The sequence below is a fragment of the Malania oleifera genome, chromosome 10, assembly GCF_029873635.1.
Source record: "Malania oleifera isolate guangnan ecotype guangnan chromosome 10, ASM2987363v1, whole genome shotgun sequence".
In the NCBI taxonomy this organism is placed as follows: Eukaryota; Viridiplantae; Streptophyta; class Magnoliopsida; order Santalales; family Ximeniaceae; genus Malania; species Malania oleifera.
Window position 1 is genome coordinate 72,260,542 of NC_080426.1, and position 72,089 is coordinate 72,332,630.

Genomic DNA, 72,089 nt, shown 5'->3' on the forward strand with positions numbered 1-72,089 from the left:
TTGAAGAAATCTGCTCATTTCATACCGATGAAAGTTAGTTATCCTTTAAGTAGGCTAGCGGAGTTGTATGTGCATGAGATTGTGAGAATGCACGGAGTAACGATGTCCATTGTGTCCGATCAAGATCCGAGGTTTACCTCTCGATTCTGGATAAGCTTGTAAGAGGCATTGGGGATGAAGCTTACTTTCAGTACAGCATCCCACCCACAGACTGATAGACAGTCAGAGAGGACGATACAGATATTGGAAGATATGTTGCGAGCTTGTGTGTTAGACTTCGGTGGTAGTTGGATACAGTTTATGACACTTGTGGAGTTCGCTTATAACAACAACTTCCAGTCTAGTATCGGGATGGCACCGTTCGAGGCTTTGTATGGTCGAAGGTGTCGATCTCCCTTGTGTTGGGATGAGGTTGGTGAACGTTAGGTGTTAGGACCTGAACTTGTGCAGCAGGTGTCTGAGAAGGTGGGTTTGATCAGAGAGGATTAGATCAACTCAGAGTCGGCAAAAGAGTTATGCATATGTTCGCCACCATGAGTTAGAGTTCGAAGTGGGAGGTAAGGTATTTCTACATATTGCTCCGATGAAAAGGTGATGAGATTTGGGAGAAAGAGCAAGCTGAGCCCGAGGTATATCGGACCATTCGAGGTACTTGAGCGAGTGGGTCCGATAGCCTATGGAGTTACATTACCTCCAGCACTTTCGAGGGTCCATGATGTGTTTCACGTCTCCATGTTGAGGAGGTACGTGTTGGATCCTTCACATGTTATTAGTTATGATGAGTTGGAAATTGGGGATACTTTAGCGTATGAGGAGATACCTGTTCAGGTTCTGGACCGTAAAGTTCAGAAGCTTCGTACCAGAGAGATACCATTAGTGAAGGTATTGTGGCCAAACCACGAGGTTGAGGAAGCTTCTTGGGAACTGGAAATGAAAATACGCCGGAAGTATCCACAGTTGTTTTGAGCACTTGTACATGATCCTACTGTGGGTTGGGATAGGTGGTTAGTCATCGGGAGTATGTGTGTATTGTGAACTCCTGAGACCATTGTATATGTAACCACGGTATTCCTCCGCCATAAGTGAGGGTATATATGTGTATGTGTATGATGGGACTACGCTGCAATGATCGCCAATTCGCTATTGAGTTGTGTCTATGTGTGCGATTGTATGTATGAATCTGGGAATGAGAGATGGCAAATTTCGAGGATGAAATTTTTGTAAGGAGGGGAGATTGTAAGAACCCGAACTATGATAATGGGTTTATATATATATAAGAGAGGGACATTTTGGTAAAAGACCAAATTCGTCAACGAAGCCAGATTTCGTCGACGAAGCCTATGTTTTTCTCGTCGACAAAATTTAGAGCCTCGTCTACGAGGAGAAGCCGAGGAGTTTCAGAAATGGGGAAATATCAAGATTCATCGACGAGGCCACTGATTCGTCGATGAATTCAGTGAAAGATTCGTCGACGAAGGCACCATTTCAGCGACAAAAGTGGGCCGGGTCTAAGGGCTATAAAAGGAAATTTCTATTACTTCTTCACTAAGTAACTTAGAAAAATCTCTCTCTCTCTCTCTCTCTAAACTCTCCCTACTCTCCTTCTCTCTAGATTTCTTCGCCGATCGTTGACGGAATCAGAAAACGGAAGTTACCACAAGGATCATGGAAGGATTCTCTACAACTTCTACGGATCGGAATCTCGTTTTGGAGGTTTTTGGGTTTTGGCGAAAAATCGAGGTAAGGCTCGGTTTTCATTTCTGATATGGTAGTTTTGTAGAGGATGGTCTTGTGAGTATATTCTATACTGTGATTTGTAGGTTTTGGAACTCAGTTTGCTGTTTAGGAGCCTTGGATTTCGAGATTTGTTATACGGGGTTAAGGTAAGGGGAACTATGTTTATATTGGTTCTTTTCGAAATCGAACTCAGTGGAACTGTGGTCCACGGTCCTGTGTGTGTTTTAACTACTCATTTGAAGGGATCTAATGGGAAAAACTATGGGTTTTTCATTATTACAGTTTTGGGAAAAAAGGGGTGACTGGCTGAATCCCTGGTTTTGTTGAAAACTGAGTATATGTGTGATTTATACTATGATATTGGGATGGTTGTGCCTTGACTTTGTTTAAACTGCATTTTTTTGGAAAACCATGATTTAGATTACCAAATGGGCGTGGTTTGTTTGGTTATATGAACATACATGTGTGTGTGATAAGCGGAATTGCTGATAGGATCGCGATTTCAATGATTCCAGGTACTGAGAGTGTCCGGCTCTATATCCGAGGGCGTGTGTTTATCGCCTTCCACGTAGGCAAGAGTGTCTGGCTCTATATCCGAGGGCATGAGCCTATTCCGGCAGATCAAGCCGAAGGGTGTGGATCCACCAATTAGCGCCGGTATGATGCCATGGGTGTCGAGGACTAGTCATGTGTCGGTGGCGCCGTGCTTCACGGGTTGGCTACTAGCCAACGCCGAAATTCCGGACAGGCTTCGGGCCGATGAGTGTGACAACATTGTGTATTACTGATCATGTGTGTGTATTGTGACGGGGCTGCGTATAAATGGCCGCCGTATGCCTGCGTGTATGCACTGTGTGAATTAGTACTAGATTGCATTCAACTGCGTGTATGTTGTATCATAATAACACTCAAATGCCACACACTTATATAACCTGTGTTCTTCCTTACTAAGAGGTGTCTCACCCCTACTGTACATACATTTTTACAGGTCCTTCGAGTAACCGGAACTAGCGTCTCGGTGTAGGGAGCGTAGTGGCCAATGTACTGCATTAGCGCTTGGGTAAGTGCTAGGACTGTAGTTTGTTGGGTTGCCATTTTGAGTTGTATTTGGGCATCCAGTTTGTACGTTTTGTTAGTCATGTCCTGCTCTTGTGTAGAATCTAGTATGGTACTGCATATGTTGATATAGAATGTCTTTTTCCGCGGCATATATGATTGTGTTTGGATGTGTTTAGGGTGCCTGGGAATCCCACGGGGTCGGACCCTCATCCTTTGTACTGTATCTTTGATGATTTGTATGATATAGGGACAGGTTAGATTACATTTTCACCTCTGGGTCCATTACGAGGTTCGGGGCGTGACACAAACCCTAGGAGTGAGAAGGAGAGTGGGTGGAGGAGAAAGAGAGAGAGAGAGAGGGAGAGTATAGGTGCTACTCAATGACACTAAATTGTGATAGTATTTTTTAATCCCCCAGAGTATTATGGTAATAGGTTGCCACTACAAACAAAAACAACAAGAATAGACTAGTAATGTAGAAAAAATGTATTTTCATCACATATTTCTTCATCGTACTTTGAAACGAAAGTTATACCAAACAACCTGAAAAAAACATTATATACCCTCTTAAGTAATTTATAAGTATTTAACTAAAACGTACAAATGTCTATAGCAACTCATAATTAGTTCAAAACTACCCATGACTTTTTCTTTCACATTTCATCTTCTTTTTTTTAAAGATCATAGTATGTCAAAAAGTGGACAATTAAATGATAAATTTAATAAACAAATTAAATGCAAACATGTCATTATCTCCTTGAAAAAAAAAAACTTGGGTCCTCTCGAAGAACAAAGTCAATCTTTTTGGTACATGTCTTGTAAGTTGGAAAGCTTCCCGTCCCATGGCTCAATGATAAACAACTTGTCAAGACGACCTAAGAGTCATCATTTATGGTGGCGGATGGCTGTTTTGCAAGATATTTAAACAAAGCATGTGGCTTTGAAAGGCGAGGAATCAAGCCACTTAAGAAGCCTAGAGTTCATCCATTCTTGTCCTCTGGTTTAGATATGCATTAAATATGAAAACCATAGCCTACGCCCACCCTCCAACTTCTATGCAACTTTCTACATAAAACAATCGCCCTGTACGGACTTTCCATGTTGCCACTTGAAAGCAAGGTTACCAATGTTGGTTTCCCCTGTGGCATATGCCAAATTTTCACATGCATTGGATTTGCCTGATTTTTAGGTCAGCAGTACAAAGGTGTCTCCCCTATCAAGTCTTCAATTTAACCAATATTGTTAGTGCAAGGGCTGCAATTAGAACTAGAAGAAACATTTACAGCCCACGCTGTTGGAATACGGTGCTTGGAAACCCTAAAACATCACTGGTATTTGGCAAATTGGTATATAGGACTGAGCACTTACTCTATTTTTAGAGCATGGAGTCGGACCATGGATTTGAGAAATACGCAATGCAAAATTACATTTTCTCCCAAATCTATTAAGTTCGAATTCAAGTTCCAAAATTCATATTTCTAAATAGTACCTTAATGTTCTAGGGTCAAATATCAGCATTGCAACCCCCAAACATCGAGGCAAACATCCCTGAATAGGCTTACCACTCCATTTGTATAATTCAATCGTTCCAATATTTAACTAGGTGCATATACTGAGAAACAATTGGTTCAAGAATGACCAAAAGAATTACAATATTTTAGGCTACTGGCGAGAAAATTCTTACAAACCACTAGTAATGTCTTCATTGCATCAATAGTAGAGATTTCTTCTCCAATTTTTCAAACCATAATATGTTTTTAAAGATTCAATGCAACAAGCTCAATAGTTAACAAATAAGACAAGAAAGTGGAGGTGGGGGGGGGGGGTGTGGTTGGGGTGGAAACCAAAAAAGAGGGTCTCTAAAATAGGAAAATTTATACATTTCTGCCCATGGCAGGCTCCTAAACTACGTTGACCAATATATGCTGCCAGATACGGAAGGATGAAGGCATACAGTAGCAGACCCAACAAGCAGGTTTCTGTTATGACCTGTCAAACCAAACTTAAGTCAGAACTACTATTGACAATAGCTAATTAAAGCGTGCACGCAAAGACACTGAGAGAGAGAGAGAGAGAGAGAGAGAGAGCACCTCAATTTATTAGCATTTGCATCTGGTTTCACTTCATCAGCATTTGCATCAGATTTCCAGACAACGTCTTTCAGTCCTGCCGAAAAGCTTCTATAGAACTGCAAGTTGGTCAGAAATTTTGGGAAGCAAAATCAGCCAGACTGAAAAATTCAAATGTCAAAATGCCATAGAATCAAGGAGTGGAAGTCTAACGTGCCTTGTGAAATTCCAAAGTGTCACCACCAGTTTTCCGGAGCTCCACCATGTGCAGGGAGGGGGCCACCTCAAATACCTTCAATAAAACAAATCATGACGGAAATATTGTCATGTGATACCACTTAATCGAATGAATCATTGCCAAAATTGTTTTAAACAATGAAAGCATCCTCAGTGAAGCTAAAGGAGTTTCTGTGAAGCAATGGTGCAAAAACTGGGTATTTGTAACAGGCTCTAGTCTTGGCCACGTCTATCCCCAATTTATAAACCAGAGCTCCCTTGAACTATAAATTAATACAATATTCCATTTCTAAGAATGCATTTAAACACCAAACAAACATCAGAAAGTCTTTCCATTGGATATTCATAGCATGATTATCATTTTGAGAGCAGATATCCATGTTTCATCATCTCAAAACTCATAAATCCCTATGAAGGTTTAAAAACAGTAAGACATTAGTTTGAAGTATCAACTAGAAGCAAAACAGACTTGCTCAAATTTCCATGTCAAAACAGTATGATCTTGTTTTTGCGCAAATTTCCATGTCAAAACAGTATGATCTTGTTTTTGCGCAATGCTGAAACAGCCCCTCATGGTTTTCCAATGTTTTGAAAAGGTGTGCAATCATGTAAATTTTCCTCAAAAAAGAAAAAGGAGAAAGAAAATCCCAGCCTTAGATTGCACAATCATGCCTGGACCTTGTCCAATAGAGATCATACAACCACATCCAGTCATAACGCATAAGCATATAAAACCCAAGACTAACAAAAAAATTTATGTTAGTTCTCAATATACAGGCCACCAAACTTCAAGTGGGTAAGCACACGATCTCTCTTCCTCTTCCTAATAAGTATTATTTTGTAGAGAAGAAATACCAAAAGAAAAAAAAATCTGAAGTTACTTGATACCTCTGTAGCAACAGATAAATGGCCCTTCCTACCAGTCTTGTCACCTTGCAACTTCATCTGAAATAATATAAAAATATAACTGTTGTATAAGCGAAAATATTTTAAGCATGCAATCTAACATCTCTCCCATGACAGTAGCATGGGCATAAAGGAGGCCATGGTAAACGAAAATGTGCAAGATAAGATGCATGAATTATTACTTTGTAGTTCTTCTTGTGAACATTGAAACCTAGAGGCTTAGCAGCTTCCTCAATTTTACACATGATCTCATTTGCAGGGCGCTGGGAAGTAAAGCGTGTTTCTCTTTTTACAAGACCCTGGTCAGAAATCCAAATAAAAAAATTGTCAAGGAAAACTCAGTTAGAAACAACAGATTTACCATTGATTATGACAGCAAAAACAGACCTATATATTAGACTCAGTTATTGGAAAGATTGGCCTGCAGTTAGCTAGTTCAAGACGGCCACTACTGGTTCTGACACAGACTGCTCTGAATTGAACAAAATCAGCCCATCAAACAGAGAATTTCAGAACACAGTTTTGGTACATTCTTGATTTTCCAATCTTCCAAGCATAGCTACAGCAGCACATAAATCACCAATAACAAGCCCCAAACAATTTTATTTGAGTTTAATATAATATTATGGTCAATGTTGGGAAACACCCAAAATCACAAAGAAAAGACAATTATGAAACATACCACCTGCTTCTCGAACAAATTTTCAAGGTTGAAACTCTGTGACCTAGAAATAAGCTCAAAGGCATTCATAGATACAGGTTTCTCTTTTCTTTCGGTTACTAGATGTTCCTGCAAAAGTAAATAACTAAATAAATAAATACCTGTGTTTATTTGTTCTCAAATTTTAGTCTAAATCGTAAATTGATAATGCCATGGGCACAACAAAACAGGATAAATCTCATTGTCCAGATCTGAAAACTGAAATAAACTAGTGTAAAAGAATTAACATGAAAATCCAGTACCCAGTGAATTTCATATAGACATTTCAGCTCAAGAAAAACAATAATTTGTACCTCCGAATCATTGAAAACAGCATCTATATCATCAAGATTCACACCCTCTTCCTGCTTAAAATATGTTGGCCTGTAGCCTTTTCTGAACCATTCATTTTCTAAGATTTCAGGAATTGTTATCCTCTGCAACAAAATTTGACAACAGAATCCCCACCATTAAAACATCGAAGTATCCTAGTTAAATATTCCATAACTTAATGCTCATCAAATCACACAAAACAATGACAAAAGCCATCTTACATTTACAGTAACACACCCACATGCATACATGCACTTAGACAGAGTTTATGAAATTTGAACTGCCAAAGAGTTTTGGAGCTCACTGTAAGAGGATTTGGGTCAAGGATACGCTTTATTAATCTTTTTGCACCAGGTGAAAACCAAGATGGACATGAGAAATCAGCCTTGAGTATCTGAAAGTTAAGAAGGCCAAGCATAAGTGTTCCAACTTTTAAATGAGATGATCAGTGTCATAAAATAAGAAACAGAAGTTGATGATTTTACTTTCTTATATAAAGCCATGAGGCTAATCTCATCAAAAGGCAAGTATCCAGCCATAAGAACAAAGAGAATAACACCACAAGACCAAATATCAGCCGATGCTCCATCATAACCTCTGTCATTGAGCACCTGATAGAAAGATGTTGAATGAAAACAATCAATATTAATCATGGCATCATTGCAACCTCGTCAACCACAAATCTAACTTTTGATACCTCAGGAGCAACATAATTTGGGGTCCCACATGCAGTGTGCAACAGCCCATCTTCCTGCAGTAAAATATTTGAAGCATGTGACCAAGGTTTGCCTTTGTTTTCGCTAATGTACTCCTAAAAAGATTTTTATAACTACAAAGAAAGGGCCAGCCATAGGCTTCCTCATGCTCAAAACACCACAAATAAAGGTTGCAAATGGATGTTCTTTAGACCAAAATTGAACTTACAGCATGCTCCCTATTACTGCAAAGGGTGTTTTCAAGTACATAATTACTAAAAACACTTTCAAGGCAAGTTAAAATTGATCACCAAGTGAGCTGACACAGTTGCTAATAGGAAAGTTGCTGGCTGCTTTTTCTATTTAAACCTGGATAATCTGCATTCAAAGCAACACAAATGTGAACAAAGTCCATAGGGTATTCTTTATTTTTCGAAAAAGTCAAGAAAAATGGATTTTCAGACAGATTTTTTGTGATTCTTTAACAAGCTACCTAGGGTTAAGATAACCACTATCCCTAAACTAAATAAATCATAGGATAAAAACCCAAGTAGGCCACCACCTCTAACTCATTTAATTTCAATAGTAGGAAGTAGGAACTCAAAGGAGTTATCACACATGAAGGACAATAAAGATTTATTAATAGAATAATTAATCTAGCACCAAAAATAAAAACATTTTTGGCTCCAAAAATATGGAAAGGCGTCCTAAGGGAACTCTAGGGATCGAAAACTAAATTACAAATTGAGGAGGACAAAAAACCGCAAGAAAGGCCCATTGGGTATCTCAATTTGCCTTTTTAGTCTTCATTTTGGCAAATTGGTATTGTCTTACTCTTTTATGAACAAATAAAATCAAACAAACAATCGAGCAATTAACTAATTTAAATCCAAAAATAAATCTATCACATTATTACATAAACAATAAAGCTTCATTTATTTTTTGACAAAGTCTAAGAAAAATGAATTTTCAGGCTAAATGTTTTGAGATTCGTTCACAAGCAACCTAGGGTTTAAGATAACTACTATACCTAATGAATTTTCAGGTTAAATGTTTGAGATTCAATCACTCACAAGTAACCTAGGGTTTAAGATAACCACTATACCTAAAATAAATAAATCATGCAATATAACCCCCATAGCAGGGCCACCACCTCTTAACTCATTTAATTTCAATAGTAGGAACTTAAATAATTTATCACCCACAAAGGACCACCGTTGCTAAGTTCCTAGTGTTGGGAATAGCAACAAATTGTTATCCCTCAACTTAGTTAACTTAACAATAGACACGTCTATAAATGCCACCAACTGAAGTTGCCATAGTTTGGAATAATAAGAACCTAACTTAATTCATGGAATAACCACCTTGCAAAAAACCCATTTTGGCTCCAAAAACTAGGAAAAGCATCCTAGGGTATGTCCAGGGCTGAAGAATTAAATTACAAATTTTGAAAGACAAGAACCTCAAGAAAGGCTCATTGAGCAGCTTGATTCACCCTGTTAGCCCTCTTGTTAGCAAAAGTTTCACAATTCTGCCCAGCTTTGATCCCATCCCCAACTAGAACTCGATAACAGCTTTAGATGTTATAAAAGCACTCAAAGATTTAGATGAAGCTCAATAAAACCATAAGAAATAGTCATTAATGAAATAAACTATACGTAACCACCCATAGCAACAATAGAGAATGGCCCAAAAATATCTGTGCAAATCAACTCCAAGAAACCTTGACCTCTGGTAACCTTTTGGTTTTAGATCTAACTGTGAGCTTTTCCTTTTCAATAAACACAGATGTCAAAATAAGAGAAGTCCAGATCATGTAGAACAGTCTCCTTAATCAATATCTCCATCTCCATCCTTTCCCAAAAAATATTCCCCAAACTTCCTTGATGCCATAACATAGGTCATCTACTCTGTTTAGAACCAATGACAGCCTACGCAACAAATACAGAAAGAAAATCAACAAAAACATGATCTAAATCAAATTTGTACAAGCCACAACAAAGTACCAAATCCAACCACAATATAATCATAATCATGGTCTTAAATTTCTATGAAATTGTCAAATTTTCCATCAAAATTTCCGGTTTCCGTCACTAAAATCGAAATGGCAATCAATTTCCGTCTTGCATAATTTCCATTGAAATCTCAACGAATCATCCGAAATTTATCGAAATCTCGAAATTTTAGCGAACCTTGTTGAAGTTTTAACTAAAAATGAAATTTCCTCAAAATTTAAATGAGAGCTTTTGGAGTGAAATGAACTTTCTCTCTTAATTTATTTTATTTATTTTATCAAAACAAAATTATTACAAGTGCTTTTGAAATTATATGACAAAATAAACTTACAACAACATTTTATTAACCATTCAAGTCTAAATTATCATTATTTGTATAATAAATAATATTTAAATGATTTATGAATTTCATTTGTATAAACTGAATATGTTTAATTACATTATCTTACAAAATGTTTGATACACATACTATATTACAACTTTTCCACCTTATACACAACATAGATGTACTTAACTTGTAATATATTAGTCCAAAAACTTACATTATTATATCTGATAACCATTTTTAAAGTTTCACAAAGAATTTCATATTTTACTACTGATTTCCATTATTTTTTCAAATCAAAATTTCCATACTTTTGGAGTCTCAAAATTTGAATCAAAATCAAAATTTAAGACTTTCATTATAATTAAAAAGAACTTTCCTAACCACATCTATACAAAATATAAATTGAAATCAAATCATTCCTCAAACCCAAAACATCATCATAAACTGACACCTAACACCTCCTCTATTCCCCATTACTTCACCCCATTGCCCATATTGATCTTCAACTTTCTATCATTTAGCATCCTCTTAGTTTCTAATTTCATGCAAGGATTTGTAACATAAATAGTAGCATGAACATCAAACTACCAAGTATGAGAAGGAACATCAACAAATGATTGACTCAAAGCATACTAGAGCTAAAAGGTATCTTTCTTATCCCACCATGAAACAGAAAGCAGACTAAAGAAAATAATTAAAACTGCATTCTTCAATAAATCAATTACAAATGAATGCTCTGTATTTATACAGAGTTGAATGTAACTAACACTAACTCTGTTATAAACCAATGAAAAATATCCACATATTTTATCTATATTATATCAATCTGTAATAGTCCCCCTCAAGATGATATGTATATATTATGCATATTCATCTTGGACAACAGCATATCAAATGGCTTAGATCCGAGCGGCTTTGTCATTAAATCTGCTATTTGGTGAGCAGAATTAACATGAAGAACAGTTAATAAGCCTTCTTGAATTTTTTCGCGCACTAAATGGCAATCTATTTCGATGTGTTTGGTGCATTCATGATAAATTGGGTTAGCTGCAATTTGAATTGCCGCCTTATTATCACAGAACAGCAGTGCTGGTTGACTATGTGGCTGATGCAAATCATTAAGTAATGCTTTAATCCATATTATCTCACAAACGGTAAAAGCCATTGATCAATATTCTGCCTCTGCCGATGATCTTGAAACCGTGTGTTGTTTCTTTGATTTCCAAGATATTAGTGATTCACCAATGAACACACAATATCCACTAATTGATCTTCGTGTGTTTGGACAACTAGCCCAATCTAAATCCAAAAAACCTTTGATATGAATGTCTGAAGAGCTTGAAAAAAATAGACCTTTTCCAGGAGCTAACTTCAAATATCTCAAAATTCTCATTGCTGCTTGAAGATGTGGCACTCGAGGACAATCCAAAAATTGACTCAAATGATGGACTGCAAAGGTGATGTCTGGTCTGGTATGAGTAAGATAAATTAACCTCCCAATTAATCTTCTATAACCAGAAATATCATCAATTACTACTCCCTCATCTTTTGACAGTTTGACATGAATATCCATAGGAAATAAAACAGGTTTGGTAGCAAGTAAACCAAAATCAGCAATCAATTCTAGAGTATACTTTCTTTGAGATAAAGAAACACCCTTTTGTGATCTTGCAATTTCCATTCCAAGAAAAAATTTAGCTGGACCCAAATCTTTTAATTTGAACTGAACTGTAAAAGCTGTTTTGACAGCTTCAATGGCTTTCAAATCATTGCTAGTAAGTAGTAAATCATCCACATAAAGTAATAATGCCATGAATGAAGTTCCTTCCCTTTTGGTAAACAATGAATAATCTGCTTTTGACTGTGAGAAGCCAATATCAAATAGGACAGATTTGAATTTAGAATTCCGTTGCCTAGATGCTTGTTTCAAGCCATAAAGGGATCTTTGTAATTTACATACCCTTGTGTCCCCCTTAGGAAGATAACCAGGAGGTGCTGTCATGAATACTTCTTCATCTAAGTCTCCATATAGAAAGGCATTATTGATATCTAAGTGAAAAAGATGCCAATTATGTATAGCAGCCAGTGATAGAACACATCGAACAGTTACCATTTTTGCAACAGGTGAGAAAGTTTCAAAAAAATCTAGGCCTTCTTTTTGAGTATACCCTTTGGCTACAAGTCTTGCTTTATGTCTCTCAATAGAACCATCTGAATTATATTTTATTTTATACACCCACTTACAACCTATAGGCTTTTTATCAGGAGGAAGTGATGTTAAGACCCAAGTGATGTTTGATTCTAATGCAGATATTTCCACAGACATGGCATCTCTCCAATGAGAATGCCTGATAGCTTGATGATAAAAACTTGGTTCTATTTCAGAGGAAATTGCAACAGAAAAAGTTTTATGTGATTTAGACAATTTTGAGTATGACAAAACATCAGAAATGCTATATTTATTACCTGAGTTAATTGCAGAAGCTGTAGGAGATGATTTAGAAGCAGAAGCAGCTAAGTTGCAGTGATAATTTTGTAGATATTCAGGTGCTTTGTGCAGTCTAGTTGATCTTCTAAGAGAAGGAAAATGATTTTGATCACTCAGAGATGGAATATTTGTGGTCTCTGTGTTGATAGGATTTGCTGATCAATGTGGTGTATTAACAAATGAAAAAGATATAGGATTTTCAATGGAATCAAGAATTGATTTTGGAAGAAGAATATTATCTGATTTTGAATGAAAAATCCGTAAAGTAATATCTAGATTTGAATTAGTAGTTGATGAGTCATTTTGTAAAAGAGATGGGAATATTGATTCATGAAAAACTACATCTCTAGAAACAAAAAAAATTTTAAGTTCCAAGTCATATAGCTTATATCCTTTTATGCCAAAAGGATAGCCTATAAAAATACATTTTCTAGCCCTTGGTGAAAATTTGTTTCTGTTATGAGTAATGGTTGATGCATGGCATAAACAACCAAAAACTCTCAAATGACTATATGATGGAACTGAATTATAAAGAACATCATGTGAAGATTTGTTGTTTAGAACTAAAGATGTAATTATGTTTATAAGATGACATGCAGTTAGTATACATTCCCCCCAAAAAATTAAAAGAATATTTGATTGAAATCTTAAAGCTCTTGCTACATTTAACAAATGTTGATGTTTTCTCTCAACTATAGAATTCTGTTGAGGTGTTTCTATGCATGACATTTGATGTATAATACCTTTTGAAGCAAAAAAATCAGTCATTTTAAATTCTAGACCATTATCACTCCTTATGCATTTTATTTTTCTTCCAAATTGTGTTTCAATTAAATTGTAAAAAATAATCAATATGTTTCTAACTTCAGATTTGTTTTTCATCAAATAAACCCATGTAAATCTAGAATGATCATCAACTATACAACTATAGTAAGAAAAAATCTGGATCCATTATGGGTTGAAACCGAAAATGGTCCCCATATATCACAATGAACAATATGAAAAATAGAACTTTCATTATATATTTGAACTTGGAAAGGAAGTCTCTTCTGTTTTGCCAATGGACAAACAGTACAATGATCAGAAATTTTATCTGTAAATTTGATATCAGATACATTTTTGGAAAGGAAGAACAATCTAGACATGGAAGGATGTCCTAATCTGCTATGCCAAACTTTAGAGTTTGTTACAGAATTGATAAGACTTGATTTAGGTTGAATCTCATCATTATTAGCACCTAATTTCTGCAATATGTATAAACCAACTTTTCTTCTAGCTATCCCAATCATCTTCCATGGGGTATGCTCCTGAATGAAACAATAATTAGATGAAAAAATGAATGAGCATTTCTGTGTTGGAGTAAGTTTACTTACAGAAAGTAAATTGTATGAGAAAGATGGTACACAGAGTACATCTTTAAGAATTAAAGTTTCTGATATTCAAACCACACCAATATAGGCAACAGGTATGTTATCACCATTTGGTAATGTTATGGAGATGTTTAGAATCTTTGGAATGGAAGTAAACATATCAATGGAATGAATAATATGATATGTGGCTCCGGTGTCTACAATCCAAGTATTATGGGATATTAAAGTGTAAATTGATGCACTTAAGGAAATACTTGGATTAGATGATATACCTTGAGTGGAATGATCAGCAGATTTAGAAAAAACATTTACTGCTTTATGATTGGTATTATCATCAGGCTGTGAGTGAATTAAAGATAACAATTTTTGATAATCTTCTTGAGAGAAAGGCAATTGATTAAAGTTCTGAAAGGGATTATTCAAAAGTTGACCCGAAACTTGATTTGCAGATGCTTGAAACTTTCCTTTCTGTCGGCCAAAATTTTGCTTGAATCCAGGAGGATAACCATGAATCCTATAGCATTTATCCACCGTATGATTATTCATGCCACAGCGAGTGCAATACAATTTTTCTCTTCTTGTTTTCTATTTTCCAGAAATAAATTTCTTCATATCTGAGTTTGTATCTTGCCTTTTGCTCATGAATGCAACAGTATCAACCAAACTGTTCTTGCTGATTTCCCTTTGTTTTTCTTCTTGCATCATTAAAGAAAAAACTTTATTTATGTCTAGCATTGGATCCAGCATTAGAATTTGTCCTCTGTTATGAGAAAAACAATCATTTAAACCCATCAAAAACTGTATTACATGTTGTCGATCTTGATAACTCAGAAATACCTTTATTGCACCGCAATTGCACTTTTGTAAAGCTCCACATGAACATGTAGGAATCTGATTATAATCCGACAATTCATCCCACAAAGACTTGAATCTTGTATAGTAATCTCGCACAAACAAATCTACTTGAACCAAATCTAATAAATCTTTTTGCAATTGATAGATTCTTGGACCATTACCTTGAGTAAATCGATTCTTTAAATCCAGCCACATATCTCTCGCTGTTTTTGCACATATTATGTTGCACCCAATCTCCTTCGAAACAGAGTTGATCAACCAAGAAGACACCATATTGTTGCATCTTTCCCAGAATTCATACAATTCATCTGTGAAGCTCGGTTGAGAAATTGATCCATCCACGAAACCAATTTTGTTCTTTGCTTTGAACGCCATAATCATGGACCTGCTCCATGCATGATAATTGTCCCCAGTGAGGATATTTGACACCAGAACTGTTCCTGGCGAATCACCATTTTGAAGGTGATAGCAGCTTGGAATATTATCCATGCTGAATGTAGAAACAAAAGCATGAAACAAGAAACAGAGTATCAAGAATTTGCTCTAATACCATGAAACAGATTGCAGACTAAAGAAAAGAATTAAAACTGCATTCTTCAATAAATCAATTACAAATGAATGCTCTGTATTTATACAGAATTGAATGTAACTAACACTAACTAACTCTGTTATAAACCAATGAAAAATATCCACATATTTAATCTATATTATATCAATCTGTAATACACCAATTCTTAAGCTACGGTCTTGGACAATTGGACAAGATAGGATAATTATCCTATCCTATGAATGGTATCTCATCTATAAGAGATAGGATAGAACATTAGTGAAATTTTCTTCTTCTATGTTTTGTTTTTTAATTTTATGCCTTACAACTTTCTTAGATGGAGCTAATCACAGGAGGTGGAGGGGTGTACCTCATCCTATACCATAGTTGTGCTACATCAAGCATAGGCTAAGAATGCTTAGCCAAGCCTAGCCTATGAAACAAACACACTGTAAATTTCCAAGAATCAACTCATTTATGCTGAAGAGGCGAGGATTATGAAAAAAAACACATTTTCCCCTTGAAGTCATCAACTTTAGGCCCAGCTGGCTATGCAACCTTTTCACGACTTTTCTTCCTAAGTGACAAGATTATTGGGAACAAAAAATACATTTTTGAAAATCATGCTGAATTTAAGAAGTGCTGATAATAAGTGTTGACAATACTCACTTTTATCATAAGTGTTATATTAACCTATACTATTATCAAGCAAAAGTATTATAATATCTCAACATATAATTAATATACTATAATATATAAAAAACTAATAAACAATCACTTAATTATGTTAATAATACTATTATTGAATAAACAAACATTTTAATTAATATTCCCCAATTAACATTATTTATATTTTCTAATTCATGTTTATGTTAATTGGCATTTTAAATTATATTTTTAATATTTATATTAAATAAAATAATATATGATCATTATCTTTTAAAAAAAGGGCGTCCCAGAGAGGTCGTCACTGTACGCAACCTTACCCTTATTTTTTATGCAAAGAGGTTGTTTTCTTAAACTCAAACCCTTGACCAACCAGTTACAAAGGAGCAACCTTACCGTTGATCCAACGTCGATCTTCATGATTATTAGTTTTATTTAATAATATTATTATAAATTTATGTTCATTATATTTTTTATTATTCACCATTAATTTAAATTAATAAATTAATGTCATCACATTATTTCTAACAATGAAATCCCAATTCAGACTCTATGCGAGGAAGCCGCAGTCAACTTTGATGTCCTCCTCTCAGCCCCCCACCTCTGGTCTTCAAGTTCTCAAAAAAGGCTTCTTCTTCCTCTAATCATCTCTTAGCCATCCTGTACGCAGCAAAGTCAACCTTCATTCATTGCAGTCGTCCATCCTCATTGCTTCTATTGCCTCAAACCCTAGTTCCACTTGGCTCCCAGCTCTCTACGATCGTCCTCCTCTGTCACTGTCAACCCTCTACGATCGTACCCTAGAAGTGATCATAGAGGAAATTGCCGTACCTAGAAACGATCGGAGAGGACATTGTTGTGGTCGTATCCCCATCCTTGATTATCTCATCTTCAAGGTCATGCGACTCTCGTACTCGTTATCCAGTGAACTGAAGCTCAATTTTTGTCAACCGAAGGGGTCGCTCGCTGCAACCCTGCTTTGTCTGCTTTCCTAGACCCTTCCAGTGATGTTTCTCTTCTGAACCTTAGTGTGTCACTGCGGCAAGTGCTTAGCTGGTAGAATCAAATAGGAGTGAGGAGTTCTCAGTGACTTCAGTTTTCCCGTCTCAGCGACTCTCGCTTGACTGAGACTATTGTGAACTAGAATTGCCTGTGTTGACTCTCTGTTGGTGTCCCCTTCAGTGACTGCTTTTGGTTGTTTCCCAGCAGGATCGTCTTTTTCGACATTCAGTGTCAGAGATGGTCCTGCCTCCATCAATGTTTGCTTGGATTTCTTCAGCATCAGAGATGGTCCTGCAACCCCATCAGATTTCTTGCTAATCTTCAACAGGGTTTCGTGAGCTTTCTTCATTCTTTTTAGAAGGCTCCCAGAGTTCTTGCCTAGGGCTTGGTTGGGTATTGTTTGGTGATTTTCCATACGTGCTCTCTTGCCTAGAGTTTCCGCGTCTGTTTTTTTCTAGCTGCGTAATCGCACGTGGGTATGGGGGAAGGGAAGGAGATAGTTGGACATACTACTGTGAAGATTGAGAAAAATTTTCAACACAAACCGTTTTGACAGTGCAGCTTTCAGGCTATCTGAATTTGCCGGGAGATTCTTCTCTTATATCTCAAAGAAAAAAGAGTTCTTACGGATCTTGAGATCCCTAGGGATGATGTGTTTGGGTCCTTTAGAAGTAGCAAATGGGCAAGCGGGGGATGCTCTTTTCCATAGAGAGGGAGTCACGATTCATATGAAACTGAGGGGCAATGAGTGAGGTAGGTTTGTTTCTATTGAGAAGCGGCATTCTGGAGGTCAAAGACGGGCACTCCATGTCCCAGAAGGAAATCTGAGCAACGGATGGCACAAATTTTTAGAAGCCCTGATGAAGCTGCCTATTGACTTTGAGGGATACCACTTGATGAGATGTGCAGATTGTGGCTCCAAGAACATAGTTCTTCGAGATTACACTTCGGAGAACAGAATGTGTTTCAGAGGCTCGTGGATAACAGATCATTTTCCGAAGTTGTCAAAGAGCATCCAATAAAGGGGAGAAGAATTGGGCAATTCAGGAATAATTTCTCCCCTAATGATGGTAGAGGGGACTGCAATCGTGGGCTTTTTAGTAACAGGCCGAGAAGGGCTGTTTGCAAATGGGTTGAGAAGGGTAAAATTAACGTGGTATTAGAACCTAGCAAAAAGATGAGTAAGCGGAGGTGGATGGGAGTCGAGGGGGAAGTTAGAAAGGGACGGCAGGCAAAAATCTTAAGGAGAATTAAATGAAAAGGTACTAAAAACACAATGCTTGGAAGACTCCAAGGAAATGGAGGAGAATATGAGGATTGCACCACTCCATATCCAGCCACAACTATCTTTCAATTCAGTTGGTGGGACATCAAAGAGAGAGTCGGAGGCTCCTGAGAGTGGGGGAGGTGGAGGTGTCCAATATCGGAAGATGACTTGAGCAGTTTTTGTGAATCTGAGAAGGAAATGTTGGTGGATCAATTGAGAGCTGATTTAGCCTTGTATGAAGAGGAAGACTTGGCTCAATTTATACAGGAAAGTTCTGAAGGAGAGGGAGTGGAAATTTTAGGACAGGGTGATGAAGTTACACAAAGCACACAGCTATATGGGGTAGAATGTATTCAATTGTTCTACCAAACTACGCCCGGGGGGGGGGGGGGGGTTAGGACTAATGATATTAAGCACAATTTAAACCAAATGAAAGAATTGATAGATAAAGGGTCTTTGTCCCCTATCCCTAAGCCTAGTTCTAATATGGTGGACTTTGTTGATATTCCTTCAGTTAAAAAAGAGAGGAGGATAACGATGAAGAGGCAACTTTTTCTATGGCTGGTCTGAACTCATCCAATACTGGAAAAGGTATCCTTCCCCTTTCTGTTTAATCTGTTATTGCTTCTAACACTTTATGCCACACAGAGGGTTCTTCTAGGGTTAGCGCTATTGGTATTGGTTTGGGGGGCAGTGAAAAAGACATTCCTGATCCAAAAAAACTCCTCGAGGACCTGAATTTGAAATTAGTTAGTCCAGTAAGGATCGAGGTGAAATTGTCTATGAGTCTTAGAACTTATGAACGGGAAAAAAAAAATAAAGTGCAAAAAGAACTTAATAATTTGGTTTCTTCTATCAACTAAGGAGGAGGAAGAGTATTGGGAAGGGGGTTAAACAAGTGAAATTATGAGAATCGTCAACTGGAATGTTAAGAGGGCTAGGAGATTATAGGAAAAGGGGGTTAATAAAAGAGGTCCTGCTTAGATACTCCCTTGATATGGTTTTGATTAAGGAGACCAAACTTCAGAAATTTTTTTTGGCGGGGGGGTGTTGTTCGAGGGATTTAGGAAGGTCGCAATAAGGACTAGGCATTTATACCGTCTCGAGGGTTAGCAAGTGTTATTTTGGTAATGTGGGATATTCGCTCTATTGTTAAAGTGGATAGTCTAGTAAGTTTTTTCTCTCTTTATGTTTTAGTAGATGTGAGAGGTCAAGGTCAATGGTGGGTTCTGTCTAGACCAACCTAAGAAGCACTTTTGGGATGAGCTTGGTTAAATGTTCGGCTTTTGTGCTCCTAATTGGATGGTGGGAGGTGATTTTAATGCGGTGAGGTTTCCCTAAGAGAAGAAAAGAGGTGATAGAGTTACTGCTACTAGCTGAGTTTTGATCCTTTTATTAGGGAGTGTGGTTTGAGAGATCTTCCTCTTGATAATGCTAATTTTACATGGTTGATGGGTGGCTAGAGCAGTGGCAAGTAGGCTTCATAGATTCCTTTTCTAAACGAGTGGGAGGAGTTCCCTAATATTTCTCAATCTATTTTACCTAGGCCCACTTCTGACCACTTTCCCATCTTGCTAGAATCAAGAAAGGATGCTTGGTGACCTACTCCTTTTAGGTTTGAAAATATGTGGTTGGATCACAATTCCTTTCAGCTCTTAGGAATTCTTGGAATGAGGATGTTAAAAGGGGTTCAAAAGGTTTTAGATTCATGAAAAAACTCAAAAGGTTAAAGGAGAAGTTGAAAGATTGGAAGAGGGAGGTGTTTGGTGACTTGAGGTTTAGAAAGGAAAGTATCTTAGGAGAGTTGGTTGAGTTAGGTAGGAAGGAAGAAGATAATACTCTTTTGGGGGGAAGGGGGTGGGAACAGATGAGAAGAGTATCTCTGAAGAATGATAGAAGAGGTGATTTTCAAGGAAATGAGGAGTTGGAGGTAGAAGACGAAAATTAAATGAATCAGAGGAGTTGATTGTAATTCTAGATTTTTTCAAAAGATAGAAACAGGGAAAATGAGGAAGAATTTGATCAAGGAGTTGGACGTGGATAGGGGGGGATCATTATAACCAATCAGAGTCAAATTGCAGTTGAAATCACTAAGTTTTATTCTAATTTGTATTGTAAGGAGGATGTTAGTAGACCCCTGATTGAAAGATTAGAGTGGGCCCCTTTCTTTAGTGAGGAGATGGGTTGGCTGGAAAGACCTTTTGAGGAAGAGGATGTTAGAGCCACAGTTTTTGGGATGGAGAGAGACGAAGCTCCAAGATCAAATGGTTTTAATATGGCTTTCTTACAAGATTGTTGGAAGGTGGTACTTAAGCTCTTTGATGAATTTTATGAGAATGAGATTTTAAGCAAGAGTATCAATTCCACTTTTGTAACTCTTATGCTGAAGAAGAATAAATCTATTAAGATTTCGAACTTTAGACCTATTAGCTTAGTTCCAGTGTTTATAAAATCATCACTAAAGTGTTAGCTAATAGGCTGAGAAAGGTGCTCAATAAGACTATCTCTAAGGCTCAGAGTGCTTTTTTGGGGGGAGGAGGCATATTGTGGATGCCATTTTGGTTGCTAATGAGGTTATGGGGGATATTCGGAGAAGGAAGAAGAAGGGTATCATCTTTAAATTGGATTTTTAGAAAGCTTATGATAGAGTGAACTAGGAGTACCTGGATATGATCTTTGTGAGGAATGGGTTTGGAGAGAGATGGTGTTGGATTAGAGATTGTTTTCTTAATGTGAGCTACTCGGTATTAGTAAATGGGGAGTCGAAATTTTGGTCTAAGGCTACAAGAGGGATTATACAAGGAGACCCTCCTTCCCCATTTTTGTTTGTTTCAGTGGCTGATTTTTTGAGTAGCATGGTGAATAAGGCAATGGATAGAGGTTTAGTGAAAGGCTTGGAAGTGGGGAGAGAGTGGGTCAAGGTTTCGCACCTTCAGTTTTGTCGATGATATTATCTTTTTTCTAGAGGATCAAAAACCATCCTTTAAAAATATTTTGGGTCTCATTCAAATATTTGAGAAGGGTTCTGGGCTTAAGATTAATATGGGTAAGAGCAGATGTTGAAAACGTTAGGGAGCTCTTTGTGGAGGTGGGCTGTAATGTTTCAGATTGGCTGCTGTCCTATCTTAGGGTTCCTTTGGAGGGTTAACCCTAGGTCTACTAGTTTTTGGGATCCTGTTGTGGAAAAGGTTTCTAAGAGATTGCATGGGTGGAAAGGTGTTTTCTTTTTCTCTTGGTTGTAGAATTACTCTTATCCAGGCCTGCCTTTCTAGTATCACTTTAGATTTCCTTTTAATTTTTAAGATTCTAGCAGGGGTTGCCAATAAGATTGAGAAAAATATAAGGGATTTTTTGTGGTTGGAGGTAGGAGGTAGTAGGGATCATCTAGTTAGTTAGGGTGTGGTGGGTAGGCCTAAACAGGAAGGTGGTTTGGGTGCAGAAATTTGGTGTCCAAACACACATTTTTGGCTATATGACTTTGGCGGCTGGCACTAGAGAATTCCTCTCTTTGGCATTTGGTTGTTAGAAGTATGGATTAGATGAGAATGGATGGGATACTAATTTGAGATTTCGATGCTCTTTAGAGAGTTCATGGAAAGCTATCTCTCCGTGTTATTCCCTCTTCATTCCCCATATTACATTCCTAGTGGGTAGAGATAGTAATATCTGGTTTTGGAAAGATCCTTGGTTGAGAATGTAGTTTTGTTCACCTCTTTTCCAAGCTTTTTCACCTAAGTTAAGGGCAGGATGAGTCTGTTTCTTCTTTTGTTATTTTTGTTGTTGATTCAGGTGGTCCTTTGCCTTCTTGGGATTTTCACTTCCATAGATTGTTAAATGATAGGGAGATGCGACTCAAGAATCATAAACCCTAAGAACCACATTTTGTTCTTCTCGAGAATTTAGCACCCAAAAAATCCCATGGCTTTATTATCTTCCTCTCTCTAAGAGATTGTGTCTTGAGTCTATTTTGACAAATGTTTTTGTAAGCCATGAGCTCAGATACACTATATCATAGGAACTAAATCTAGTTCAACTAGCATTACATGTGTTTGTGGAAGGGCATGAATGTGATGTAATGCCAAGGGAAAAACTCATTTGTTCCCTTCAGATTAGTTGAGTACAGTACAAATTTCATATAAATGTTATTCTAGTCTTATATCAGCTCCTGTCCCCGAGATAAACCAACATTACAAGCTATAGATGCAGTAAAGTCAGCCTACCTAATCAGGTGGTTTGCTCACCATTCTTCAGCCAACTTGGCTGTAAGACTATGGGACCTGTAATTGCCCATCAACATGCTACCATCTTCTTCCTTAGGACTCAAACAAAGCCCAAGAAAAAATTGACCTAAATAAGCAAAAACAACTGTGCAAAAAACCATTCCAGCCGTACAGCCTACCCACAGTAAATAGGTATTAAGCTCCATAAGAGGCTGAAGAAACCATCAAAATCGCATCAAACACAATCCAATAAACTTCCCTTCATCTGTCACATGCTTACTCTCTATCTCTCCATTTTTTTTTATGTCTTTTAGCCTCATAATCCAAGTCCCACTATTTCATTTATTTACTATTTTCTTTTTACTCCACATTAAATGACAGAAGCTGCTTCGGCCTGAAAAATGACCTTGGCATATCCCTCAAACCTAATGAGCCCAGCACCACTGCTACGAGAAACTACAATAAGTCATGCGTGTAATAGCATGCCTGGTACCAACACTCTTTCAATAAAATAAAACCAAAGGATTTTCCACATTAACCAATTAATAACATAATACTTACTCTTACTTGCTGCGCAAATGCACTCAATCCAAAGTCTGAAATTTTTAGAACTCCGAATGAGTCCAGTAATAGGTTCTCGGGCTGCAAAATGTGCAGAGCAATACAGAAGTGAGAGTCCAGATTGAATAAATAGCAAGGAAAGCTAAATATTTCATTCCATGAAAACCCAAAATTTGATAAACACATGAAAACTTATGGAGTTTGTTAAACCTTTAAATCTCTATGGTACACGCCTCTACTATGGCAGTAATCTACAGCATTAATGAGCTGATGGAAATACCCCCTAGCTTCATCCTCTTTTAGCCGCCCATGCTTGGCCTATAAGTAAAACATGCATAAATGTGAACTATTATGTAAAGTCAAACTGAAAAGGAACCTTGATATGTTATCTTGATTTTCACAGTTCAATATCTTATTTTGTGCATCATGTGTCTCCATTAAAATCAGAAGTAACAACAGCTTACTATTTTATCTTCTTCTTTTTTTTTTTTTTTTAAAGGTAACAGCTTACTATTTTATCAAAAAGCTCGCCCCCATCAACAAATTCAAGCACGATGTATATCTTTGTTTTGCTCGCCATAACCTGCACAGAAGCACGATACAAAAAAATAAAATAAAAATAAAAGGTAGGTGAAATGTAAAATCCAAGGAGCTGAACAATTACGAATCCAATATTGTAAATTGCACAGCTCAAAGCTGATTCCACATCGTTAAAATAAATAAAATTGTATTATTCCGGAATTGAATAAAATTGAATGTACAGTATCAGTATTTATACTAGTACATGAACTAACTCAATTAAAAACTGAATTAATAACTAATCTAACAACTCAAAACTAATATAACAATTAACTAAACTAATTAAAACAGTATCTGTTAATACGCCCCCTCAAGATGAAGATGGTGAATAATGATTTAACATCTTCATCTTGGAGTAAAAAAAAAAACTTCCATTGATAAGAAGCATGACAACAACAGAGAAAGCAACGGCAACGGAGATGATCCGCAGGAGAAGATGTCAATGCATAGAGCAAGCGAGACATGCCGGCGAAGACGAAAATTGCTGCGAAGTGAAGACCAAAAATATGGCCAAAAACGAAGGAAAATCCTGTAAAAATTTCCTTCAAAAAATCAAGAAACTCCAAGAGAACAACTGTCTCTGTGAAGGAGTGACGAAACACAGCATAGCCAGAGCGGGAATGGCTGACCAGCATATCAGACCCAATACAGTGGATCGGAGACGAGACGGAGGCGACGACACGGACTAACAGATCAAACCAGAGATGAGAGTGGAGAGCTGCAAAGTCACTTTGAAGTGCGAAGCACCTGACCGGCAATTTCTGCAACAAAAAAAATAAAGAAAAACAGAGGTACTAAGCTGGGGAAGCAGCCAAAAAGCCCGAGGTCGCAAAAGAATCTTGACATTGATGTCCTTGCAAGAAATTGAGTAAAATTACTGGGGATCAGTGCTTTAACTGGGATAATGGAACAGCAGATATGGAAGGAATTTCCTGAAGAACTGTTCCAGAATTCCAATTGCCACATTTTTTTTTTTTTACTAATAACAACAAACAACATCTCTGCTCAACTGACTGATTAACAATCAGCAAGAGATAAAACAAAATTCCATCCAAACTTCAAAGAAAAACCCAAACAAGACCAAGAAGTCGATGCTTGGTTCACTGGATTCACCACCCAGAGTCCCAAACTAAAGAGGCAAGATTCGGGCGGCGAAGAACTGATCGGTGGTGACATACTCTTGGCTGAGCTTGATGCAAACGTCGAATTCCGCGAGACAAGTCTTGATCTTGTTCCAATTGCCGGAGCTAGTTACGCGATCCTAGAGCCACGATGACAATCTCTCGAGGTTGTACTCCCAGTAGGCCTGGCTGGGAACAGAGAATGCGCCGTCAGGGCGCATGACGACGAAGGCGAAGACTAGGAGGATAAGGAGCACAAAGACGCCGACTAGGACCACCAGCCACCGGAAGAGGCGGATACACTCGTTGTTCGGGTTTGATGCAAAAGACAACAAAAGCAAAAGAACAAGAAGATAGAAAGGGGGAGATCTCAGCGAGGAAGAATCAAAGGAGAGCGTGAGCAGTGTGGAGAGGAAAAAAATGCTCTGATACCATGTTAAAATAAATAAAATTGTATTATTCCGGAATTGATTAAAAATGAATGTACTGTATCAATATTTATACTAGTACATGAACTAACTCAACTAAAAACTGAATTAAGAACTGAATTAACAACTAATCTAATAACTCTAAACTATTATAACAATTAACTAAACTAACTAAAACAGTATATGTTAATACACAGAATAAACAGACATGAAGTCAATTAAAATGTGGCTTAAGGTTGCAGAGCATGTCTTTTCCCATTGTAGCTGTTTTTGTTCTTTAATATTTTTGCTTTTAACAAGTTGTGTCATAAATCAGCTGTACATACAGAAATTACACAAATGATAAAATTTATAAATTTATACTATATTAGACTACCATTCAGAAGCCCCAAATTCACATTACTTGCATGATCCAAATGATACAAGACATGCAATTTGTGGTGTCCACAGTGAAATTAACATTTTATGTACTGCATGGTTTTCAAAGAGGTCAGTCCAACCTGGCTGGACCAGAAAGGGTCACTAAGTAAGGTGTTAAAACCAAAAAACAAGTGCACCATGGTCGGAAGCCCTAGCTCTCGCGACTCAGAGCTGCAACGGCGGCGACAACCCTAGCGCCAGGATTTGAACTTGTGCCACCGGGATTTGCAGAGGAGGTTTGCGACGATGGTGGTGGGACATAAAACCCAATAGGAGTCGAAGCCCTAGCTCTCGAGATTCAGAGCTGCAATGGCGGCAACGACCCTCGCTCCGTCGCGCGCACAGAGCCTAGCGCCTCCCGCCCCCGGCCCTCCCTCCTCACGATTCACGACCAACTCTGTAGAGCTGCACCACCACCAATCTCACGCTTTCTCCCTCACGCGTATTTGTGTTCACCGCCCCACTGCACTCCTGCGCGAGACGTCATGCGCACGTCCACCACTGGCCACGCTGCTGCCGCTCGCCTCAAAAGCCGCGCCATTGCCCTCACCTGTGCCACCGGGATTTGCAGAGGAGGCTTGCGACGACGGTGGTGGAACGACGACGAGTTCGGGAAATCTCGCGACAACAACGACAGGACCCTCAGCCCTTGCGACGACGACGACTAGGTGCTATTTGGGGTTTCGTAGAAGAGAGTCAGACGGTGCCATTTCCGGGATTTGCAAAGGTGAAATCCCCAACCTCCTCCTGCTGTGAATTTCGCCAGATAGAAGAGTTATCAGCTGCAACTACGGTCGCCCACTTCGCCGCCTGCCGATTTTCCAAGACTTTGAATTTCAACAAGCTTTCTTCTGCCAGTACTCTAAATCATTCTAAATCAGGTATGTCTCTCTTCCATTCTCGTTGAAGTAAGATGCCTACTGTGTAGGAGTAGATGGCGGCGCCTTCCGGCCCACTAGGGGATCCTCCACTAGTGGGGCCTCTTTCGAAAGGTGGTTCAGGACCTCTGTCATATGCCCATGTAGTACGTTCTAATGCTAATGTTGTTAACACGTCTTCCTCTTTCAAACTAGCCATGAGATATCCAGTTGATGGGGATATTGGTTTTATATTCTCAGAAGCTGAGATGAATAAAGTGGCAAAAGATTTTCGGTTTGCGCTGGTTTTGAAATTTTTGCCATCTAGACCATCCATTGACGTTATCCGTTTGAATATCATAAAGTCGTGGGGCCTTTCGGAGATTCCTTTTGTTAGTTTCATGGCTGATTTTCACGCACTGGTTCAGATGAAGAATGAACGAGATTTTCTTCATGGATGGTCTCGTGAAGGAAGGATTTTGGCTAGATTTCTGTTTCGTCTTTTTCGATGGACAAAGGATTTCAACCTGAAGCAGGAACAATCCTTGGCCCCTCAATGGTTATTTCTCCCTGGTCTTCCAATGCACATGTACAGGCCTGATTGCTTACAAATTCTAGTCACGAGGTTTGGTTGATACCTGGGAACTGACAATGCTACGCTTAATCGAACTAGGGCTACGGGTGCGAGAATGTGCGTGGAGGTGGATTTATTGGCAAATCAGGTGGATGCTTTCCCGATTGTTGTTTCTGCAAATCAGAAAATTTGGCAGGAAGTGAGGTACGAAAAGTAAGGATTTTATTGTGAGAAATGTCATAGACGGGGGCATTCAAAGGTGGTATGCCGAGGGGGTGAAAGGAAACAGAAAATTGGGGATAGAAGTAAAGATACGGAATATGGTAGACAAGAAAATCGACAAGAAGTTTGGCGTGTGAAGAAATTGGATAAAGGGAAGGAAGTTCAGAAAGAATTGATAGATCCATGCATTGTTGAAGAACCTGTAGAGGGGGCTCAGGCTCAAGAGGGTGCAACGACATCACAATTTTTGCCAGTGGTTGAGACAGTTCTGCAACGTGATATGGAAAAGGGGGAGTTTGTTCCTGAAGATCCGAAACCTGAAGTGGAGACTTTGCAGCGAAATACAAATCAGTATGAGATTGTGCAGAGGGAGGAGCGTGTTGAACCAGTCTTGGGTGCTCCTGAAGCTGATATTCTAATAGTGGAAGATAGCATAGTAGTGCGTGATCAATTGATGATGTCTAGTAATATGGTTATAGAAATTTTGGAACAAGAGTGTACCTTCATGGCCAGGTGTGTCCCACATAATTGTGAATCAAATAGGGAGGTGGAGACAAATTCTTTAGAGAAACTCCCATTGGAAAAAGGATTTTGTTTGGATGATGATTTACATGTTCTGATTGTTAAGTTGAAGGATATTAATGGGCAAAGTGAGAAGAAGTCTCAACTGGTTATTACCCGTCCAAAGAAACTTGATTTATGATTAATACAATTCTAGTGTGGAATGTGCAGGGTTTAGGCACGTCGAAAAATCGTTTACATAAGTTAATGAGGAATTTTTCGCCTTCTATTTTGGTTCTTTCAGAGCCATTTTCTGATGAAAGTCTGATGTTGCAATGGGCTGACTTTCTAAACTTTTCGAATTTTTGTACGAATGCTTTAGTGGGGGGTAAAATTTGGATGTTTTGGGAAAAGGAAGTGCACTTTGAGTTACAACATATGTCTGATCAAGTTATTTCAGGTATTTTTAGTTCTGTGGACCAGATTTTCTTAGCTTCTTTTGTTTATGCTAAATGTTGTCAAACAGATCGTCGGGAACTTTGGAATGATTTGGAGTTTGTAAAGAGGGATGATTTCCCTTGGTTAGTGGCGGGAGATTTCAATATCATCCGTTCAGATTCAAAACGTATTGGTGGTCATATAAGGCCGTTATCGGCTATAGAGGAATTTAATAATTGTTTGGACAACTGTGGTCTTATGGATTTGGTTGGTACTGGTAGCAACATGTCTTGGTGTAATGGTCACAGTGGTAATTCTCGGAGTTGGACAAAACTGGATAGGGTGCTCCATAATTCGAATCTTCTCCAAGTTTTGCCAAATATTTATTTTGAGTATGGAAAGAGGAGGACTTCAGATCATAACTCATTGATTATTCGATTTCATAGAAATCTGCATCGGTATGGTCCTTTTCCCTTCAAGTATCAGAATATGTGGAGCACGCACCAATCTTTTAAGTCTTGCGTGGAGGAAGCATGGAGGGAGGAGTCTCATGGTTCGGGTTTAGTTAGACTTGCTGGCAAATTGAAACATACGAAAGTTGCAATTCGAAACTAGAATAAACAGGTTTTTGGACATGTACAGCAGAACATTAAAAAATTGAAGGAAAGTATGGAGGCTCTAGAGGCTCAACTTCAGGAAGGGTATTCGCCAGAAATGGAGGAAGATTTTTTCCTTACTAAACTCGAGTTGGAAGCATGGGAAAAGAGGGAAGAGATTCGTATTTCTCAGCTAGCCAAAAAGAAATGGTTGGAGGCGGGGGATAACAAAATAAAGTTCTTTCATGCATTTGTGAACCAAAGGAGGAAGAAGACTATGATTCATTCATTGAAACTTCCAAATGGAGAAGTGTTGGATTCTATGGAGGCTGTTCATGAGGGTGCAGTAAGGTATTTTCGAACTTTCTTAACAGGTGTAGGCCCCAATCGAACAGCTAACCTTGTTGATATAATATCTCCAATGGTTTTTGAAGAGGAGAATATTAATCTTTGTCGTGAACCGTCTGAGGTGGAGGTAAGGGATGCTATTCTTTCTATTCCGAGAAATAGTAGCCCAGGTCCGGATGGTTTTGGTTCGGTTTTTTTCCAGGATTGCTGGGATATTGTAAAAGAAGACGTGATCGATGCAGCTAGAGATTTTTTTTCTAGGTCTCCTCTTCCTAGATTTTATTCTGCATCTTACATTGTTCTAATCCCAAAAGTTCAGAATCCTCAGAGTTTTGACAAGTTTAGGTCTATTAGTCTTTGTAGAGTTATCTACAAAAATTTTTCAAAAATGATTGTTGCAAGGACGACAAGTTTATTGTCTGCTTTGATTTCTCCGGAACAAGGAGCTTTCATTGCTGGTAGAAGTAAACTTGAAAATATTTCTTTGGCACAAGAAATGATTCATTCTCTGCATAAGAAGTCTAATGGTGGAAATGTAATGATCAAAGTGGACATGGCTAAGGCATATGATAGGGTCGATTGGGATTTTTTAAACTTGGTTCTGAAAAACTTTGGTTTCTCATGAAGATTCTGTGGTTTAGTGGCGGAATGTGTTTCCTCTCCTTGGTTCTCCATTATGATGAATGGCACTTATAAAGGTTTCTTTAAACCTTCTCGAGGGCTTCGCCAAGGAGATCCTCTATCTCCTTATCTATTTATTATTTTACAGGAAGTTCTCTCTCGGCTTCTAAAGAAAAATTTTATGGAGAATAAGATAGGAGCTTACTATCATCCTCGTGGGGCGTCTTTGGTATCTTACCTTCTCTATGCGGATGATATTCTTATTTTTTCCAATGGCAAGAGAAATTCTATTCGAATGCTTATTAAGACTCTGAAGAAGTATGAGGATCGGTTTGATCAATTGATAAATAAAGAAAAGTCAAGTATTTTTTTGTCAAAGAGAATTGCTTTAGCTCGGAAGAAATCTCTATTAAGGACGACTGGCTTAGCGGAAGGAGGTTTCCCTGCTACATACTTGGGTGTTCCTTTGGTATCGGGATGTCTTACGGCTAGTATTTTAGAGCCCCTAGTTGATAAATTGAGGAAAAAGATAGTTAGTTGGAAATTTAAGCTTTTATCTCAAGGGGGCCGCCTAATTTTAATTAAGCATGTATTATCATCAATGGAAGTTCATCAATTGGCGGTATTGGACATTCCTAATATTGTCTTCAAAAAGATAAATTCTATGTTATCGAATTTTTTTTGGAGTGGAGTAAATGACAAAAGGAAAAGGAATTGGTGTTCCTGGTCTAATATATGTAAGCCTGTTTGTGAGGGTGGTTTGGGTGTTAGGGATTTGGAGAAGGTAAAAAAATCATTACATATGAAGTTCGTGTGGAGATTGTTAACGATGGATAATCCATGGACTCATTTCTTTAAAGAGTATTTGTATAAGAAACATCACTTGAGAGAAACGAAACTAGATAAAAGAACCATATTTTGGAGAACGATTGTTCGTGTGATTCCTGAAGTTTTAGAGCATGTCCGTGTTCGAATTAAAGAAGGGTCGGCTTCTTTCTGGTTTGATCGTTGGTTAGCCTCTAGTCCCCTTTGTGCTAAGGTTCAGGAAATCAGTAACCATAAGCTACGAACTCGAGATTATTGGATAGAGATGGGTGGAATGTTGATTTATTAGTGGATCTGTTGGGTGAAGATCAGGCTGAGGAAGTAATGAACTCTGCTATTTCTTGCAAGGAGGGTCTAGATACAGTAATTTGGGAACCTTCAACAGATAGGAAATTCACCACAACAAGTGCTTGGGAAATTATAAGGGAGCATAAAGAGGAATTCTCAGTTGCAAAATGGATCTGGCTCCTATGTTGCCAAAAAGGGTGTCAATTTGTATGTCGAAGAATTGGTTCTCTTGTCTTCCGGTTGATACTCGTATTAAAGAAGTAGGTGTTCAGATGGCCTCTCAATGTGATTGTTGTTCAAATGCCAATATTGAATCCCTAGACCATGTGTTTTGCACCGGATCTTTTGCTCAGGAGGTATGGAAAAAAGCCACAGTGGCGTTGGGTGTTAGTTGTATGCCAACGAGTATTTGGAAAGGTAGAGTTAATGTCTGGTTTAGTTGTGCAAGACAGGCCTCACAGTTAGGCATTTTGATAGGTCTTATACCTAGTCTCATCATTTGGAGACTCTGGACTCGTCGATGTAGAGCCAGGATGGAATCAATTCATGAAACGGTGAGAATTGTGTGGCTTGATATTAAATATTGGCTGAGATCCATTTCACGGATATTGCAGTCCTTCGTGCTTTGGATATTCAAGTAAAAAATGTGGGGGTTCGTCTGCCTTGGGTTAGGTTGAATGTGGATGGGAACTATAGAGGTAACCCAGGTAATTGTGGTGGTGGAGGTGTGATAAGAGATGAAAAAAGTTTATTTAAAGCAGTTTTTTCCTCATTATTGGGTTATGGAACAAATAACATGGTTGAATTGAAGGCGATTATCTTAGGGATTAATCTGTGTAAAGATCTCGGATTTGATCAAGTGGAGATTGCATGTGACTCTGCTTTGTTGGTTCAATGGATAAATTCTGGGAAGTGCTCGGTTTGGAACTTATGGGAATTGTGGGAAGAGCTTATGCTAGCATTGAGAGGCATACAATTCAAAGTGGAACATGTTTACAGGGAGGCGAATAAAAGTGCAGATTTCTTTTCCAAACAGGGTGAATCTAGTATTTCTCGATCATATAGTTGTCAGGATGATCTTTCTCAGCAAGTCAGAGGAATGATTCGATTGGATTTGTTGGGTTTTCCTTCTTTGCGCTCATGATGTTTTGTGTTATCTTCTGGAGTTTTGTTTGTTTTCCACTTTTAGTGGTTTAGTTCTCAGTTTTTTTGTTTGGTTGCTCGTCTTTGGTTTTTTGGTTTGGTTTATGTTGGTTAAGTTAGTTTTAGGGTCTTGGAGTTTACTTTTGTTGTCCCAAAGTCTCAAGATTGGAACCACGGTATTCCTCCGCCATAAGTGAGGGGTTTTCTAATAAAGTTAGGAGGTGCTGCCCTCTTTTACCCAAAAAAAAAAAAGGTGCACCATGGTCAACCTGGCTGGACTAAGGTGACTTGGTGCGGCTGGACCCGATGAGCCAACTGGGTTGACCTGCCTCTCACTTTCAAATTAAAATTACTACAATTTAACAATCAAGAGTGTAGAGGGTTGGGGGGGGGAATTCAATCCTACAACCTCTACTAGATTTTCGAGTGAAGAGTCTTACCACCTTGACCATTGTGAGATTGACAAGAAATTGAACACTATAAAATGCACAATTTGTGCACCTAATGTATCTAAACATGTGTGTGCATGTATGTGTTTCTGCATATACACACTCATTCATAGGCATATAGAAATAGCTCTTTAGCCTTAGTTTGGAACTTGGAAAACATTAGGAAAATATGAAGGAATCCAAATTTTTCATGTTCTAGTTATCAAGGAAAGCAATAAAGAAAATAAAATATATAGCATATCAATGAATAATTTTTTTTATTTTACACGTCATTAACATCTTATTTTCATTTTATTTCCTTTCCTCAAAAGAATCCTTGATTTGAGCATAACCTAAATAAATTTTAGCTAATTAAATAAACTTTTTATCTTACTATTATTCATTATCTCAAAAGCAACAAATGTTCAACAAAGGGGAAGTGTCGGTGTCTGACATGTATCGGACACTGAGACTCCTCCGACATGGCCCCAACACTTCTCTAGCATCTTGGACTTATTCTCATTTATGGACTCATGTTGAACACAGCAAATCTGAAGTGTCCAATAGTTATTTGACACATTGGGTATTATTATAAAAAATATAATAAAAATTTTAGGGGTAATGTCATAATATTATCAAATTTTGGGACATTTCATATATATATATATATATATATATATGATCTAAATTAAGCCAACTTGTAACTTGCATGATCATATTACCAAAAAAGTTTTGCATCAATCAATGAAGAGTCCAAAATCAAAATGGCCAACAAGATAAATTCAATGATGCTCGACTACTATTTTTTTAAAGGGACCATATTTGAAACCCCCCCCCCCCCTTTTTTTTTTTTATAAAAAATGTGTTGTTAACATGGTCTGTATATATAAATGTTTTTTTATCACTATGTCGTTGTCTTGAATTTTTGAGATTTATGTATTGACGTGTCCAACACGTATCATGTCAAACGCCCACATCCATGTCCCTGTTTGGTTTATTATATCAATTAATTGAACTTTTTCTATCCTTTAAATAAATTTTTATTGAATCAAAATTCTCTCACTATTATTTAATATTTCTTTAACTTTTATTGATAATAATTATCATTAACATCAGCATCAACATCATCGTCATCGTCATCATCAAACCCTCTTTGCAACATGCTTACACACATAATATCACCAATTCACCAAGTTCAACCACACAGCCGCTGGCCTCATCAGCTTGGTCACAACTCTCGGCTTTAAAACCATGATGTACCAAGTATCCATGGACATGTGATTGTCTTAATGATGTAAATCTTGCAATTAACTAACCAAGTATTCATAATATTGACTGCTCAAAATTATTGAGGGCCATTGACCATTTTCTTTGGATTTTCTTCACTTGTTGTCTAAGAAAATATGTGGCAAACTTTGTTGAATTCCAAGCATATACCATTAGGAAGATTTTTTACAGCATATAATAGTCTAATACTCTAATGATCTTCTAATAAACTGAAATTTCGAGAGAAATTATTCATGTCATGACTTGAATAGTGACAAGCCTAGTATTATCCAATGGGATTGGCATTTGCCTCTGAAATACTTTAGATGCACTACAATCACAAAGTCTTAATCATCAACAATATGCAAAATTCTACAATAAACAAAATTTAGTATGATCCAAACAAGATCAAGCATTTTCACTAGAGTACCAAAAGGAATCCACGGGAGAAAAGAGAATGGAGATCTTAGGAAAAGATACAATACCTCATAAATTTTGATAACATTTGGATGTTTGATCTCCTTCATTGTCGATATTTCTCTTTTAATCTGAAACAAAGCATTTAAATAATTACTAAACTATGTACAATAGAATTATCCATATTTTGAGACCAACCATTTTCAATAAAGAAACTTATTAACATTTAGCATTGAAGTATTGCAAATGCACTGGGATCATGCCCTCAAATCGAGAGCTATGACCTCATGGCGCATGTCACCCATGACTGCTGCAGAAAATGACTAACAAAACATTTTAATATTCTACTTGACTTGTACAAAAATGATGGAGCTTCCACATAAATCATGCATGTACCAAACTTAGTGCATGCACCCCTCACATATTATTCCTAATTTTTTTTTTGGGGGGCAAGGGGGTGTTAGGGATATGAAATCTCTTGTGCCTAAGGTCCTAAATTTTAAGTTCTAACTAAAATTTCAATGCTTCAAAAGTATGGAAATTTTGATTTTGATTTTCAAAAATGATAAAAATTAGTAGTAAAACATGGAATTCTTTTACGAAACTTTAGAAACTGTTAATAGACAAAATAATGCATGATACACAACTAAAATACATCAAGGATAGGTATGTGGTATATACGGTGCCATAACTATAATATAACAATCATATTAAATATATTCGATTAACATAAATAAAATTCATAAATTAGTTAAATATCATTTATTACAAATACAGATAATTAGACATAAAAAAGGTTTGATAAAAATTTGTAGCTCATATCTAAGTTTAGTTTCTCATAAAATTTCAGAAGTCATAAAAATATAATTCATATCCTTCATGTGATGATCTTTAGTTTATGTTAGATTACCACTTCACCTAAAAGCTTAAAATATTACCAACAATGTATATCAAGCCTTAACGCTCCCCTGCACATGCATCCTGATAGCACGTGAAGAAATAAACACCCATTATAAGGAATAAGATAATTCAAAATAAACAAACAATAAATGTGGGCAAGTAGATTAGAACCTAGACCTCCTGGCAACCATGGCTTTGATACCATGTTAGATTACCACTTCACCTAAATGCTCAAGTTGTTAGGTTATGGGCCAATAATGTTTATCAAGCCTTAAACAGTTTCAAAAAGAAACAAAAATTAAATAAATTAAGAGAGCAATTTTAATTTGGATTTTGAATCTCAAATTACAATTTCCAGGAAATTTCATTCAATATTTAAATTTTCAACAAATTTTGCTGAAATTTTGAGATTTCAATAAATTTCAAATGATTTATGGAAATTTCGAGCGAAATTTTGTAAAACAAATATAGACTGACACTTTGATTTCAAGGGTGATGGAAATTGACGGAAAAAGTTCCAAAATTTTCATGGAAATTTAAAAACATGCTAGCACTACATTTGGGAGTAAAAAATTCAAGCCTTGAATTTCAAATAGTATGTAATTGGATAGAACACAATACAGTTCTATGGAACTTGACACGCAATGAGTAACAAAATCCTTTAGTATTCTACTAAAAGTTCACTAAAAATCATGGAGCTTTTACATTAATCATGCATGTATGGAACTTTGTGCCTGCACACCTCACATATCATCCTCCCTAGATAGGAGAGTGGAGGTGACATTATATACAGGAAGTCAGGAACATAGTAACGATGGTGGTCCATGTGATGGTAACTGGCACAGAGTGGGGATCGCAGTTATTCCAATGTAACATAATGCATGACGAATGCCACATTCGTGAATTCATTTACGAAATTAGCAAATATGTTAAAACTTATAGTTCACATCTTTTGACTCCAAAATCTTGCATACTGATGTCTTAAATGATTATTACAAAAATTTAAGATCAAGTTATGTGTAGCATATGCTGAAAGCATTGAATGTCGAACTGATTTTTTGTCACAAGGGAGAGAGTCCTTGTAATTGTTACTAGTCACCATCTTATTGAGTATGAATCTATCCTGAATCATAAAATAACAAAACATAAATGATGGAACATTTATATTTCATATTTTATAGCACAACCACATAAAATCATAACATCTAATCAAAGAATAAATTGTGTGGAGCAAAGACCAAAAACTACATAGTTTCAAATTTAAGTCGTAATCCAATTGTTTTAGCAATTGAAGTATGTAGATGTATGTTACAAATATAATTTCTAACCAATAGAAGAAAAAATTCAGAAACGTGATTTTTGCTCTCCTACATAACAGTCAATTTGTTTATCTTCAATTAATTTGAGTTAAATTATTGACTATTTGACAGTGAATATGATGAATACTGTTTATAAATTCTGTTCCAAGTTTTGAAAGCTTGAAATGCCTTTAAACAGTACAAGATAGGTGTAAACAATTGTTATTAAAGGCAATTCACGACCAGTCTGAAGGCATAACAGCCTGTAGTGAACAGAAACAGCCTACAAAGGGCAATAACAGTAGTTTACAACACCATAGCAGACCATATCAGGTGATGTGGATGTAAATCAGAACTTTTTATGAGCTATCATTCCATACAGTTCTGGAGGGCACCAATAGCATTACATATACCCAGCCAACTTTTAGAAAACCATGCATGGGAATATGAAATCTCTTATGACTTGTTTGAGAGAAAAGAGATAAAGACCTGAATTCAAATTGTATGGAATTTGACCGATTCAATATAATTTTATATTAAATTATGTCCAAATCCACACAATTCCAATTTAAATTTGAACTTCATCCTCCCTACTCCTAAATGTAGCTCTAAAAAAGAGTGTGTATGATGTTAGAAAAATATAACAGGTATAGCCAATTAAATAGTAGTTCAAAAGAACATAGGTTCTTAACAAACATGAGGTGTGTAAGAACCACTACATCCTCAAAGCTGACTTTGCACCAAGAAACTCTATACAATTGACTGCACACACACACCTTCTAAAAAGCGCTTATCATGCTCCACCATGTGTGCACACATAGAAAGAAAGGTATTGAAGCTACCAATCCAATTACCCAGCAAAAGAAAGGAAAAATGCAAGAGGAGAAAAGAGAAAGACTAGTGTAGCATGTTCTCAATGGGTGCCTAGGGGGCTATGGTTGTTTAGGATATGAATTATATAAATAATTGAGAAAACTGTTACAATATTAATTATACAAAAGCTAGTAACAACAAATTCCTAAAATACTCATCTAAACTCACAAATTTTTTCCCTTAAATTTTTTCACAATGGCAAAACACAGCCAAGATCCAATAGGCAAGCACAAGGCAAGGGCTGCGAGGCAGAACAGGGTGGCATGCGTGTGACATGAGCTAACCGTAAGACAACAGTCTAGCCCATCACTAGAAGATACCAAGTAGAGCGTAAATCCATATATAAGTTATAATCACTTAGTTTTAAAATCACTAAGATGACCATGTATAAGACCTAATTAATTATAGAATTAAAAGTTTTCCTACTAAACTTAGCTTCAACACAAGTTTCACATTTTCTTTTCTAAATTAAAGTTAGTTCGCCAAGTATTAAACAGAAATTTTGCATTCTTTTAAGACATGCAAAATTATAATGTCCTAATATACCATTCCAAATATCTATTCAATAAACTCCATAAGGAGAAGAACTGGCTCTTTCATTCTCCGCATTGATAACTATAGTAAGGGCAAATAAACCACCAGCACATTCCCTTTTACACACAAAAAAAAAAAACCATTACGAGTCTAGCTTAACTTAAAATTCAAAAGTAGCTTGATCCCAACTTTGTTCAACGAACAAACAGAATTTGAATTCCTCCTAATATCTGGAACATTATGCCAGTATGGACTGTACAAATTTTTCCAGATGTGAGTTTTAAATTTATTTGGCCCGCTATCACGCAAGAACCGTGCAATCCCCATAAAAGCATATCTGCCATCAACCTTAGGCTGCAATATATACAATCACTACATATATGCTTTATGGCTCTAGTTTCCACTACCCAATCTGAAGGATTATCAACAAGATTCATCTCAAATACCACAACTGCAATCACCTCATATCAAGAATATTAGCTTGAGGCATATTATCACCTCATTTTTGAAACCTATGCTGCAGTGCATGATGTCTCAGTTTGCTGTGAGCATATCAACTAACTCTTTTATCCTTCATGTTCTGACTTACATTATTGTACCTCTTTAGTCAGTTGTCTATTTGAATCCTTTTGTTGTTATAGCTAGTGTTGGCCCTTTTGTCCTTCCTTCTGTCTACATTGAATCTTGACTTTTCTGCTTCTACCAAATCAACTATTATCATCTGATCATTTTTCAGCTTTGCAATGCTCCAGTTTGCTTCTTTGACTCGCAAGTAGACAATCAACTGCTCCAAATTCATATCTTTCTTCTTATGCACGAATGCTGCTTTCATCTCATTCTAGGATGGTGGCAGATTGTCTATTTAAGTTGTTGTTTGGAATGTGCCATTCACCTGTATTCCTTCAACTAGAATATCATGTAGAAGCTTACGGCTCATTTAGTATCACTGCTAAAAATTATGAAAGCAAAAACCAAGAACAGAAACTAAAAACTAGAAATAGAAACTAAAAACCAAAATCCAACAACCTATTTGAATAATATCTCTAAAACTAAAACAAATTAGAAACTTAATTAAACAAATACTCATTTTTGTCCTTGAATCAAATAAAAATTAAAAGAATATGATTAAAACAATAAAAGTATAAAATAATACGAGTCAAAAACATTATAATAAAAATAAACATTATCATAATTATTTTACTTAATTATTATATTTCAAAACACTTTACAAATACGATCTTATGGTACATGACAACTAAAAAATAGTACAAATGTTTTGAAAATGGCTTTTATTATTTTTTATTTTTTTGAAATTTTACGAACATTTTTATTTTAATTATATTTTAAATTCATATGATCATTTTACTTTATTTTAATTAAAAAGTATGAATAAATGAATAGTTTAATCGAAAAAAATTTAATTATGGATGTCAAAATATTCCATCAACAAATTGCCAAAACAACTCAAAATCAAAAAATCTAGTTTTCTGTTTTTTTCTCAAATAGTTGAAAACCAACAACAGAAACAAAAAAAAAAAACCTAGCAACTTAAGCAAAAGCATTTTCATAATCTATTTCTTCATTGTATAGAAACATAAACAATATATATGATATAAAACATACCCTTACCTTGCATTGTTGTTATCCCACTTTACAAGTGCATCTCCTTTATATTATCTCTCACCAATTATTGGAGTGGATGCCTAACACATTACAACAGCCAAAATCTTCAAATAAAAACATATCTTGGCCTTCCAACATTTGATCCCGGTACCATCAAAAGGCTCAACCATAGTAAGGTCCACTACCACTATTAACTTCTTAGGAAAAAGGGTGATTGAGCTTGCAAAATCCATGTTCAACTGTAAGATTGATAGAAAAATCAGCCAGTGACAACAAGTTGAACAATAGTTCGAAAGAATTTTGTTCGAAGAGAAAATACTATTTTACTAATTAGATGGGGTGCAGAGGTTATATTTCATCCTACATATATTTTTATTGTAGGTAACTCAAAGGCTTCCAACTCTCTCTTTCTCCTCTTTGTTTTTCTTCCCTCCTCCTCGCCTTTTTCTCCTCTAAGTGTAATGGTCATGTCATGGTCCCACATCGAATGTGTACTAAGGAGATATTGGACTTATAAGGATGGTTTGAGCTCCAACTCTGTGAAACACCTTTTATAGGATAAATCTATAAGGCCAGTGAGCCAAAGCAGACAATAACTCACCGGAGTTGGGTCCAAGACCGTTACATTTGATATTAGTGCCACCTTGAGCGTACTATCATGCGGGTGGATCCTACACAAAGTTGTAAGCCACTCTAACGAAGGCATCAGAGATCAGTCAAAAGAGCATGTCATGGTCCCACATCGAATGTGTACGAGGGAGATCTTAGGTTTATAAGGATGGTTTGAGCTTCAACTATGTGAGGCACCTTTTATAGGAAAAATTCGTGAGATTAGTTGGCCAAAGCAGACAATACCTCACCAGAGTTGGGCTCAAGACTCTTACACTAAGTGATGTAATTTATTCATTACATATTCATTTATTTTCTAATATCTAACATGGTATCATTTCTTTTATATCCGGGAACTCCAACTTGGACGAGACCTTTGGATCCCCTTAGGCAGCACCAAACCAGGGGAGGACGTGACTAGTTGCATAACTCCCTCCTAATAAATCAAAAATTGAACTTAAACCTCCTATTACCAGGAAACCTTGTAGCGATTTCTAAGATGGTATCATAGCAAAAAAAACTTTCAATTTGAGAAATCTGCTTGTTAGTTAGTAGGGATTTAAATAGTGTAGAGGGAGGGGGTAGCACAACACAACGGTAACAAGTGTAGCACATGGTAAAACATAACGGTAATGGGTGTAGCAAGATGCGACAGTAGCCAGTGTAACCGCTAAGAAATTTCTTACAAGCACGCACAAACTTGTGTATGTTGCTATATTTGCAAGTAAAGCTCTTAACCCTTCTTAAAATTATTTTTAGTGTATTTTAGATCCTCTAATTCAACTTACTTACATGTTTAGGTAATAAATTTTACATTTATTTTAACTCACTATTGACAGAAAAATTATAGATTTTCTTCCACTTTTCATTAAACACATTTGTGATATCAGAAAAGAGAAGAAAGTGATGCTCAAATATTCATTGCATTCATTTGTAATTACATTGTGCCTCTTGACAGAATATATAAGGCATGAGATACAACAAAGGATAACGGAAAGGCATGTGAAGAAGAATATTGACGGTTACAAAGGGAATATTAGTTACAGCTGAGGTGACTTGTGCTGCTTCTTCTTTTGCTGAGTGGCATCATCCTGACTAGTGCTAATACGCCCCCTTGAGTCAAGTGGGGGTGTCAAGCACATGAAGACTCGATCGGAGAATAGAGGAATGATCAGAGACCAATGGTCTAGTGAACACATCTGCGAGTTGGTCTTTACTGCTCTGCAAAATTTGACATGTAATGCTTTAGCAGCTACTCTATCTCTCACAAAGTGAAAATCAATGTCCATGTGCTTTGTGCGAGAGTGATAGACAGGATTTGAAGTCAAATATGTGGCCCCTAAATTATCACACCACAAAATAAAGGGAATTGAGAGAGGGAAACCGAGCTCCTTTATTAAGGTTTGCAACCAAATAAGCTCTACAGTGGTGTTGGGCAGTGATTTGTATTCAACTTCAGTGCTGGAACGTGCAACAGTATTCTGCTTTCTTGAGCTCCATGAAATAGGGTGATTGCCCAGAAAAATACAAAAGCCTTCAGTAGATTTTCTGTCATCTGGGCATCCACCCCAATCAGCATCAGAGTAGGCGTGTAAATTGAAGGAAGAATGTTTTGAGAGAAAAAGACCATAGTTGATGGTGGCTTTCAAATAGCGAAGAATTCACTTGACTGCTGTCCAGTGAGATAATTTGGTTCATGCATAAATTGGCATGCTTTATTAACAGAAAAGGAGATATCAAGTCTAGTTAAGGAGAGATACCGTAAGCTGCCAACAATGCTTCGATATAAGGTGACATTATCAAAAGATGGAGAATCAAATTTGGAAAGCTTTGTCGAAGCCAACATGGGTGATGAGATAGGATTAGCACCATTCATACCAAACTTTTGTAGCAAATCAGAAATATATTTCTGCTGACAGAGAAGGAGCCCATCCGAGAGGTACTCAAGTTCCAATCAAAGGAAATAAGACAATCTACCCAGATCCTTAACTGGAAAAGCTTGACTGAGAGATGCAATAACATTATCAACAACCAACGAAGAGGATGAGCTGATTATCATATCATGAACATAGATTAAGATAAACATGCAGAATGTATCCATGTGCATGATAAAAAGTGAGGGATCAGCTTTGGACGCAGAGAAACCATAGGTGAGTAAGAGCTCAGAGCCGAGAACCAAGCTCAGGGAGCTTGCTTGAGTCTGTAAATGGCCTAGTTCAACTTACAAACAAAATGAGGCCTCGAAGGATCAACAAAACCTTGCAGTTGTTCCATAAAAATTGTCTCAAAGAGTAGACCATGAAGAAAGGCATTTTGTATGTCAATTTTTCAGAGACACCAACCACAAGAAATGGCGATTAAGAGAACTAACCGAATAGTAGTAGGTTTTACTACTGGGCTGAAGGTTTCAGTGTAATCTATACCAATTTCTTGATGAAATCCCTTAGCCACAAGCCTTGCTTTCGTCCTTTCAATAGAGCCATCTAATTTCAGTTTCGTTCGAAACACCCACTTGCAAATGATCAATTTAGAAATAGAGGAAGGGGGTGCAAGTGTCTAGGTATTGGTTTGAACAAAACATTGGTATTCTTGGAACATGGCTGTTTTCCATTCAGGAAATTTGGAGGCAGTAGAGAATGAAGAGGGCTCATCGGGAACCATGGCAGTGGAGACATAGCATTGTCGGGAAGGATAGGGAACAATTCCATCGGTGAAAGTGCGTGGACGAGAAGAGTTGGTAAGAGACCGAGTGATAATCGGAGATTGGGGGGGAATCAGAGTGATTCCGTGATGGAATAGCGAGCTGGAATTGGGATTAGGGATTTCGGGAGAAGGCAGGGAAGGGGAGTTTTGGGAAGAGGGTGAAAGAGAACTGGGCTGAAGTTGGGAAGAAGATAAAGAGTGAGACGGGTCGGGGAAGTGTTGTGACGTTAATGGGCTAGACTGAGGCGGGGTAGGTGAGTTGGTAATGGTATTATGGGCTGAGCTTGATGGAGAGGGATATGGGCCAAGGATGGAATTGGGAAAATGAGGAATAAGAGTAGTAGTAGAATTAGGCTGAGTAGGAAGCTCAACCGATTCGAGGTTCCTGTGGGGAAATTTGATTCATTGAAGATGACATCACAGGAAATGTATAGACCGTTTTTATGATAATCAAGACATTTATAACCTTTATGAGATGGACTATAGCCAAGAAAAAAACAAGAGGTGGAGCAAAAACTCAACTTGCGATGATTATAAGGACGGAGATTGGGCCAACACTCACACCCATAAATTTTTAGAAATGAATAATCAGGTGACTTATGATAGACCATGAAATAGGGAGACTGATTTTGTAAAACAGGGGTGGGGAGTAAATTAATGAGATAGGTAGCGGTTTCAAAAGAATCGGCCCAAAATAAAAAGGGAAGAGAAGCTTGAGCTAATAATGCAATCCCCAATTTCTACGATGTGACGATGTTTGTGCTCAACTAGACCATTTTGTTGATGTGTGTGTGGACAAGAGAAGCGATGGATGATGCCAAGATTTTTGCATAGTGAGTTGAGAGAGAAATTCTCCTCCGCATCAATTTGTAAGGAAATGATTTTTGTATTAAAGAAGCTCTCAGCAAATTTAATGAATGAAACAAAAACTGAATGGACATCAGACTTATTTTTTAAGGAAAAAAACCATGTAAATCTTGTGAAGTGATCAATAATAGAAAGATAGTATTAGCAACCAGTTCTTGAAACATAAGGAGCTGGGTCCCATACATCACCCCGTAACAATTCCAATGGCTTGACAGATTGTGTATTACTAAATGAAGGAAAAGACAATTGATGGGCCTTTGCAATAGGACATTCAGGACATACAAAGGAAGATTGACTGGGAACATAAGACAAACAACTTTGATGCAAAACATTAGAGACAAATGGAAGGGCTGGATGACCAAGTCTTTGATGCCAGCAGCTTAAGAACGCCTTTTCACCAAGATGAACTGAGGAAGAAGACAGTGGCAGGGAGGAGGGAAACTTGTAGAGGCCATTATGAGTTGGTTCGCTTATGAGGAACCTCCCTGTCAGCTTGTCCTTCACAGAGAAGTGCGTATCATGAAATTCAAATAAACAAAAATTGTCAGTGCAGAATTGTAAGACCGAAATCAAGTTTTTGGTGATAGAGGGGATACATGAAGGAGATTATGAAGTTTAAAAGAAGAGGATTTCACCAATATTTTGAATGGGTAGACCTGTACCATTTCCAACCCAAATCTGCTCGTTTCCACTGTAAGGTTCTGATAAGAAGTCTAGATGAGAGAGGTCATGAGTTATATGGTGGGTGGCAGCACTGTCTGGATACCAAGTTGAATCTGTGATGGCTGAAGGTGAGGTGTAATTAGCAGAGAATGAGGTGGGTGGATCATATTAGTAAGCATGATCAAAACGATAATAACATTGCAAAGCAACATGTCCAAATTTGTGACAAACTTGGCAAGTGGGTCGTGGGGCATTATTCTGAGAAGAGGGTCTGTAATTGGAGGAGAATCATCCTCTGGAGGAAGGGAATCTACCACGGCCTTGACCATTTCGTCCTCCGCGATACTAACCACGGCCTCGTTGATCTCTTGAGTTAGTGGTGCTAAGATTCACTGATGGTTCAAATAGAGAAGATGTGGGGATACAGAGGGCATGGCTTAATCTGCTCTCATGGATGAGAAGAAGATGAAAGAGTTCATTGGAGGATATGGGCTTTGCTCGAGTTGTAACAGAGGTGATGAAGGGCTCGTAGGTTGGACCTAGGCCATTCAGCAGGTAGGTGACATATTCCTCATTCGAAAGAGGTGCTCCATTTGCAGCAAGAGTATCAGCAAGCATCTTCACCTTGCTGAAGTAATCGGTGATTGATTGGTCACCTCTCAACAGATTTGTGAGCTGAAATCTGATCTGGAATTCCTTAGCTTGAGAATGTGAGCTATACATGGATTCCAGAGCTGTCCAAAGCTGGCATGAGGTACCTGCAAAAATCACATGAGCAATAATCGGCTCTGTTAAAGAGGAAAACAGAATACTCAAGATGAGTTGATCAGATCATTCCCAAGTGAGATAAGCTGGATTTATTTTGGGGTCAGCAGTGCTCTCGAAATGAAGCATTTTGGGTGGAGGAGTTTGTGTGCCATCCACAAAGGAGAACAGGTCCTGTCCTTTGAGATAAGCTGTGATTTGAACTTTCCACAACATATAGTTTTCAGAGTTTAGTTTAGTAGTCACTAAGTGAGAAAAGGAAGAAGGAAGAGAGGAAGAAGATGACGATGAGTCTGCCATGGCAGAGGATCAAAGAGACTGCTTGTCTGGCAGCTCTGATACCACATCAGAATAGAGAAGAATTGTGCCTCTTGACAAAATATATAAGGCATGAGATACAACAAAGGTTAACGGAAAGGCACGTGAAGAAAAATATTGATGGTTACAAAGGGAATATTAGTTACAGCTGAGGCGGCTTGTGTTGCTGCTTCTTTTGCTGAGTGGCATCATCCTGACTAGTGCTAATATGTGATACATTAATCAGCAAAATACAATGAATCAAACAAGTTCTATTATATTATTAGTTTAAGTAATAAAAAAATTAATAAATTTAGACCAATACATTGTATAACCTAAGGGGATGCTTAGTATCACTTTTGTTTTCTATTTTGTGTTTCCGTTGTAAAGTCAAGAAAGAGGTTACGATAATGCATTTGTTATTACTAGTATTCTGTTTCTATCTCAGCTTTTGCAAAAGCAGATAACTACATTTTATGATTGTCAATTGAAGTGGCAACTTATTGCTACAATACTATAATATCCAAAGTGGCTTTTGTGGATTAAATCATTCATTAATTTCATTCTATGCAAAATTATTAATTAAAATTTAAATCAAATGACCATGTGAATTTAAAACATAACTACAATAAAATATTCGTAAATGTTCTAAAATTTTGAAATAAAATAATAAAATCAATTCAAAAAAATTATTTTAGCATTTTTCAATTGTTGTGTACTGCAAGACTATTCTTGGAGCACTAAAAAGGGAGTTTTAAATATACTAATTAAAAAATAGTTAAAATTAATATATATTTTATTATAACAATTTTTTAATTAATATTCTTTTGTATTTTTATAACTTCAATAATATTTTTAATTGTTATTAGGTTTAAATACAAAAATGAACATGAGTTCATTTATGTTGTTAATTTGTTTTAGCCTTGGAAATATTAACCAAAAAATAGGTTATTAGTTTCTGCTTTTAGTTTTGTTCTAGTTTTCAATTTTACGTTTCCTCACGTTTCAATAATTTTTTACAGTGACGCCAAACAACCACTAAGTTGTAAAATTATAATATTATTATCATCAAATTTATCATTAAAAAATTACATATTTATAACTTGAACACGAAAAAAACTAGAAAAGAAAGGAAGGTTGAACCTGAACATATAGAAAACATGGCTTAAAGATTGCAAATGCAAAAGGCAGGGCAGGGTGTCATGCTTGTGATACAAGTCAGCCCATACTAAGTAGGAGATACCAAGTATAGTGTTTAAGTCAATATAAACTTTCTTTAGTTCTCCTGTGTGGACAAAAGAGAAATCCAATACATAGATACAAGAATCTATTATCCAGAAAACCTATATGGTTCTGTACTCCTATTGAAGTAAAATGAAAAGCAGAACAAAACAGAGAGAAGAGCACAATAATTTTATATGATTTCACAATGTGCCTAAGAAGCCACTCAAAAAACAGAAGCTACCTTAAGGCTTCAACTCTCACCCACAAATTTATCTAATTCCATGCCAAATATTCCAAAATGTTAAATGCTTCTATACAACAACATACGGACACTCCGCCCATGAGAGACATCCCTTTGCTTCTCTTACAAACTTCAAGGGAACCAACCACCATGTGAACACGAGACCCGCATCGATATCTTCAATTTGAATCACATCAAACGAAGAAAACTAACATATAGTGCAGGCAAATTCAATTAAATAATTTGTCAATAAAGAAATTTTTACTCCATCTCTCGAAATCATATCCTTAACAAAAAGCACCACCTTCTTGACAGTAGAGACAACTAAGAAATGGATCCTGAATAGGCATATGCTCTTCAATGATAAAATAACAACAATAGCAATGAATTAATTAAAACGGGGAAAGAATTTCAATGAGGATTCTTCTTTATATAATAAGAATATGAGAGAAAAAGTCGGACCTGTTCCACCATCTCATGACGGAGCACTTGATGACGGTCGAGGACTTTTATGGCTACTATGTCGCCAGTCTCGACATTCTTCGCGCACTTCACTTTTGCAAAGCTTCCCTCGCCCAGGGTCTTTCCTATCTCGTATTTCCCGACGCGCATGCTGCCTACCTTTATGCTCATTCTCTCCCCGCACGCCCTCCGATCAAACCTGCTCACCAATTCGCAGAAATCCAACCACCAAAAGGGACCTGCTACCGCTGCCGCTGTGCAAGCTTCGTCATTGAGGCCGCGTGCATCGATATATAAGCTTGTTGTTTTTTGCTTTTGCTTTTGCTTTTGCTCTCGAATTTCAGAGCTATGAAACTTACAAAATAGAAAGAGGCCGGGCGGGGAGGAAGAGATGATGATGGGTCGAAGGGGTTACAGATTGGAATGGATAGAGAAGAGAATGTGGGGCCCACAGACCAATGCCATCCTGTCCACCCATCAGCTTCGCTCAAATAATTCATTCCCCCACCCCCAAAGCGTGGTGTTCTGCGCGGTGTCCCGGGCGGGCGACCCTACTTCCAACGGAGCAATTTGGGCCATCTGTTGTATTTTTGAATTTTGCACATTATCCCTCGAGCTTTTTTGAAAAATAAAAATTCACACGTTTTCAAAAAAAAATATTTGAAAATTTTTACCTTTAGTTAGCCATTTACAAAAACTAGGTATAGAAATAATTTAAACACAACAATGGCAAAAATAGATTCTCGTTAATAAAGTTATAATTCACCTTTACTTAATTATATGTAAGCATATATATATATATATATATATATATATACACTTTTTACAAAATATTAAGTTATAATCTATCATCCATTTCTCTCTCTCCCCTTCCCTTCCCTACCAGCAATAATTTTTCTATCTACTTATTTTTTTATTTGTTTTTAGTTTTTTATTTTTATGTTTTGTCTGCATTAGTATGTGATATTTTTGTATAAACTTCCTTTATATGCATACAATCATTAGTTGTGAATCTCTCTCTCTCTCTCTCTCTCTCTCTCTCCCCTTAGACACAATGTTTTTTTCCCACATGCATGTGGTTTTTGTTATTTTTTTTATTTTCCTATTTATCTATATATAAATGAGGTTCATGTGTGATATGGGCATTATTTGTAGGGATGTTTGTGTATTATCATCATTTTAACTAGTCACTATGCGTGCTCTACGGCTTTCTATTTTTTAAAATTTTAAAAAATTTGTAAAGAAATAATAAAAAATCAAATAGTATAAGGACATTTTGGAGCTGGCAAAAAAATAAGCACGATGAAGAAATCATTAGCGCCCTTAAAGATCTCTAAAGAATGACCAGATCCTTGTCAAGTGTACAGATTAGACGATAGTCCAGACACTCATCATATCTCAGACCAGATTGAGCGGGCTACTCAAGAAGGTCATATCAGACACCTGTCCAGAAACGTGTCATATCCAAGCCTCGCTGAAAGGACAATTCGACGGGTCATATCCTGTGTATTTAGTCAAAAGTAGCTTTATTAAAGTTGTGTCGGTATTTTGTTTTGTTTTGAAAGGATGAGTCAGCAAGCTATGTGCTGTCCTCCTCTTTTATTAAAGTTGCTTTTATTTTATGTCAAAATAGGTTTTGCTTTAACTTTATGTCAGGCATCTGCTTTTAAGAAAGCAAGTTTGTGCTTATCCATTAGCGATTGCTTGCCTATTTAAGAGAGCTCTGACCCTTAGTTCGGGGAGGAAAAATTAGAAAGCATTAATACAAATTTATTCAGTTCAAGAGATCTCTCTCTTTTTGAATCTTTATTTCTATTCCAAACATTAGAGTGTGACGGTTGAAGTTCTAAGGAAGCCCAAGGAAGCTCGTCGGAAGGAGAGCTCGCAGAGGTTCCACATAAATACCAAGCACACTAGTGGGAAACGAAAGGTTACCTGTTACAGTTTCGTTCAGGGTTGCAGAAAGAGATCAGGAAAAGGTAATAAAATTGTTATTAATTAATTTTCCTTTCCCCCTTTGTACTCTAATCTCAATTTTGAGTCCAGTAGGGATTCGCGAGAAATTGAAGATTTTTTGAAATAATTATGAGTTTATAGGGATAAATTTGACATAATTATATAAGTATTTTGAAAAAGTTATGGGTAGTTAAAGAAATATTTTAAAAATAATTATTGGTAGTTATAGTGATAAATTTGACATTTTTAAAAGATGACACCAAATAGAAGAATCTCTTTTATAATAGTATATAGATATGTAAATTGCTCTCTCTTGGAATATATATATATATATATATATATATATATATATATATATATATAGTGTTTTTCATTGAAAAAAATATATATAGTGTTTTTCCATATTTTGTTTATGATTAGTATATAATGTCTTTATATACACTATCAACCTCTCACCATGTGAGTGTGTGTTTTCTCATTAGCCGTCAACCTTAAGTCTTAACTGTTCTCCCTGTCTCTCAAAATCCTAATGCATAGTAATTTTTGGGTTCATATATTTTTTCACATATTTTATTTGAAATTTCTGTAAATTTTTCAAAAATTTCTTTATAGGAATAAAATTTAAATTTTTTTCAAAAATTAACATCTAACCATTTACATTCAAAGTAAAGAGAAAAAGGGACTAATTCTCATTCGACATTATCTATCATTAATGCCCCCCCCCCCCCCCTCTAATAATTTTCCCCAATTGTTCCATCGTCCTCACTAAGGCTATTTTAAAATATTTGGAAGCCAAATCGGTATGAAAATTCCAATTCAAACCGAATTGAAAATTAAATTAACCAATTTATTTGGTTCAATTTTAGCTCCTTTTTTAATGGTTTTCAACTTTTTATTTGGTTTCAATTTTAAATGTTCATAAACCGATGGTTACTCAAAACGAATCAAAATATGCATTTATATATGATATATATTGTTTATATTATATATTATTATAAAAAGATACATATAATATATTTTAAAGGACAAATAGTTTGTACAAATATTTTTGGATGATTGTTTTATATAAATAAAGTGTAGTTGTACACACTAAATCAAAAAGAGATAACGAGAGCTAAAGATCTCTTTTTCTTTTTCTTTTCCTTTTTTTTTTAAATTATGATCTTATGAAAATAGGTTCGAATGGGATAATCATTAGTTCATATTGGTTTTGATTCACAAAAACATTGAATTGTGACTTTCAAATCGTTCGGTTTCTAAAACTTCTGTTCAAGCATCCAAACCACAAAAACAACCCGACTCTTCCCACTCTCTCCTTAAAAAATATTTTAAAATAATATTAATATCTCGCTCTTGCATGATGATGCTATCATGGGGAAGGAAGTTTACTGAAGAGAAATGAAGAGAGGATAGGGAAGAGTAAAGGACACAACTTAAATTCATCAAAACAATCCATTGTTGGTCCGCATTTTATAAAGTAATAAAATATGTTTTTACTTATATGTCATTTAAGAAAAACTCAATAATGAATAAGTGACATTTTAAAATTAGATGACCAATCAACTATTTCAAAATTTTGTAGTTAGAATCAAAACATTATCCACTACAATGACATGTCTTCTAATGCTCTTATAGTATATTAACACCACTTCGAAATCCACAAGAACTGCAACAAAAATTAACTCACAATATTAGTCTTTATGCACTATTAACAACAACAACAACAACAATGGGTCTTTAGTTCCATTAGGTGGGATTGACTACATGAATCTTTTTCCATCAATTCACCCGAGTTAGAGCATTTTCCTCTATTAAATTAAGAGTTATTAAATCCTTCTTCATTACCTCATTCCAAGTTATCTTAGGCCTACCTCTATCCATTTTCATGCTAGAAATCATAAATAAGTCACTCATTCTCACAAGTATTTGACTTTATGGGTTATATCCCGTTTTGATTATGACAAATACACTGGTATTTAATGTTTGTCAAGTTTATGTGCAGGATCATTTTGGCAAAATCATATGGCGAAGTATGGTGACTTGAAGAAGATGAAGTCCCAAATTATTTATCTTCTTTGTTCTTTATATTTTATTCAATTTGGGTCTGTAATATTTACTTAAGCAAATGTCTGTAATAATTTATGCATATTATGCATATAGGAACCATAAGCTCAAAAAGACCTTAGAAAAGACTTTAGGTCCTTGCATTTGTATGTAGGAAAGTCTCCATTATCATATATGCTATAAGGGAAAATCAATTTTCAAAAACAGGACTTAGGTTTTAAAATATTAAGGATTCAGGCCAACGAACCTTGGTGTTGAAAATGCCTCAGTCGACCAAACATAGGAAAAATCATAACGTTGACCTGGCTTTGGGCGACCGAACCGAAATGAGCTTAGTATTCACGGTTGACCGAACTCCTATTAAGGACTTTTCCAACAACTTGGACGCCCGAACATTTACGTTCAAAATATCCTCGATCAACTGAAAGTGCAAATTCAGTAGAATAAACTTGAGACCAGACGATCGAACCTCGAGCAGGTTGGAAAATCGTTTTCACCAGCAAACCAAACATATTTCCAGATAGCTGGACATGAAAACTTCACTTTTTCTTATGTGTCTGTTTAGGCGACCGAACCTAGGGCTTGGTCATTTGAAACATTTGGGTTGGCCTAATTTTACTGCGGGTTATTGATGGTAAAACAAGGTTAATTGGCTTAAACTCATTTTAAAACAAATTTAATTATTACCATTAGGTCCCAAACGGTTATTTTTTGAGTGTGCCTATATATATATATATGCTCATTTGGTCAGATTAAGAGATGATTAGTATTTTTTATTAAAAGAAAATTCTCTAAAATTTCAAAAGCTTACTCTTCTAAAAACACAGTGTATACACTCACCCTTTGTTATTCCTTTGCAAAATCTGGCTTGATGAGAGTGCCTTGAGTGATTCTACATAGATTCATACTTACTTAAACTCTCGTTGATTTAGTTGATTGATTGATTTTATATTGAGAGTTTTAGCCAAAGTCCCCCCCCCCAGTTTATTTAATAACTTTATTGTGTGGGGAAAACTTTGAAGCTTGTGAGTCTTGATATTTGAATTGCAAGCCTCCGAGGCTTGTATTTTGATTGTGCAAAAATTATTTTTGACAAGCTTATACTTCAAATATCTCTTGAGCTAATATTTTTGAGATAATCATTTCTGAGATATTTTGAATACTTTTGTTGGAACTCTTTGAAACCCTAGTTGTGGTTGATTAATATTGATACATAGTTTCAAAGATAGATTGATTATACACTCTTGAACTTGATGGCATATTAACATTGAGTGACAACACATATTGCACTGAACTTATAGTTTCTATCTAGTTGATGTGCATTGATTGATATTGGTACAAATCTGCTTGTTGGAGAAGCACTCATTTTGTACACACTTTGTATTTTGAATTGGTTGTATTCTAGGCGTGGCCTCATAGGGTTTGATCTAACCTGGAAGGATCATTTGTTAGGGTCTTCTCTGCCCCGCAAGGAGAGTGTGTAAAGGTTGAGGTTAGCCCTACTTTAATTTGACCTAGTTATATTAGGTGTAGCTCCACCTGTTAAGTGAGTCGTAATGGAATCCTCAACCATGCGAGCTGAGGCGGGGATGTCAGAAGTATTAGCCGAACCCCAATATCATATCGTGTGTTGATCTCTTCCTTGTGCACTTTATTTTCTGCACTTTGAATTTAGTTCATATATGTTTAATTATTTATTGTCTTGATTGTTCTCATACACATGCTGTGAATACTGTGAAACCCCAAGTCATAAATACTACTAATATCTAGTTAAACCTAGGAAGAAGTTTAAAATTCCAATTCACCCCATATTGGGAATACACCAATTCCAACAATTGGTATCAGAGCCTCGTGGCATTTACTTAAACGTTTTTGCTAAAGATCGAGATGACTCACATTGGTGTATCCCCATTCAGAAATGGACAGTCACTTACCAGTCGTCCATTGTTTTGTGATGTTAACTACACCCACTAGAAAATTCGAATGAGCATTTTTATAAAATCTATGGATTGGAGGGCCTGGCAGGTGATTGAGAAAAGAATTTATATGTCAGTAGAAAATGATAATAGTTTAATGCATGCAAATTCATATCCCATGGATATACTGTACTGTGCTTTAGAGACTAACGTTTTCCATGAGATCATGGCTTGTAAAAGTGCACAGGAAATCTGGGTAGAGCTATAAGGAAATATGGAGTGACCTAGGAAAAAGGTAATGCCACTTCAGAAGCTCTAAGCTCTAATGATCTGGAAGTGGTAAATCACAAGGATAGTGCATTTACAGAACAAGAGGTATATGATCCTATCTCAACCTCTACAGATGATTCGTTTGTTGAATTGTGGGATACACTTTATGTCGAATCATCTATTGAATATAATGATAGTTCTGTTGGTAATGCATGCGATGATTCTCATGAATAATTTTGTGATATAACTTGTGATGAATCATCTGCTAAATCTTGTGATATACTGGCTGATTATAATGCATGCACTGATTCTGGTAACAATGATTGTATTAAATTTTGTGATGAATCATGTATTGAATTCAATAATAAAAACAAGCATGTGTATGAAGAACTAGAAAAAAGCTTCATTGAAAATACATAAGCTTCTAGTTAGAATATCTGAAAAGAAAAAGTTTATAAAAAACAAGAATAAGAAAGTGGCAAAACAATTAAAAGATTTAAAAGAATATTATGCCACCCTAGAGAAGAAAAAGTTGGGGAAATCTTGAAAATTATCTGCTTTGAGGGAAAAACAAACGATCATTCTAGAATGACATTCACAACTAAAAATGATAAGAATAATAAACCCTTAGGAATCAAAAATAAAAATCACTTTAGAAAGGGTTCAGGCTTGATTCATGAAGCCCATAGTCATTCAACAGCCTCATCAAATGAAAATAGGAGATATAAGCAAAATTTTTCACATGCATATAATACTTGCTTATATTACAAAAAGAAATGGCACATCAAATCTTCTTGTATATGTAGAAATGCCAGAGGCTTAAATAAGAAAATGATGTGGGTAATCCTAAAGGTGAATCTCTCAGAACCAAAAGATGAATGGATTCAGATTTAAAGTACATGTTCATTTAATCCATCCTTAAATCTTAGGGTTTGGAGTTATGATGTCTGAAAGGCCTGAGAAGTGGTTTGTGCCTAAAGCTAAAATTCTAGAACCTTAAAATACTGAGATGAAAAACATAAATCATATCTTGAATAATTTCTCAAAAGCATGGCAAAGAAAATCCCCTTCCAAATGGACATGGCGTATCTGCCTGGTAAATAATTCTTATTGCTTAACTCTCACTTATTTATAAATATTTAGTTAAGCATACTCTGTCCATTAACCAAATGTTAAGATTTAGGGATTCATCTCACACTATATATCCTTTCTCCCTAAGCTTATCTTTATGCCTAAAAGCCTGGATCAAAGTTTAGTCATCACTCTAGGCTTATAGCACTATTGATCATAAATGACTAATATATGTTGAGTGCTTATCATAAGACACTCCTTCTCAACCTGATTAGGGGTATCCGCTAAGGGAATCAAGCTCCTTATCTAAGTACATTAAAATATTCCCTTTGAGCTTAAAATATAAAAATCCTCTATTTTGGTTCACCATCCCATCCATAGGATTCTTTACCAAACCACGATCACATCAAGTAAAGATTCATCCTTTCCTTGGTTTATACCCTTGTTCCAAATTTTGATAATATCTAAAGGTACATCCCAATCACCAAAGAGTTGTGTTCACAAGATAATAATTTCCTAAGTGTTCTTTGACTATTCAGTTTGGACATATTAACCAACACGAAAACATTTTGAATAATGTTATGTTTCTCCAAAATACTCTCCCAAACTTAATGAGGATTTAATCATTAAGAGTATTTATTCTAACTTGTGTCATAAGCTCTCAAACGTTAACATCAAATTATTTAGAGCTTCATTTCATTAGATCAAGACGAATGGCTAATATGTTTGCACTAGGTCTCAAGCGAGATGAATGCATAAAAATCAAGTTGACCTATGCTCATGTATTTTTAATTCAAAGCCATTTAATCTTGTGTCTCTCACACATATTAAGATTCATAAGAAAAGAGGTAGACATATGCTTATTACCTCAATGAATATTAATTATGACTTTTTGGTCTGATAAGCCTAAATGCATACATCGCCAAGTTTAAACCATTGAAAATCTTAAGAACCTTGGCTAAAATATTTAGAAATGAAAAAATCATAAAATGAGTCGAGTGCATAACTCAGGGGGAGCATTTATCTTTCATGGTTATAAATTGAAATGCTCTCTTGATATCATATCTTTTATGCTCATATGTCGTTATAAACAGCATTGCAAATTGATATCCATAATGCATTAAATGATAGAATCTCTTTTATGGATGATTTATATGTTATGTAAATTGTTAATTGTGCTATCTGAATGCATGCGTAGTCAAGAATGCCTCTTGCATGGCAGATGTAGTAGATGTGAACTGCATGCTAGTAGTTGAATTTAGGTTGTTGCATGCTATGTATGATCTATCTTTTGAGAACAACCATCTATTAGGTACAGGTTTATGGGAAAATGTCCTATATACAAACGACATGTTGTCAAAACTTCATCAGGATTTTCCCAAAAATAAAACCTTGTACAATGATGATTATGATAGAATAAATGTTAAAATATTTTTTGAAAGGATGAGTGCAAATCAATTGAATATTAAATTTCATCCTCGCATAATCATCGAACATTTAGAGGAGCTAAGTTTTATCCCTAGGAAAAGAGCATAAAGAACTCTTATATATCATGTTTTACTTTTTGAATATTGAGGCTTTTCTAAGAACCTTGAACATCATATCCCGTTTTTAAAACTCTATGTTTTGATATGGATTGTTCTCGGTTATGTGCTTTATTTCATGCCTCAATATTTATTTTCTAATGCATGTGTGACCTATAAGGATGATTATATTGGTCGAATGGTTAAATGAATAAATCTTAATCTAGTATATTCATTTTAAAAGACTTAAAAAAAATGATTCCTTATACTACTTGGCATACTTAATGAAATTAATGTTTGTTTAGTATAAGTAGTTCGTTGTATCTAAGTATGAATTCAAATCGATAAGGGGAGCATCCAAAATTTAATCCTACCCTATTATACTCACCAACACTTCTTAGCTTAGATCTGTTTTGAATCAAGTGTGGCTTGTGCTTGAATAAAATGATTATATTGAAAATCTTAAGTTGAAATATGTAGTTTTGCCACAGCCATCCGTTTTTGCCATATGATCTTGTTTTTATCTTCGAATATATTTTTAAGTTTCATATGGTTGTATTTTTCTAGTCATAAGATGTTTTATGCTTAAATATTCACTAGAAAAATTCTGCTTGCATGCGTTTTAAATTATAGTTTCTTCTTCAGCAAGCAACCCCCAGTGCCTTTTTGCAAACATCAAAGGGGGATACACACATACACACACACACACACACATATTTATTTACATATACTTTTTGGCAAGATCAAATTTCAAAACTAAAACTCCTTATCTCTTGCCTTATTATTATTATATACAGATATATGCCGTGTGCGTTAAACTCAAATCTTTCAAGGATCTTATGATATATTTCAATTGCAATGATTTGTGTATATTTAAGGTCTAACCTTGTTTTCATGTCATTTAAATCATTTAAATGACCAGTTATATTGTGTGTGTGTGTGTGTGTGTGTGTGTGTGCTTAATTGCAATATTTCATACTTTATAAGGTTATTTTTGTCACTCATTTTGCATTGTATGACTATTCTATCTCTTGGATGATTGAAAATTATACTTTTGTTTACTATTTTGATCCATATTGGACTGTTTGAGTGATTATTGTGGATAATTATATACTTGGACTCAATTAGGTCTTTGAAATACAATTTTTTTTTAGGAAATGCTCCACTTTCAAATGGCATGCTGTCGAAATTTTCTAAATATTTTTTCCCAAAACCATAATTTTGTATTTGAATGATGTTTATCCATTGCTTGCCTCTACACTTCAATTTTTCGTTGGCCCTTTTTTGTTGTTGCCAAAAGGGGGAGAAGTAGACAAAACTAGGTAAATGGGTAAATGCTTGAGCTTTACATTTCCTTTATGCATATTTTCAGGGGGAACCTTTCTTGGCTATACCCAATTTTGCATAAAGTATTTGTCATCATCAAAAAGGGAGATAATGTTGACCTTATGGATCATATCCCATTTTGATTATGACAAATACACAGGTATTTAATGTTTTCCAAGTTTGTGTGCAGATTATTTTGGCAAAATCATATGGCGGAGTATGGTGACTTGAAGAAGATGAAGTCCCAAATTGTTTATCTTCTTTGTTCTTTATATTTCATTCAATTTGGGTCTGTAATATTTATTTAAGCAAATGCTTGTAATAATTGATGCATATCATGCATATAGGAACCATAAGCTCAAAAAGGTCTTAGAAAAGACTTCAGGACCTTGCATTTGCACTTAGGAAAGTCCCCATTATCATATATGCTATTAGGGGAAATCAATTTTTAAAAATAGGACTTTGGTGTTAAAATATTAAGGATTCGGGTGACCGAACCTTGCCGTTGAAAATGCCTCGGTCGACCGAACATAGGAAAAGTCAAACTATTGACTTGACTTCGGGCGACCGAATCGAAATAAACTTAGTGTTCACGGTCGACCAAACTCCTATTAAAGACTTTTCCAACAACTCGGGCACTTGAACATTTACATTCAAAATACTCTCGGGCGACCGAAAGTGCAAGTTCAGCAGACCAAACTTGAGACCAGGTGATCGAACCTCAAGCAGATTGGAAAATCGCCTTCGCCAGTAGACCAAATGTAAGAACCCGAGCCGTAATATATGAATTTAAATAATTAAGAGAAGGGTCAAATTGGAATTTAAGCAGGCTTCATCGACGAAGCCAGAGTTCGTCGACGAAGGCTTTGTAGTTCTTGGCGACGAATTTTAGGTGCTCATCAATAAGGAGAAGCTGAGAGGTTTCAGGAAACTAGGAATCTCAGGCACGTCAACGAGGTCACCGCTTCATCGACAAGGTGTCTACATGGGCTCATTGACGAGGACACCATTCATCGACGAGGGCGGCTGAGTCAAAGGTACTATAAATAGATATTTTTATTACTTCTCAGCTAAGAAACTCAAATTCTCTCTCTATCTCTCTAGAAACTTAAAATACTCTCTATCTCTTTAGATTTCTTCGTTATTCGTCGCTGGAATCGTTGATCTGAAGTTACCACGAGGATCGTGGAAGGATTCTCTATAATATCTACGGATCAGATTTTCATTTTTGAGCATTCTCAGGTTTTAGGCCAAAATCGAGGTAAGGCTCGGTTTTCAATTTTGACTTAGTAGTTGTGTAAAGAATAGGGCCGTGAGCATATTCTGTATTGTGGTATGTAGGTTTTGGAACTCATTTTATTATTTAGGGGCCTTAGAGTTTGGGATTTGTCCTTTGGGGAAAGGTAAGGGGATTCAGTTTATGTCGGTTATTTTTGAAATCGGACTCGGTAGAACTACGGTTCACGGTCCTGCGTGCGTTTTGGTTACTCATTTGGGGAAATCTAACGAGTAAAATTGTGAGTTTTTCATGTTACAATTTTGGGAAAAGGGGGTATTGGGTTACATCTCTGGTTTTGTTGGAAAACCGTATATATACAGTGATTTATATTGTGTAATAGGGATGGTTGTGCCTTGACATTATTTAAACTGTATATGTTTGGAAAATCATGATTTTAGATTACCAAATAAGTGTGGTTTTGTTTAGTTATATGATCATGCATGTGTTGTATTTTGGTGAAATAGGAACGGGGTTCCAAATTGTTCCAGGTTTGAAAATCCGGCTTTTGCCGAAAAGTGCGCAATACCACTAGATCAGCCGGCTTACGAGTCGAAGGGTGTGCGAACACTAGATCTGCACTGGTTCAACGCCGATGCTATGCTAGGTTATCGGGGCCACCAGACAGTTCAGCTTCGAGCCGAACGGTGTGACGACACTAGATTGTATTGCTTGTTTTTGTAAAAATACTAGAACTGGTTTTGACTGTTAAACTATGCATGTTAGTATGTCATGATAACACTTATATGCCACACACTGATATAACTTGTATTCTTCCTTACTGAGAGGTGTCTCACCCCTACTGTACATACACATTTTTCAGGTCTTTCGAGTAACTGGAACTAGCATCCTTGTGTGGGAGTGTAGTGGTCGGTGTATTGCGGATAGTACTTGGGTAAGTACTAGAACGATATCGCGTGGTCCTTTGTGGTTTTAGGTTGACACCCAGGTTTTGTATTGTCTTATGGAACTGGATTTCCTTTTTGTATAGACTCTGGTATGGTACAAAATATATATAGAATGACTTTCTTCCATAGTGTACCTGGTTTTATATGGATGTATATAGGGTGCCTGGGAACCCCACGGGGGCAGACCCTCATTCATTGTCTTATGTATGAATGTTTTGTATAATACAATAATAGGTTTGGTTACTAATTCACCCTTGGGTTCCATTTCTGGGTTCGGGGCGTGACAGCTTGGTATTAAAGCTAACTAGGTTGTTAGGTCTTGTAGACTTGGTTAGACTAAATTGTGTGCACATACCAGAGTATAGGATGTTGGAAGTGGGTAGAGTTGGTTGCGAGTTGTTCTGTTGCTAGATCAGGACTTGTTGGCGGTATTCCGTGTTTTTCCTGGAATGACAATTCCGGTAAAAGTAGGGCAGAACATTGATGACTTTCGTGTCAGTGTGATATGACAGAACTGGACCTGGCAGGGAGTAGTTAACACGATTAGTTGTATATATTTGTGTTAACTGTACGTGTTGTAGGAGTATTAATAAATTCCTATTGTGTTTTCAGAATGGAACCCAAGGATAATGACCTAGGAAGTGGCTCTAAGGAGACTGCGAGTGATGTGTCTCCGTCTGTGCCTCGAGGTTTGATGAGGCAGGTTTTACGGGAGATCTAGCAGAGTTTTAGGAGACATGAATGCTCTTCTACTACTGCGGGGTGCACCATTGAAAGGTTTACATGCATGCATCCTCCAACTCTGGGGACATGACCTGATGATAGCAGAGGACTGGGTCGAAAAGATCGAGAGGATTTTGGAGGTCCTACACTACACGGATAGGCAGCGAGTCCTCTATACTACCTTCTAGCTATTTGGGGAGGCAGATCGATGGTGGACTGCGGTGAGTCTACTGGAGAAGCAGAGAGTCGTTTTAGTGGAGATGATGTGGAGCCGTTTGAAGGAGGTGTTCTTTGACAGATACTTCCTGGCTTCTGTACGTGAAGCTAAGGCGGATGAGTTTTGTGCGCTGACTCGGGGAAGTATAACGGTGCAAGGGTATACTGCTCGGTATATAGAGATATCTAGGTTTGCGTCGTGTTTGATCTCAAATGAGTACGAGAAGACTCGGAGGTTCGAGAAGGGCTTGGGGAAAGACATCCGCAGATTAGTGGGTATGCTTCAGATTTGTGAGTTTTTGATTTTGGTGGATAAAGCCACTGTGATTGAGACTAGTATCCGAGAGGACGAGGTGGATCAGAAGCTAAAGAAGAGGCCAGTAGCTTTTAGTTCTCAGTTTGGATCTCGTTAGGGATCATGGAAGAAAAGGAACAGGGGCTCGGGTTACCTTCAGAATATCGAGCATCGGGGTTCCTAGGTGGATCAATCACGTGATCGTTGTTTCAAATTCCACAAGTGGCATGACGGTGCATATAAGCCATTTGGGGGCAATTGCTACAATTGTGGCCAGTCAAGTCACATGGTTTGGGATTGTCACGTGCCAAAGAGGGGTACACTTTCTTCGAGTCATAATAAGGGAAGTAACCAGGTATCCCAGAGGACATATCAGGCAAGCACAGCTCCGGCACGAGTGTACTCGCTTACTCTAGCGGATGCCAAGCATGCGAGGAATGTGGTGACAGGTACTTTGATGTTGCTTTTAAATAGAGCTGTAGTTTTATTTGATTTGGGTGCGACCCACTCCTTTATATCTGTTAATTTTGTGAAACTGTGTGGGGTGGAGACCCAAGTCATGGAAGAGGAATTGTCTGTAGCCACACCATTTGGGGGTATATCATTCTGTAGGAGGATGTTGGAGGACTACCCAGTGGTAATCCAGGGGAAGCTTCTACCAGCAAACCTTGTAGTATATGACATGTCAGTGTTTGATGTTATATTGGGAATGGATTGGTTATTCTCCAGTTATGTTGTGATCGAGTGTCGTAGGAAGGTAGTAGTGTTCAGACCTCTTGAGGAGCAGGAGTACAAGTTTGTGGGATCATGTGTGTGTTCGACACTGTAGATTCTATTAGCATTGCAAGCGAGGAGATTACTCTTGGACGAATGTCAGGGGTACTTGGCTTGTGTAAGGGAACCACCATGGGATGAGTTGAGGCTTGAAGATATTCGGGTAGTCATCGAGTTCCCGGATGTGTTTCCAAATGATTTGCCGGTTTACCTCCGGATCGTGAGGTGGAGTTTGCGATAGATTTGCTGCTTGGCAAGGCACCAATCTTTAAAGCTCCGTACTAGATGGCTCTAACAGAACTTCAAGAGTTAAAGGAGCAGTTGCAGGAATTACTAGATAGGGGCTTCATTCGACCTATTGTTTTGCCCTGGGGAGCTCTAGTATTATTTGTGAAGAAGAAGAATGGGTCAATACGCATGTGCATTGATTTCTGTGAGATTAACAAGGTGATTGTGAAAAATCGTTACCCTTTGTGTCGTATTGATGATCTCTTTGACCAGCTGTAGGGTACGCAAGTCTTTTTGAAGATTGACCTACGATCAGAATATCATCAGTGAGGGTCAGATCTGAGGATGTAGCAAAGACTGCTTTACATACCAGATACGACTACTACAAGTTTCTAATTATGCCGTTTGGGTTGACGAATGCCCCGGCAGTGTTCATGGATCTTATGAACAGGGTTTCCCATGAGTACCTGGATCGGTTTGTGGTGGTGTTTATTGAGGATATTCTAATATACTCGAGGAGTTCGTAAGAGCATGAGAGTCTTGAAGTTTCTATTACAGATTTTGCGTGAAAAGAAGTTGTATGATAAACTGAAGAAGTGTGAATTTTGGTTGAATTAGGTTGCATTCTTAGGCCATGTGGTGTATAAGGATGGAATCTTAGTGGATCCTAGTAAGATTGAAGTTGTGGTCAACTGGCTGAGGCCGTGGAATATGGAGGAGGTTCAAAGTTTTCTGGGACTGGCAGGGTATTATCGTCGGTTCATGGAAGGTTTCTTTAAACTGTTTGGGCCTCTGACTCGATTGACCAGAAAGGGAGTGAAGTTTGAGTGGACCAGTGATTGTGAGCAGTGTTTTCAGGAGTTGAAGCACCTGCTAGTTATTGATTCGATTTTGACCATTCCTTCGGGGGATGGCAGATTTGTGATTTATACCGATGCGTATCAGAAAGGTTTGGGATGTGTGCTTATGCAGTAGGGTAAGGTAGTAGTGTTTGCTTCTCAGCAACTGAAGGAATACGAGAAGAATTACCCTACACATGATTTGGAACTGGCTGCTGTTGTATATGCATTGAAGATCTAGCGACACTATCTATATGGTGTGCAGTGTGAGATCTTCACTGATCATAAAAGCCTCAGGTACTTTTTCACGTAGAAGGAGTTGAATATGAGGCAGAGATGGTGGCTTGAGTTGATTAAGGACTACAATTGCACCATCAGTTATCACCCGGGAAAAGCTAATGTGGTAACTGATGCGTTAAGTCAGAAATCGTATCACGTGACAGTATATGCAGTTGTAGCTTAGCATCACATCAGACAGGATCTGGAGAGCTCAAGTATAGAGTCAGTGCATGGTAATCATCAGGATTTCTTTACTAGTTTGGTGGTCCAGCCGACTTTATTTGAGCGTATAAAAGCCGCATAGGCTAGTGATGTGAAGTTGACGGAGGTTGTGGAAATGGTACAATAGGGATTAGCTTCAGAATTCAACATCTCTGAGGGAGGTGTGTTGAGGTTTGGGACCAAGCTATGTGTTTCGAACGATGATTGGATTAGAAAGATGATTTTGGAGGAAGCGCACCACTCTTTGTGTACGGTACATTCAGGTAGTACAAAGATGTATCAGGACTTGTGCGAGACCTTCTAGTGGAGTGGTATGAAGAGGCTTAGTTCGTGGAGCAATGTCTGACATGTCAGTAGGTGAAAGCTGAACATCAAAGGCCGGCAGGGCCGTTATAGCCCTTAGCTATTCTAGAGTGGAAATGGAAGCATATTTCCATAGACTTTGTGACCGTATTGTCGCCAGCACTTCACGGGCAGAATGCTATTTGGGTGATCGTGGATAGGTTGATGAAATTTGCTCATTTCTTACCGATGAAGGTTGGCTACCCTTTGATTAGGCTAGAAGACATGTATGTGTATAAGATAGTTAGAATGCATGGGGTACCGATGTCCATTGTATTAGATCGAGATCCGAGGTTTACTTCTCGATTCTAGATAAGCTTGCAGAAAGCATTGGGGACGAAGCTTACTTTCAGTACAGCGTTCCACCCCTAGACTGATGGACATTTGGAGAGGACGATACAAATCTTGGAGGATATGTTGCGGGCTTGTGTGTTAGATTTCAGTGGTAGCTGGATATAATTTATGCCACTAGTAGAGTTCGCTTATAAGAACAGCTTCCAGGCTAGTATCGAGATGGCATCGTTCGAGGCCCTATATGGTCGGAGGTGTCGATCTCCTCTGTATTGGAGTAAAGTTGGTGAATGTCATGTGTTAGGACCTGAACTTGTGCAGTAGGAATCTAAGAAGGTAGGTTTGATCTGGGAAAGGATTAAATCAGTTCAGAGTCGATAGAAGAGCTACGTAGATGTTCGTTGCCGTGAGTTAGAGTTCGAGGTGGGGGGTAAGGTATTTCTGAGGATCGCTCTGATGAAAGGGGTGATGAGATTTGGGTAAAAGGGCAAGTTGAGCCCATAGTATATCGGACCATTCGAGGTTCTTGAACGAGTGGGTCCAGTAGCTTACAGGATTGCACTACCCCTAGCACTCACAAGGCTCCACGATGTGTTTCACGTATCCATGTTGAGGAGGTACGTGTTGGATCCTTCACATGTTATTAGCTACGAGGATGTGGAGATTGTGGATACTTTAGCGTATGAGGAGATACCTATTCAGATTTTGAACCATAAAGTTCAGAAGCTATGTACTAAGGACATACCTTTGGTGAAGGTATTGTGGCGGAACCATGAGATTGAGGAAGCTTCCTAGGAATTGGAAGCAGAGATACACCGGAAGTATCCACAGTTATTCTGAGTAATGTACATTACCCTACTTTGTATTGGAATAGGTAGTTGGTCTTTAGGAGTGTGTGTATTTATGAACTCCTGAGACGATTTATGTTTGTAACCACCGTATTCCTCCGCCATAAGTGAGGGTATGCATATATTGTGATGGGGCTGCGATGTAGTAGTCACCAGTTTCATTCTAAAGTGGAGTGTTTGTGTTTGAGTTTATGAATGAGAGATAGCAAATTTTGAGGATGAAATTTTTGTAAGGAGGGGAGGTTGTAAGAACCCGAACCGTAATATATGAATTTAAATAATTAAGAGAAGGGTAAAATTGGAATTTAAGCAGGCTTCGTCAATGAAGCCAGAGTTTTTTGATGAAGGCTTTGTAGTTCTCGGCGACGAATTTCAGGTGCTCGTCGACGAGGAGAAGCCAAGAGGTTTCAGGAAACTAGGAATCTCAGGATTGTCGTCGAGGTCACCGCTTTGTCGACGAGGTGTCTACATGGGCTCATCGATGAGGACGCCATTCGTCGATGAGGACTACTGAGTCAAAGGTACTATAAATAGATATTTTCATTACTTATCAGCTAAGAAAACTCAAATTCTCTCTCTATCTCTCTAGAAACTCAACCTACTCTCTATCTCTCTAGATTTCTTTGTTATTCATCATGGGAATCGTTGATCCAAAGTTACCATGAGGATCGGGGAAGGATTCTCTACAATATCTACAGATCAGATTTTTGTTTTGAGCATTCTCAGGTTTTAGGCCAAAGTCGAGGTAAGGCTCGGTTTTCAATTTTGACTCAGTAGTTGTGTAAAGAATAGGGTTGTGAGCATATTCTATATTGTGGTATGTAGGTTTTGGAACTCAGTTCGTTGTTTAGGAGCCTTGGAGTTCGAGATTTGTCCTTTGGGGAAAGGTAAGGGGATTCAGTTTATGTCAGTTATTTTTAAAATCGGACTCAGTAGAACTATGGTTCACGGTCCTACGTGCATTTTGGTTACTCATTTGGGGAAATCTAACAGGTAAAATTATGGGTTTTTCATGTCATAGTTTTGGGAAAAAGGGGGTATTGGGTTACATCCCTGGTTTTGTTGGAAAACCGTATGTATATGGTGATTTATACTGTGTAATAGGGATGACCGTGCCTTGACTTTATTTAAACTGTATATGTTTGGAAAATCATGATTTTAGATTGCCAAATGAGTGTGGTTTTGTTTGGTTATATGAGCATGCATGTGTTGTATTTTGGTGAAATAGGAACTGGGTTTCGAATTGTTCCAGGTTTGAAAATCCGGCTTTTATCGAAGAGTGCGCAATACCACTAGATTGGCCGGTTTACGAGCCGAAGGGTGCGCGAACACCAAATCCGCACCGGTTCAACGCTGATGCTATGCCAGGTTACTGGGGGCACTGGCGTTTTGCGGAAGGGTGTGAAATACCACCATATTACCGGTTTTTACCGAAGGGTGTGAAATACCACTAGACAGTCTGGCTTCGAGCTGAAGGGTGTGACAACACCAGATTGTATTGTTTGTTTTTGTGAAAATACTAGAACTTGTTTTGACTGTTAAACTATGCATGTTAGTATGTCATGATAAGACTTATATGCCACACACCGATATAACATGTATTCTTCCTTATTGAGACATGTGTCACCCCTACTATAAGTACACGTATTTCAGGTCCTTCGAGTAACCGTAGCTAGTGTCCTTGTGTGGGAGCGTAGTGGTTGGTGTATTGCGGACAGTACTTGGGTAAGTACGAGGACGGTATTGCGTTGTCCTTTGTGGTTTTAGGTTGACACCAGGGTTTTGTATTGTCTTATGGACCTAGATTTCTTTTTTGTATAGACTCTGGTATGGTACAAAATTTATATAGAATGACTTTCTTCCGCAATGTACCTGGTTTTATATGGATGTATATAAGGTGCCTGGGAACCCCACGAGGATAAATCCTCATTAATTGTCCTATGTATGGATGTTTTGTATGATATAAGGACATGTTTGGTTACTAATTCACCCCTGGGTTCCATTTTTGGGTTTGGGGTGTGACACCAAACATATTTTCAGGCACCCGAATATGAAAACGTCACTTTTTCTCATGTGTCTGTTCGGGCGACCGAACCTAGGACTCGGTCGACCGAAAATATCGGGTTGGCCTAATTTTACTGCAGGTTATTAAGGGTAAAACATGGTTAATTGGTTTAAACTCATTTTAAAGCAAATTTAATTATTTCCTTTACGTCCCAAACAGTTATTTTTTGAGTGTGCCTATATATATATGCTCATTTTCACAGATTAAGAGATGATTAGTATTTTGGATTAAGAGAAATTTTTTTCTAAAATTTCCTCTTCCAAAAACACAGCCTATACACTCACCCTTTGTTATTCCTTTGCCAAATGTAGCATGGTGAGAGTGCCTTGAGTGATTCTACATAGATTCATGCTTACTTAAACTCTCATTGATTTAGTAGATTGATTGATTTTATATTGAGAGTTTTAGCCAAACTTTTTCCTCCTGGTTTATTTAATAAGTTCATTGTGTGGGGAAAACTTTGAAGCTTGTAAGTCTTGAGATTTGTATTGCAAGACTCTGAGGCTTGTATTTTGATTGTGCAAAAATTATTTTTGACAAGCTTATACTTCAAATATCTCTTGAGCTAATATTTTTGAGATAATCATTTTTGAGATATTTTGAATACTCTTGTTGGAACTCTTTGAAACCCTAGTTGTGGTTAATTAATATTGATACATAGTTTCAAAGATAGATTGATTATGCACTCTTGAACTTGATTGCATATTAACATTAGATTGAGAGACAACACATATTGCACTGAGCTTATAGTTTCTATCTAGTTGATGTGCATTGATTGATATTGGTACAAATTTGTTTGTTGGAGAAGCACTCATTTTGTACACACTTTGTAATTTGAATTTGTATTATTCCAGGTGTGGCTTGAGGGGGTTTGATCTAACCTGGAAGGATCAGTTCTTATGGTCTTCTCCGTCCCGCAAAGAGAGTGTGTAAAGGTTGAGGCCAACCTTGCTTTAATTTGACCTGGTTGCATTAGGTGTCACTCCACCCGTTAACTTAGCCATAGTGGAATCCTCAGGCTTGTGAGCTGAGGCAGGAATGGAGGCAGTATTGGCCGTACCCCGATATCATATCGTGTGTTGATCTCTTTCTTGCAAACTTTATTTTCCGTTCTTTGAATTCAGTTCATGTATGTTTAATTATTTATTGTCTTGATTGTTCTCACATACATGCTTTGAATACTGTGAGTATTGGAATCCATTTAGAAAGATCCTAGGTTATGAAATACTGCTAATATCTGGTTAAATCTATGAAGAAGTTTAAAATTCCAATTCACCCCCCTCTTGGGAATACACAAGTTCTCTACTAGGCCCACGTTTTAAATACCTAAATCATCTAAGTTGCCCCCTTATCTTATTTTCAACTGGTGTTATGCCTAAATTATTGTGTATATATTCATTTCTTACTTTATCTTTTAATGTTAAGGCATTTATCCATCTTACCATACGCATCTCAGCAATTTTCATTTTTTGTACATGTTGTTTCTTAGTTGTGAAATTAGGATGTATTCCCAAGGGGGGGGGGGGTGAATTGGGCTATTTAAAATTTATTTGCTAAATTTTTATTTACTTCAACCCTTAATTACTTTAACTTCTAACAATTTCACAAATACTATTTCTATTTAGTTATTAAGCTATACAAATAAGAAGTCATAGATATGAATGTAAAAATCAATGCACAATTTGAATTTACAATATGAAATAAAGAATTAATACATTCAGTTAAGCACTTATTGAGAATATTATTTTCAGTTAGAATCAATGAGATTTACAAAAATGATTTCAATATTGAAAGCCGGTTTACCTTAACAAATATACTTCAATAATATGATTAATTACCAACTGTTTAACTTCAGTTGATCCAATCTAGGATTTACAAAACTTTTGCTATTCTAACTTCTTAATCCAGTATACAACTAGCAAGACTATGTTTCAATCAAAAATTAATTTTCAATCTTCAGCAACATTAATGTCCAACACTTTCTAAAATATCCAACAAGATTTAATATTCAGCAAGAGTTTATATTAAGCACTATTCAATATTCAGCAAGAGTTTATATTCAGCACTACTCAATATTCAGCAAGATTCAATATTCATTTAGTTCTTGATAAAAGTAAAATCATGCAGAAATTAAAATTTTAGGGAAGAAGAAGCTGAACACCATAATTTTTATAAGGTTCGACCACAACCTACAGCCTTGCCTTAAGCACCTCGCTGTGAGGATTTCTTTTCTCAACTTTGTTACCAGGTGAAATTACAACCTCCCTCCATTCAAGGTAGAGTTCACTTATCTAAAGAACAACCCTCTCACTAGGCAACGATTCACAATACCTGAATCGTCAAAACAAAACAACCAAAGCAACAATTGCTTGTACAAGAGAAAGTTCCTCAAATGAGTAGATTAGTACATGTTAGTAGGCCTGGCAAAACGGGTTATGACCCGTTGGGTCACCTGGATCCGCCCGTTTAAAACGGGTTCGGATTTAAAGAAGTTAACCCATTTAATATTTGGGTGGGTCACGGGTTAACTCGTTTATAAACGGGTTCTCCGGGTTTGGGCGGGTCACCCGGCGGGTGACCCGTTATTTTGGATCTTTGGCTTAATGCATAATTCCCTTTTCAGCCTCCATTGACCACTCTTCACTCTAGGCGCTGCGCCAACTTCACAGAACCACAGTACTCACTCACGCTGCACGCACACGGCACACGGGCCACACGGCACATGCCTTCAGGCCTCAGGGTCTGGCTTCAATAATTTTCAGAATTCAGTCTCAACTCAAGAGTCTCAATCAACAGACTCAACATAAAAAAGTTAAAAAACCCTAAGGGCTCTAAGTCTCTAGGACTCTAACCTGCGCCGCTGCTTCCGCCGCCGCGGCTCTCGAGTCTCAAGCTCTCAGCCTCTCCTCTCCTCTCCTCTGGATTTGGTGCGCTGCAAGCCTGCAACGTGTCGGACGGCCCCTACCTGTCCTGTCCTGTCCTGTCCTCTCCTCTCCTCTGGTGCGCTGCTGCTTGCCGAGTTGCCGGACCTGCCGGTGCTGTAAGCCTGCAATCGATCCACTCCATACCTTGAGTCGTCATCTCCAGGTCTCCTCCAGGCTCCACAGATCACAGCTCTATATGTAAATATTATGGGACTCATTTAAATTTAGATTTATATACAAATATTTTATGGATGTATTATGCATATTTAATTTTTTTAGAGGTGTGTGTGGTTTTTTTTTTAATTTTACATTTTTTAAAAATTGTATTCATTAAAGGGATGTATTTTTTTTTTTTACATTTTATGTTCTTTTTATTTAAAAATTAATAAATAAAATGCAATTTTTTTTTAAAAGAAAATGTCATTTCATATGAAATTTTTAAAAATTTTAAAATATAAAAATCATATTTTTTAAACAGGTGACCTGTACCCGGCCGTTTATTAAATGGGTGGGTTAGGGTTGGCATGTGTGTGATCCGTTTAACATCGACTTGTTTATGACCCGGCCCGTTAGTGACCCGCCCAAACTCGGCCCGTCCGCCCGTTTTGCCATACCTACATGTTAGAATAAAAAATACTTCAAATAAACAATATGAAACTTGAAGCTTGAAAGTATATCACTATAAATACGATTTACAAGTGTAAGTTTCAAAAGAACAAATCAGAATTTCTTTAGTTCACAACACAGCAGTAGTATAACTAGAAAAATGTACGTGTCGCTCTCTCTCTTCGTTGTGTGTTCTTCTTACCCTAATATGTGAGAATATGATGTTTAAATAGTGCACTAGGGTTTCAAAACATTTCCTTAAAGTTTTCTCTTAATTTGGAAACAAATCAAGCAATATTTGGAAACAAGATCTGCACTGTAACTCGTTTAAACATACGCATCAATCGACTGTACTCGAAGGGTTAGTCACTTGTGCTCTTTTAAAAATAACGCATTCTAAAAGTCAGAATGGGGTCAGTCGACTGTGCCCGATAGGTTAGTCACCTGTACCTATTCTGTTTGCATATTTTCAAACTTAATAGCACCACAGTCGCCTGATGAAGTGTCATCAGTCGCCTGTCCTTTCGGCAACACTTGTTTTTCAATATTTTTGGTTCCAAACTTAAATTTTTGTATTGTAAAACTTAATTTGGACTTTGAGAAAATATTTTCCATATATAAAATCAGGTATCTAAGTCCAATGACATGTCCTAGGAGCTTCAATCATTTAATATTGGATTTTGAATTACTTACATGAGACTTTCATCTTATTATTCTATCTAAGTGCCTAAGTCTTCATGTTGTGAAGCTTCCAATATGTCTTCTGAGCTTCATGCATTGTTTCAACGAGCTTCATGTCTCACATAGCTTTATATCCTTCATAATTCATGACTTTACATGTTCAATTCAACTAAGCTTTTCAAGTACGCTCACAAAAACACTTAAGTCCTGAAACTCAAACTTAAATATACATGTTAAGCAACCTTGATTTGTTATCATAAAAGCGAGATTAAGCCTTGTTAGGCAAACAATCTTTCTTTTTTTGATGATGACAAATAAGGAGCAAAAATGAGAAAACCTTAAAAGGCTCCCCCTTACAATAAGCATACCCTTAACAAGTCATACACTCATTTCATTCAAGCATCGTGCTTTCAATACTCATATCGTTCAAACATCCAAAATTTTCAATATACATATCATGCTTTCAATACTTATATCATTTAAGCATTTATATATATATATATATATATATATATATATATATATATCATGCTTTCAATACTCATATCATACAATTATCTAGAAGTTTCAATATCTATCATGTTTTCCCTAAGAACTCCCCTTGAATATATGTTCATATGTCAATAATAAATTCAACCACAAATTCTCATTTTGCACATATTTCTCCCCCTTTTGACATCAACAAAAAGGGTACATAAAGAAATTTATATGCATTGCAACATAGGACCAAAAATTAGAATTCAGTGCACAATCATGGTGCATTAGTTAGCATGCGATCTCTCAATTTAAACATTTATGAACTATTCAGGAAGCATCCAAAAATATTCAATAGAAGCAAATTCTAACATCAAAAGAGTCATGTTCAAGACAAGCAAATATAAGAAACAATGTAAAAAGCTGTAAACAACTCAAATATTACAACTTAAAATCTATATAGATATATATATATATATATATATATATATATATATATATATATATATATATCATGCTTTCAATACTCATATCATACAATTATCTAGAAGTTTCAATATCTATCATGTTTTCCCTAAGAACTCCCCTTGAATATATGTTCATATGTCAACAATAAATTCAACCACAAATTCTCATTTTGCACATATTTCTCCCCCTTTTGACATCAACAAAAAGGGTACATAAAGAAAATTTATATGCATTGCAACATAGGACCAAAAATTAGAATTCAGTGCACAATCATGGTCCATTAGTTAGCATGCAATCTCTCAATTTAAACATTTATGA

At 36.9% G+C, this 72,089-nt stretch overlaps 1 protein-coding gene across 4 annotated transcripts; it reads right to left on the bottom strand.

The window, feature by feature from the left end:
- Positions 1-4,473: 4,473 nt before the first annotated feature.
- Positions 4,474-47,679, bottom strand: LOC131166108 (CBL-interacting serine/threonine-protein kinase 9). Of its 4 annotated transcripts, none has more exons than XM_058124404.1 (15): positions 47,187-47,679; positions 34,196-34,258; positions 23,567-23,638; positions 23,266-23,373; positions 23,062-23,136; positions 7,739-7,792; positions 7,527-7,652; positions 7,346-7,435; positions 7,023-7,145; positions 6,694-6,798; positions 6,191-6,307; positions 5,991-6,047; positions 5,083-5,157; positions 4,887-4,984; positions 4,474-4,785 (listed from the first exon to the last, which is right to left on the bottom strand). In XM_058124404.1, the coding sequence occupies exons 1-15, from the start codon at positions 47,355-47,357 to the stop codon at positions 4,779-4,781; spliced, it is 1,341 nt and encodes a 446-aa protein (XP_057980387.1). In that variant the 5' UTR covers positions 47,358-47,679; the 3' UTR covers positions 4,474-4,778. The 4 variants fall into 4 exon arrangements, with proteins under 4 accessions (XP_057980387.1, XP_057980385.1, XP_057980383.1 ...); XM_058124402.1 differs by having other exon boundaries at positions 23,056-23,136; XM_058124400.1 differs by having other exon boundaries at positions 6,691-6,798; positions 23,056-23,136.
- Positions 47,680-72,089: the final 24,410 nt, after the last annotated feature.

Excerpts from the sequence above, each read along its gene's own strand:
- LOC131166108 (XM_058124400.1), bottom strand. The coding sequence starts at position 47,357 with ATGAGCATAAAGGTAGGCAGCATGCGCGTCGGGAAATACGAGATAGGA. Across the intron at positions 23,639-34,195 it reads ATGTTATCAAAATTTATGAG|GTTATGGCGAGCAAAACAAA; the intron begins GTATTGTATCTT and ends GCTTCTGTGCAG. Across the intron at positions 7,653-7,738 it reads CAAATTATGTTGCTCCTGAG|GTGCTCAATGACAGAGGTTA; the intron begins GTATCAAAAGTT and ends TCTTTCTATCAG.